At 36.6% G+C, this 57,682-nt stretch overlaps 1 protein-coding gene and 1 pseudogene across 1 annotated transcript; one reads left to right on the forward strand and one right to left on the reverse strand.

Moving 5' to 3' along the window:
* The first annotated feature begins 13,556 nt into the window (after window positions 1–13,556).
* Window positions 13,557–31,382, forward strand: LOC106352011 (alpha-humulene/(-)-(E)-beta-caryophyllene synthase). Its single transcript, XM_022688262.2, has 7 exons — window positions 13,557–13,671; window positions 13,800–14,082; window positions 14,195–14,570; window positions 14,648–14,866; window positions 14,971–15,109; window positions 15,205–15,453; window positions 30,839–31,382. The coding sequence occupies exons 1-7, from the start codon at window positions 13,579–13,581 to the stop codon at window positions 31,127–31,129; spliced, it is 1,650 nt and encodes a 549-aa protein (XP_022543983.2). The 5' UTR covers window positions 13,557–13,578; the 3' UTR covers window positions 31,130–31,382.
* A 375-nt stretch (window positions 31,383–31,757) lies between these two features.
* Window positions 31,758–53,864, reverse strand: LOC125575884 (annotated as a pseudogene).
* Between the last annotated feature and the right edge of the window lie 3,818 nt (window positions 53,865–57,682).

The raw sequence follows: 57,682 nt of genomic DNA on the forward strand, positions 1-57,682 counted from the left end.
GTTAGTTTATAAAATCAGTTAGGTATGAACATTGGTTATCAATTTAAGTATGAGTTGTTCATTTTGGGTATCATTTTTTTTTGAAAGTAGACTCAATTTTAATATTATAAATTTATGTGTGGATTTTGAGTTGGGTCCAAATATATCCAAATAGTACTTGACTGAATCTTGGTTTGGATCCGGTTTGGTTCTGGGTCGGTTTCGGTTTCGGTTATACTGTTTAAAACCCGAAATGTAAATATCTTTGAAAACTTTGAAAGAATTAAACAATTGGTTTAAGTGTTCCAACGGTCACAAATGGTTCTAAAATCTATGGCAACCTGGGTTCGTGTAACATGTTGCTTTTTTTTTTTTGCTTTTTACAAAAAAAACATTAATGAATGGCATTTTTATAATTTTCTTCATCTTCTTCTTCTTCGTGCCTCCCTTTTCTAAACTCTAACTTGCATCCTCCTTTGGTGTTACAGACTGTAATTCATCATTTGATTCATGATTTTTTTCCATTACGCATAAAACATCAAGATTTAACATAGAATCACCGATTATAAACTCGTAAAAGAAAAGTAATCCTTTATTGTTCATGTTCTTACATATAGTTTTTGGATTAATCGGGTTACCACACTACAAGAAAACAGCGGTATTCTGACGGACGTTCCGACGGAAAATGAATTCCTCGGAATATACCGAGGAGTTTCCGAGGAAATTCCGAGGAAACACAAAATTTGGTTTCCTCGGAATTTCCTCGGAATATACCGACGGAATTCCGAGGAAAATTCATTCCGTCGGAATATTCCGACGGAATACCGAGGAAAATTGTATTCCTCGGAAAAAATCGATGAATTCCGAGGAAATATTATAGACGTTAGAGAGCCGTTGGAGAACCGTTGAGGGATTTTAAAAATTCCGAGGAAATTCCGACGAACTAGCCGTTTGCATCGGAATTCCGTCGGAATTTCCTCGGTGTGTCGGCAGGATTTCAACTATAAATACAAGCACCCCTCTTCCTCTTCATTCACTCCATATCTTCATCCTCCCTCTCACTCTCTTTACACACGAATTTGATTCATAAAAAACATGTCTTCTTCAAATTATTTTCGTTCTTGGATCGATCGACCTCATTTGGATCCGAACACGAGATTGCTTACGGAAGAATACCAACAAGGTATAACCGAATTCATGGGGTTAGTTCACCGACAACCGGAAGCAAAAACAGGTATGTTAAGATGTCTTTGCTCTAAATGTAAAAATAAAAAAGTTATTAAACAGTGGGATGTTTGGACTCATCTATATTTGAGTGGGTTTACACGAAGTTACAAAATTTGGTATCATCATGGGGAAACTGATTATGAACATGGTAGTACTAGCGAACCTCAGCCAGCGGTTAGATTAGAAGATCCAATTAGAACGGATGTAGATTACGGTGTAGGTACTGAGCAGATGGTAAATGATCATTTTAGAGGGAAAGATTTACCCAATGCCGAAGCTAGGAGATTTTATGATATGTTGGATGCTGGAAAGCAACCATTGTACGAAGGTTGCAGAGATGGTCATTCAGCTTTATCATCTGCTACAAGATTGATGGGCATTAAGACGGATTATAATTTGGCTGAAGACTGTGTGGATGCGATTGCTGATTATGTAAAAGGTATTCTACCCGAAGATAATGTAGCTCCTGGCTCATACTACGAGGTTCAGAAACTCGTAGCTGGTATTGGTTTATCGTATCAGGTAATAGATGTATGCAGAGACAACTGCATGATTTATTGGAGGGCGGATGAACAGCGGGTTTCATGCAAATTTTGTGGGAAGCCTCGTTATAAAGATACGAGTGGAAGAGTTCCATTACCATATAAAAGGATGTGGTATTTGCCTTTGACGGAAAGGTTGCAGAGGCTGTATCTGTCTGAACGCACAGCGCAACCAATGAGATGGCATGCGGAGCACTCAACAGATGGTGAGATCAGACATCCTTCAGATGCAAAAGCGTGGAAGCATTTCCAATCAAAGTATCCCGACTTTGCGTATGAGAGAAGAAATGTCTACCTTGGATTATGTACTGATGGTTTCAGCCCGTTTGGCAAGAGTGGAAGACAGTATTCTCTATGGCCAGTCATTCTTACACCATACAACCTACCCCCAAACTCAGGTGTACGACGAAGTGTCTCAGCTTCAAACCGATGATGACGATTCGACGGCTTCGACCAACTTGTCCCGGATTCGAATCAACGAAATCGTTGAATCGGTAAGTTTTTTTTTTTTAAAGTTCAATTTATTTATTTCTTGATTTTTATTTTATCATCAATTTATATTATCTAAATTTGGTTATTTATATTTCAGTCGGTTCCAAAGAAGAAGGGACGTTTGGTCGGTTTGGGTCGTCGCTCCCGGTCGGCTGCTCCTTCTTCTACACCACCGCCATATGTTGATCCAGAAGTTCTTACGGCTCAGCTGAAGGACAAGGATGATCGGATATCTGCGTTGGAGACCCAGATGGCAGCTCATTAGGCGGGCTATGAGACCCAGAAGAGGCTGAACGAGCAGATGATGGAGATGATGAAGAGGATGTACCCGAACGAGGTGTTCCCGAACATTCAAGACCCGTAGTTTTTTTTTTTTTAACCAAAAACTCGGAATGTTTTATTTAACTTTGAATATTATCTACTATGTTTTATTTTATGTTTTATTCAATTTTAATTTTAATTTTAAATTTTTGAATTTAAATTTAAAAAATTTTAATTTTTTTTTAAAAAATAATTTTTTTAAAAAAATAATTTTTTTCGAAATTCCGAGGGAATGGAGTTCCTCGGAAAATTCCGAGGGACTACACTCCCTCGGAAAATTCCGACGAAGGTTCTTCCCTCGGAAAATTCCGAGGAACATATGTTCCTCGGAATTTTCCGATAAACATTCCGAGGAATATTTCGTCGAAACTTCCGAGGATTGGACCATCGGAATTCCCTCGGTATATTCCGAGGAACCTTCCGACGAACTTTGTGTCCTCGGAGTTTCCTCGGAATTTTGTTTCCTCGGAATTCCGTCGGAAATTTCTGACGGAATTCCGAGGAAGTATGAATTTCCGAGGAGATATTTCCGAGGACTTTTTCGTCGGTATGTCCTCGGAATAGCGTTATTCCGACGACATACCGACGATTTTTTCCCTCAGTATCCCGATGTTTTCTTGTAGTGCCAGAACGGTTCCGGATATAAAATGAACCCGACTAGATATCCATGGAAATTTATTACTTTATTCATTGGTTAAATCTCTTGGATCCGAAACCAAACCGGTCCATTTCGGGTCAGATCTGGTTAAAAGTTGCAGGCTTAAACCAAACCAAGTGTCCCACTAGTCATGATAATTAAACGGGGAAAATCTCCCAAAACGACCTTAAAATGTTTTTATGATTAAAAACACACACAAGTATATCTATCCAGACTTTATATATATTAAAATGTACTCTATATATATTAAAAATAAAAATCGATTTTTTTTCCTAAAAATATTTTAAAATTATTATTTTAAATTTTACAATATAAATCTTAAAGTATCATTCTAATCCTCGAATCCTAAACCCATCCACCTAACCCATAATCTAGACCGTAAGTCTTGATTAGTTAACTATAGAAATACAAATATCTTTCGCAGGATAAGACCTGCACCTTACGAAGGGTGAATTTATAGAAAAATTACCTAAGAAATATCGTATGGAAAAATAAAATTTATATTCTTGATCGAATAAATATTTTTGGCCCTTAAATTTTTTTTTAAAAATTTTTCTGTTAATTACGTAATTTGTTTACTGATGAGCTGATCTCATTTAAAAAAATATATATTTTAGGTCAAAAAATCACTTATAGCATAAGAACCTAACGTTTTGGCCAAGAATCTCAGGCCTGCTATTTGGTTACAATGAAACTATGGCGGCTCGGTTTTATATCATGATTTAGCAATTTAAAGGTTAATTATGGTTATGAGAAGTTTACGTTCATGTGCCAATCCTATCTATCTTCAATATTTTTCTCATTTTGTGTTGCTTTTTTCATTTTGGTTATTGTTCGATATAAATATTGATTTTTGAGTTTATTTTCATTTCGTTATTTTGTTTTGGCTTGAGATTTCAAAAATGTTAAAGATTTAAAATTATTAAAGAGATACATACTTATATTAAGATCCGCATCATAAGCATAATAAATATTTTATATTTATTATTTATTTTATGTTTTTCTACGTATTATGAAATAATAAAATAATAATTATATATTAAATAAAAAAGAAATCATTTACTATTATGTAATAAATTGGCGTGCGCTTAAAAATCAAACAAACGCTCTTGTTTATTCGCAATTATTTTAGGGTAAATAAATCAAAACAATCAATCTTATCTATCGTATATGATATATAATTAAATTCAAATGATATTAACATAGATATATATATAGTATACTTTTAATATGGATATTTATTAAATGAGGTTTCTACTCATATGATTATTTGCATATTTGTGTAACAAAAGTTTACACGAATGGATTTTTTTTAAATGTGGAATGTTTTGCGGTTTTAATAATTTATAATTATTAAAAAAAACATTGAAGATTTCAAAATTAAAATATTAACTTTTCAATATATGTTCAACGCATATATCAAAATATAAGTATGTATTTTCATATGATGTATAGTTTAATTTAAACAATATGAACTATATATATATATGTGTTTATATATATATATATTACCATAAACACCTATTAAAATAAAGTTATTTATTCATATGATTTTGTAATTATTGTATTTTATTATAGAAAAAAATTAAACCTTGATTACAAAAGTTTATGTGAAGCTTTTAAGCTTTTAACAGTTTTAGTAATTGATACTCGTTTTGAAAAATTCAAAATACAACATATACAAAAAAATCTAATTTTTTTATATGATTAATTTAATTATGTAATTTATTTTAATAATAAATAATTAAACAAAAATGATAGAAAGTATACATATTGTTAGTAAATCTTTATTATTTAAAATCATTAATTGTCATATATTTTGATCACATTAGGTAATTCTGTAGGTTTTATTTAAGGAAAGAATATATAATAATTTCAATTTGATAAATGAATGATCTATAATGGACATACTATATAATATAACATTCTCTAGAAATTTAATTTTGGACTAACAAAATACTCAATTGATTCTCAAGCCGCCACGTAAACAAAATTAGTATTCTAATTACGTGACAACTCAGCAAAATCTTTTTTTTTAATTATTACAAACTTAAAGTTATATATTTTCAAATTTTCCTCAATTAATATATAGGAGATATTGTTTAATGATTTCTATTCTAATTAAATATATTTTCCCAAGATTCTGCCATTAATTGGGTGGGCAATTGACCCTTAACTAAACACTCGTTTGATTTCGGATATAGACACTCATTTGTTGATCATTGTGCCTGATAATTTGTTTAGACATTTTTAGATATTGATGAAATTATTTAACTGACATATGTAACCGAATTATTTTAAATATATATATATATATATACCACCAATTAGGATCATCTATTTCAGTATGGAATGATTATTGGTTTCCATCCACTCGCCCGAGACCAGCAAACAAAAATCAACACAACTTTTACTTTTACCCGTAAAGTAGATTCTCTAATCAATGTCACATCGAGAACATGAAATTCACAGGCTATTCAGACTATGATGGATCCACAAGATATGAAACTTATAAAAAGCATGCCTCTAAGTCGAATTCAGACAGCAAATCGGGATGAATGACATTTTTTAACTAATAGGAAATATACGGTTAAATCTGGATATCAGGTAGAGCGAGTGTATCCAGATAGAGAAAGAACACTACCAGAGTATGGTCCTTCGGTTTCGTTGCTGGAAAGTGCGATGCCCATCTAAGATAAAACATTTTCTTTGGCAACTGATAGCAGGTTGTATAGCGGTTAAGAAAAATTTACGGGCAAGAGGAATCCAAGGAGACACAATTTGTGCATGATGTGGAGCACCTGAGGAGTCCACTTATCATGTGTTTTTCGAATGTCCACCGGCAGTTCAGATTTGGGCACTCAATTCGCATGGATCCAATGGTATATATGGAAATGACGAAATAATAAGATCTTTAGCAATCTGGATATTGATCCGTGGGATACCCTCAAGTTGGCAGAAACGAAGTCGATACTCTGGGCTGAGGTGCAAATCTCTCTTACACAAAGAACAGATCAGACATGATCTGTAATGAACGCAACAGTAGCAATTATTCCTGGTAGATGGTGTTTCACAGATGGATCATGGAAAGATCAAGAAATTTTTTCAGGACAAGGGTGGTATAGTATTTTGGATGGTTTTGATGGTTTAATGGGAGCAAGAAACACAAGAGCGAGTCAATCACCACTTCATTCAGAGATCGAGGCTCTCATATGGGCAATGAAATATATGAGGAATCTTAGACAGTTTATTGTTACATTTGCGACAAATTATTCTCAGTTGGTGAAGATGGTTTTTGAACTCGAAGAATGACCGACTTTTGCAAGTTATTTGGAAGATATAGAGCTTATGAGAAGAAGTTTCAACAGTTCAGAGCTTATCCATATACTACAAACGCAGAATATAAGGGTTGATCGTCTAGCACGCAGTGCAAGAAAGTAAACGTCGATTGTTGTCCATATGGATGCGGAGCTAACAGTTTGGTTTACAGAGTCTATATGAGTCTGTTATGTTGGTGACAAAAAAAAATATATAATCTAAAATGACATGCCCAAATTGTGAAAAACTCGTCTGATCTAGAGCACCATTGGCTTGGCAAGCTTTTGGAACTATATGTGAAAAGTTCCTTCTTCGTTGTAATGATACTATATATCAATTTCAACCTTTGTACACTTTTTTATTGAAGAAAAAAAACATTCGAAAAAAATAAAACCTACTGAGAACCCGTTACAAAATAGAAGGGATACTTCTCAAAAAAAAAAAAGAAAAAAAAACTTGAAGAAGATTTGGTTGAACAATGTACCTGGTAAATGGGTTAAGACTGTTGTAGTTGTCGAGGGAGAGGAGCCGATGCTCAGGATTTTTTTTCTCATCAGAAGTTACAGAAATTTAATTTACAAAAAAAAAAAGTTACAGAAATTTATAAAAAAAAGCGATATGGTAGATCACATGACCTCCGAAATAGAATCACAGACCGGCGAGAAGCTCAATCCAAAAACGTATGGAACCGTTTGGAAAATTCCAATCAGTCTGAACTTCCTTGAAATCGAGAGAGATACCATCCCTACCAAAATAACTCAAGAATGGAGACTAGGGGAAAAAACAGAGATACAGCTTCCTCCTCGGAATGGCGCCCTAAAGATTGACAAGACAGGAGGACTGATAGCTATAGTAGTTATGTGAAACAGGCAGGAAAAGGTAACTATAATGAGCGTCAAGATAATCACTCCCCCAGGAGAAGGCACTCTCCAGATTCTCAACGCACCATATCAGAGAACTTACAGAGTAAGTGGCCCAGAGGAAAATATGGCGGGAGACGTTCCCGATCGCCACCTACTCAAACCATGGAGTGGAGACCGGTGCGCAAAGATACATGAACAAAAGAGTGTAACACAACACAGAGACAAGAGAATGCTGGGAGTAGAAGCAGAGAACTTGTCGGGACTGATAGACCTGACGCTGCAAAGAGTGGAAGAACTAGTGTTGATATCAGAATCCAAAGTGATCAAGATTAGCGTCGCCAACAAGCATCTGGCGAGGAAGAGGGTTAGGAGACTATCATGCCGAGGGCGACTGAGAATCTCGCTCCAAGCTTGGAGAGAGAGAAAGATACTACCAGGAACAACAAGGAGGTGGTGACGGAAGTGGAGCTCCACAAAGACCCCACGCTTGGGATAGATAAGGACCATGTTGACATAGCAAAGGACAATGAAAAGGGAAAGGAAGATGCGTATGCTGATCTGGCTATGAATGAAGAGATGATGGAGAACGATGACTTATTAGATGAAATATCTGAAGAAGTACAGGCTTTTGAGAAGGAACTTGAAGATGAGAGAATCGAGGCAATCTCACAGCTCTCCCCATCCAGGAAGGATCGCCTGTCTCTAACGAAGCTAAAGGAACCATCTGAAGTACAGGGTGGCGAGGTGGTAGCTCGGGGCACTTCAAATAAGCCAGCTCTAGGAAAAATTGATACGACGATCGCTCAAACAATAGGGAAGAGGAGAGGATCACGTAGCCCTGACCTCAAAGGTGCCGCGGCCTCCAAGAAGCTAGCAACTCGTGGAAGGCTTTCCCCGAAAGCAAAGTTGCTAAAGCCGTCGAGAGAGCCAAGTGCTTCGGCTCGGAACAGTCTAAAATTCCCTCGCCATGAGGTGTATCCCTCTGCCAGTAAAGGCAGAAAACCAGTGTCAAACTCAGGTTCAGTGGTGTCCCAGAAACCATCCAGTTCTCGGATATGAGCACAATAGCTTGGAACTGTCAGGGGGCTGGAGCGTACCTGACGAAACAACATCTCCGGGAGTTACATCGCTGCTTTAATCCTAGTTTTCTTTTTCTTTCAGAAACAAAAAATAATTTCTCTTTTATGCAAGACTTTAAGTTTGAGTTTGGTTATGACAATGTGTTCACCGTGGAACCAGCTGGGCGAAGCGGTGGACTAGCTTTATTTTACATGAATGATGCTGATGTGAATATTGAATTCTCGAACGATCGAATGATAGATATTGCAGCAAAGATTGAAGGACACAAGGTCTTTATGACCTTCGTGTATAGTGATCCGGTAGTCGAATACCGCGGAAGAGTATGGGAGAGGCTGACGAGGATCAGCTTAAGACGGTCAGGAGCATGGTTGATGGTGGGGGACTTTAATGAGATCACGAGTAACTTAGAGAAGAAGGGAGGGAGAAAACGCACTGAGTCATCCTTCCTAGCTTTCAAGAACATGCTGGCAAACTGTGGTATGATCGAATTCCCTCACTCGGGCAATTTCTTTTCCTGGGAAGGCAGGAGAAGATCAGGAAGGATCCAATGTCGCTTAGATAGAGCGGTTGGTAATGAAGATTGGCACCAATTATTTTCCCACACTGATGTGGAGTACCTCTTGCGCTGGGGCCCTGATCATAGGCCTGTACTGGTTCGGATTAAATCAAAGGAAGGGCGTGGAAGAAGAGGTTTTAAGTTTGATAGAAGGTGGTTCGGCAAAGAGGGCTTTATCGAAACAGTTAAGGAAGGATGGGGACATGTAGACTCTAGCGAATCACCTCTTTATACGAGAAGATTAAGAATTGTCGCAGAGCTATCTCCCGATGGAAACGAAGCAACCCGTCGAACACCAAGAAACTCATAGAGGAACTCAAGCGTAAACTAGACCAGACTCAAAACGATGACTCCATATCGAGCGAGGAGGAACTAGAACTGAAATGGAAGCTCTCTGAAGCATACCGGAAGGAAGAACTTTTCTGGAAACAAAAGAGCAGGGCCCTATGGCTAAAAGAAGGGGATAGAAACACAAAGTTCTTCCATGGAAAGACGAAACAACGTAGAGCTCGGAACCGAATAACAAAGCTTTTAGACTCAATGGGGAATTGGATTGAAACTGAAGAAGGTATTGAGCACATGGCGACTGAATATTTTCATAATATGTTCATGTCCTCTGTCCCTGAAGACAACGATGAAGCTTTCCGGTATATTGCCGCGTCTGTCACTGATGACATGAACAACCTCCTGACAAGAGCACCTTCAGAGGAAGAAATCAAAGATGCAGTCTTTGCGATAAATCCAGAAAAAGCACCTGGCCCAGATGGGATAACTAGCCTCTTCTATCAGATATTCTGGAAAGTAATCGGGAAAGACATTATAAGGACCGTACAAGAATTCTTCGCTACAGGGGAGATGGACCCACGCATCAATGAGACCAAAATATGTCTCATACCTAAGACGGACAGACCACAGTCCATGACAGAGTTCCGTCCAATCAGCCTATGCAACGTTAGTTACAAGATTATATCCAAGGTCTTATCTTCCCGTCTAAAAAAGGTGCTTCCTGAATTGATATCGGAAACCCAATCAGCCTTTGTGGCTCGACGTCTTATCACAAATAATATTCTAGTAGCACAAGAGATGTTCCATGCTCTCCGTACGAACCCAAGTTGCCAGAGGAAATATGTCGCCATTAAGACAGACATGAGTAAAGCATATGATCGAGTAGAATGGGGATTCCTAGAAAAACTTATGGAGAGGATGGGATTTGACAACCGTTGGATCCAATGGATCATGAGTTATATCTCCTCGGTGTCATACTGAGTCCTTATCAACGGAGAAGCCAAAGGACATATTAGTCCCTCTCGGGGGCTATGGCAAGGCGATCCTCTATCGCCCTTTTTATTTATCCTATGCACAGAGGTGCTGATAACTCAGATTAAGCATGCTGAAGCTGAAAAGAAGGTATCTGGTATCAAGATCGCTCGAGCATGCCCCGCAGTCTCGCACCTGCTGTTTGCAGATGATAGTCTGTTCTTCTGCAAAGCGGAACCGGAAGAATGTCGCGAACTAATGCGACTCATCGACGTCTACGGCAACGCCTCAGGACAACAACTGAATAAATCCAAATCTTCAGTTCTGTTCGGTTCTAAGGTGGTAGCGTCCAAAAAACTTGACTTGAAAAGGTCTCTAGCCATTGATCAAGAAGGTGGAATGGGAATGTATCTCGGCCTACCCGAAAAGATTTGTGGCTCTAAAAAACAGGTCTTCAGTTTCGTCCAGGAAAGACTCAATAATCGAACTAACTCGTGGTCAGCGAAACTCCTATCTAAAAGGGGTAAGGAAGTGCAGATTAAATCGATTGCTCAAGCGGTGCCATCCTACGTCATGTCATGTTATCTTTTACCACAAGGGATCACCAAGAACCTAACCAGCGCAGTGTCCCGGTACTGGTGGAGTACAAAGCATAACAATAGAGGTTTACACAGGATAGCTTGGGACAAAATTTGTATCCCACTTGAATGTGGTGGCCTGGGGTTTCGAAACTTCAGAGACTTTAATCTAACCCTCCTGGCGAAGCAGTTGTGGCATCTCCTCAAGTTCCCACACTCGTTATTAGCCAGAGTTCTGAAAGGCCGATACTATCGCCATACAAATCCGATGAATGTCGGTACTGCGCATAATCCCTCGTATGGATGGAAAAGTATAACTGCCTCGCGACCGCTACTGCAGCAAGGACTACGAAAGAGGATAGGGAATGGTGTTGATACAAAGGTGTGGGAAGAACCATGGCTGCCATGTAAACCAGCAAGACCTCCCGTTAGCAGAAGCAACCACTATGACCAGGAGCTCAAAGTACATCATCTGATAGATTACCAATCGCAGACCTGGAATCGGAACATGCTCAATGAATTTGTGAGTGCCGAAGATATTCCAAGAATCTTATCTCTACACATAAGTAGAATTGGCAGCCCGGATTGTGTCAGCTGGGACTTAACAAAGTCTGGACTCTACACGGTGAAATCAGGATACGAGATGGCCCATGAGATGAGAAACAGGTCTCTGTTCCCAACAGTCTTAGAACCTAGTACCTTAACTCCCAAGAAAACGATATGGAAACTAAAAGCACCAAGAAAGCTCAAACACTTTTTATGGAATTCAATCTCCGGTTTTATTGCGACGGCGGAGCAACTAAAGCATCGACACTGTGCGCGTGAAAGCACTTGCGTCTGATGTGAAGCGGAGACAGAATCAATAAATCACACTCTGTTCGAGTGTCCACCAGCCCTCCAATGCTGGGCTCTGTCTCCTATTCCAACATCTCCGGGGTATTTCCCGAGTAGTTCTCTATACGCTAACTTTGATTACCTACTTTTCAGAGCCACAACTCGAGGAGTGAGTGCGCAGCAAGTAGAGGTATTCCCGTGGATAATATGGTACATATGGAAAGCAAGGAATGATAAGGTTTTTAATAACAAAGACACATCTCCGATGGATACGATCCAATTGGCGATAAAGGAAGCCGAGAGCTTGCGTTTAGCTCAAATGGCAACAGAGATTTTGGATATTGGGGGAGACGATCTGCCAGTAGGTGGTGATCAGTCGAGACAGGAAATTGAAGCAGGGAGGTGGAAATGCCAGGTTGACGCATCTTGGATCGAAGAGCAGGGGGCTACAGGTCTCGGGTTTGTACTAATAGACGATGGAAGATCTATCATGTTCGGGTCCAGGGGCAACATCAGCTCAGCTTCTCCTCTACATGCGAAAGCCGAAGGCATAATCTGGGCGATGCAGGAGATTCTTAAAAGCGGGAGAAGAGAGATCTAAATTCTGTCGGATTGCGAACAACTTGTGAAGATCATACTAACCGATATGGAGTGGGTAGCCTTAGCGCCGGAGATAGATGAGATTAAAGCTTTATCCTCTGATTTCTTAAGCTTCTCTATATCTGCTATCCCAAGATCACAGAATGCATGTGCGGACATACTCGCCAAAGGTGGCCGACTACGCAAGCTAAACCCCTCAGTTAGTGTCTTTGCGCCCATATGGTTAGCCCCGGAAGCTAGTCTAACGGCTGCAGAGTAGTTTTTAGATTCTATTTCGATGTCAAAAAAAAAAAAAGCAACCTATCAAATTTTCGAACTTCAGATATGTTTCTTTTCAAGGTTGGATTTTTTGATGTTTTAGCTATATATAATTCGGTTGACAATGTAAAATGTTAAACAATGGAAATGATTGTGTTATATTGGATTTTCAATGGAAATGGAAATGACTAATGATTGTGTTAATTCGGTTGAAAATGGAAATGACTGAATTTTCAAATTTTCGAATTTAAGCTGCCATCAATTTTCATAAATTGGATCAAAGTTTGTGTTACCTCACCTTTCTAATCTGTTGCTCTGAATGGAGAACTAGTTGGCTACTTCGTCTGGATCCAGATTACCAATGTAAACAATGGAAATGATTTGCTTAGCCCTATTTTGTTTGTTTGTTGCAAGTCTACCGACTAGCTGAAAAAAGTTGAAAGGTGTTTTTAGAATCTTCTTAACAATTAAGGAAACACAAATTAGTTAATCTTCCTAACAATTAACTAAATTCATTAAAACGGACTAATGTTATTGTCGACTATCCTAAAAGCCAAAATGGATTCACTATTCGTTTCTTTGGTGGAGCATTATTAACCATGCCTAATCGTGAACGAATACCTTCTTTTAATGTTTTTATTCTTCTTGTCACATTTTAAAAACGTTAAAACGCAAAACTATTTTTAACAAAATTTTAATTTTGTTTGAAAATTAGTTAATTTAGATAAAATATAATGTAGTGGTAGATATAAAAGTTTAAAATATGTTAACTATTTTATTTTTGAATAAATGTTTATTGGTTAATTTTATATTTATGAAAATAAAATAAGTTTAGTCTATCATTTAAATATTAATTTTATATCTAATCAATATATAAAAAAATTCATCCATGTATAATGTATTACAACTTCCCTCGAGTTTCTAATATATATATATATATATATATATATATATATATAGAGCTCACTCGTTTTGGTAAAGCATTCTAAAAACACAAGTAATTGCTAGCGTAAACATGAGCATGGAGAGTGAAGTCCACCGTCCGCTAGCTGATTATTCCGCAAACATCTGGGAAGATCTCTTAACTCATTTCTCAAAATCTGAGCTTGTACGTATATTCTTTCATATTATTCACTTTAAGCATTGCATTTTATAACATGCATTGGCATCCTCAGCCTATTGTGATTTTTTTCAGTTGATTCACTCATGCATTCACATTCCTCCATTTCCGTATAGGGAAGTACTGATACGTCAAAAGAAAAGCATAGGACTCTAAAGGAGGCTGTGAAGGAATCGTTTATGGCTTCAAAAGTGAATCCCATAGAGAACATCAAGTTCATCGACTCTCTATCTCGCCTTGGTGTCTCCTATCACTTTGAGATAGACATCATAGAGCAGTTGGGAAATTCATTTGATAGTCTTGATTTTAATCGGTTGATACGGCATGATGAGTGCGATTTGTATACTGTTGGGTTGCTTTTCCAAGTTTTCAGGCAATTCGGATTCAAACTTTCTGCTGGTAATTATTTTAATTTTTTAATATATATGTTTCAGATAAAAATATATAAATGAAGAACACTGCCAACTTTTGATTATTTTCATTTAAACCAATTAAAATGTATACTCTCAAGATGTGTTTGAGAAGTTCAAGAGCGAGGATGGGAAGTTTAAAGAACACTTAGTGGCAGATACAAGCGGTATATTAAGCTTGTATGAAGCTTCACAATGGAACACTCATGGAGAAGATATCATCGACCAAGCTCTTGCTTTTTCAAGCTGTCACTTAAAAGAGATTTCTTTTCAATCTATCCCCCAGCATCTTGCAGTACGCATCAAAAATGCTCTAAAGCATCCTTACCACAGAGGCATCTCAAGGATAGAAACGAGGAAATATATATCATACTACGAGGCAGAAGAGAAGCGTGACGCAGTTTTACTTGAGTTTGCAAAGATAGATTTCAATATGCTCCAAATATTGCACCGCACAGAGCTTGCTTGCGTAACAAGGTAACTATATGAGCTACTCAACGCATGTAAGTAGTATGTGACATGAAGTTGATCTTTTTTTTACCATTACAATTCAGGTGGTACGAAGAAATGGAAATTAAATCTAAAGTAACATACACAAGGCATAGAGTAGCAGAGGCGTACTTGTGGTCAATTGGGGCATATTTCGAGCCTCAATATTCTCAAGCACGAGTTAAAACAGCTGTTGCACTAATCATATTCACAATGCTTGATGATACGTATGATGCCTATGGCACAATGGAGGAACTTGAGATTTTCTCAGATGCAATAGAAAAGTACTCCATTTGCAAAACAAAAATTAAAATACAATAAACCATGTACTGTAGAATTTTAATTTTCTTTATGGCTATGATTAATACGATATGGTTGGCTTTAATAGGTGGCTTCCCGCTCCGCCTAACATGATACCTGAGAGCATGAAGTACGTGTACCGTATCATGGTAGATTTCTATGAAAAACTTGATGAGGAATTTGAGAACGAAGGAAGGTCAGGTTGTGGCTTTCATCTTAAGAAATCAGTTAAGACCACAAGAATCAACCTTCAATATCATTTTGTTTTATATATATATATATATATATATATATTCAGACCTGATGAATTACTTACAATCAGTTGAAGACAACGGCGAATGGATATATGCAAGAGGCAAAGTGGTTGAAAGAAGAGTACACTGCTACATTTGACGAGTATAAAGAGAATGCGATAGTGAGTTCCGGTTACTATCCCTTGATTGCAATGACCTTCGCAGGAATGGGAGATGTCGCAAATCTTGATGCTTTTGAATGGTTAAGCTCAAACCCTAAAATTAGGGTAGCTTCAGAGAAAATCAGTCGATTCACAGATGACATTTCTAGCTACGAGGTGAGCAATTAATATTTTATTATTTGAATTTTGTCAATGACCAAACGCGAATTAAGTTATAAGGAAGCAAATGAAGCAAAACCAATCGAATCAAATACATGTTTAAGGTTTGTATATTAATTATGTGAATGATAAGTTTACAATCCTTACATATGTATTTATACTATTCGCAAAATCCGATATTTCTTTTCTCTTTAGAAAAATATCACTACAAGAAAACAGCGGCATACCAAGGGAAAAAATCGTCGGTATGTCGTCGGAATAACGTTATTCCGATGACATACCGACAAAACAAGTCCTCGGAAATAACTCTTCGGAAATTCATGTTTCCTCGGAAATCCCTCGGAAATTTCCGACGAAATCCTGAGGAAATTAATGAATTTCCGAAGAAACTCCGAGGACCACCAGTTCGTCGGAAAGTCCTCGGAATATTCCGAGGAAGATGTCGTCAGAATATCCCGAGGGATACACTTCCTCGGAATATTTCCAAAATTAAAAAAAAAATTATAAATTTATTTTTTTAAATTGAAATTCGAAAATATAAAATTAAAATTGAAATAGAAAACATATTTAAAATACAAAAAATAATAAAATAGTTTTTATAAATAAAAAAATGTTTTATAAATACAAAATTAGTTTTAATAAATATAAATATTTTTATAAATATGAAATCATCTTTTTTTTTTTTTTTGACAGCAACACATTCACAGACTCATATTGACTCTGTAAACCAAATCGGCAACTCTGCATCCATATGAACGACGAAAGACGGTTGTTTCCTAGCACAACGTGCCAAGCTATCCGCCCTTAGGTTCTCCGTTCGGGGTACATGGACGACGTCTGAGTTGATGAAGCTTCTTCATAAAAGCTTGATATCTTCCAGGTAGCTTTCAAATGCTGGCCATTCTTCTGGTTCCGAAACCATCTTCACCAATTGAGAACAATCCGTTGCAAACGTAACCTGAAATTGTCGTAAGTTTTTCATACATTCCATTGCCCAAATCAACGCCTCCACCTCCGAGTGAAGATGTGATAGACACGCCCTTACATTCCTTGCTCCCAATAAACCATCAAAACCCGGTAAGGTACTATACCATCCTTGTCCCGAAAATAGTTCCTTCTCTTTCCACGAACCATCTATAAAACACCATCGTCCTGTAGTTTCTAATATAGGTATGGTCTGCACTTGCCTCTCCCTTCTTTGATCAGTGATTACCTGTGCTTCAGCCCAAAGTGTCGATTCTACTTCTGCTAATCTAAGTGTTTCCCTTGGATCAATATCCAGATTACTATAAACTTTATTGTTCCGACCTTTCTATATATACCATAATATCCATGCGAATTGGTGGTCATCCATCTTTGGAGTAACTCTCCAAAAAAGATGATCCATGTTACCAAAAAACGAACAAGTAGGAAAAGAATTTGGATTCGATGGTATTTTAGATAATGCCCACACTTGACGTGCTGGAGGGCATTCAAAAAACACATGATTTATTGATTCCTCCGGGTCTCCGCATCTAGAACAACAAATATCCCCTTGTAGTCCTCTCCCCCGAAGATTCTTCATTACCGCTATACAACCTGAAAGGAGTTGCCATAAAAAATGCTTTAACTTCGGCGGGCACCGCACTTCCCAACAGAAAGCTTTTAACGTATCCACTGTGGGTCCATAAAATTCTGGTGGTTTTTCCTTGTCAGGATAGACCCGTTCCACTTGATACCCTGATTTGACCGAATATTTTCCATTATTAGTGAAATGCCATCCATTCCTATCTTCCATCTGATGTTTACTTAATGGAATACTTTCAATAATTTGTGCATCATGAGGATCCACCAAAGCCTTAATTGCCTCAAGATTCCAAGTTCGGGATTCCAAATTAATGAGGGAATCCACTGTGAGATCCGGGTAACTGTTGTGAAAATTTTTGTTTGCTGGTCTCGGGCGAGTGGCTGGGATCCAAGGATCATTCCATACCGAAATAGATGAACCTGTTCCCACCCTTTTAATTAGTCCTTTACAAACCAGAGATCTAGCAGAGATCATACTTCTCCAGCCATATGACGGGGAGTAATATCGGATCGGTTCAAGGGGTGAAGCATTCCTATAGTACCGTCCTTTAAAGATTCTAGAGAAAAGAGTGTTTGGCTTCTCAATCAGCCTCCACAATTGCTTTCCAAGCATCGCCGTGTTAAAATCCATAAGATCCTTAAAACCTAAACCACCACTGTCTTTAGGGAGACATAACTTATCCCATGATTTCCAATGCAAGCCTTTTGTGCTCCCTCCTGGACTCCACCAAAATTGAGCTACTGCACTTGTTAGTTTTTTAACTGTAGCTTTTGGTAATCGATAAACAAACATGACATGATTTGGCAGAGCCGTAACCACCGACTTAATGATCACCTCCTTTCCACCTTTAGTAAAATATCTAAAAGTCCATCCATTTACCCCATTATTCAAGCGTTCTTGAACAAACCCAAACACTTGGACCTTAGATCCCCCAAGGCTTTCGGGTAACCCTAGATAAGATCCCATTCCTCCTAAATTCTGAATACCCAGAATATCTCTCAACTCTTGCCGACTGGACTCTTCAATCTTGTGTCCAAATTGAATTGAGGATTTCTGAAAATTAATTTGTTGCCCTGAAACAGCCTCGTACTCTTTTAAAATCCTGAGAATAGTTTGACATTCTTCTCTATTTGCCTTACAAAAGAAAAGGCTATCATCGGCAAATAACAAATGAGAGATTGCCGGACAAGCTCTCGCTACCTTCATACCGGTTAATTGTTTCACCCTCTCCGTCTTCTTGATATTCACAATTAAAGCCTCAGTACACATAATAAATAAATAAGGAGACAATGGATCTCCTTGACGTAGACCTCACTGGGGAATTATAAGGCCTCGCGGCTGGCCGTTGAGGAGGACCCTATATTGAACCGAAGAAATACATTCCACCATTAGAGTGATCCAGCGAGGATCAAACCCCATTTTGTTAAGAAGGGCCTCAATAAAACTCCACTCTATCCTATCATACGCCTTGCTCATATCCGTTTTAATGGCCATAAACTTATTTTGACATGACTTATTTGTTCTCAGACCATGAAACATTTCCTGCGCTATAAGAATATTATCCGAAATTAACCTTCCTGCAACAAAAGCCGATTGTGTCTCCGAAATTAATCGGGGGAGGCAAATTTTCAGTCGTTGACACAGCACTTTCGATATAATCTTGTAACCCACATTGCATAGACTTATCGGCCGTAGTTCCATCATCCTTGTAGGCCTCTCTACTTTTGGAATCATACAAATATTAGTAATATTTAACCGTGGATCTAAGTTGCCTGTAACCAAGAAATTATTCACCATCTCGACCACGTCCTTTTTAATAATATGTCAGGAATGCTGAAAAAACATGGCTGTCATTCCATCTGGACCTGGCGCTTTCTCTGGGTGCATCATGAATAGAGCTTGGCGAACCTCTTCCTCTGTTGCTGTTCTCAATAGCATCTGATTCATTTGGGGGGGAAATAGACGGTATTATCTCATCCAGAAAATTATCAAAGTCCGTTGGGTTTGTAGTACTGAAAAGACCATCAAAATAATCCACCGCCACCTTCTCAATCCCATTTTCCTCCGTAATCCAGTTACCTAAGTCATCATGGAGTCCCACTATTTTATTACGGACCCTACGCTGCTTTGTTAGAGCATGGTAAAATTTGGTATTGAGATCTCCAGAGGAATGCCACATATTCCGGCTTTTCTGATGCCAATATTCCTCTTCATCCTTATACGCCTCTTGTAACTTTCTGGACACCTCAAGGATGTCCTCTTGTGATCTACTATTATCTGACTGGACCTCCTCAAGTGCATGTTGAAGATCTTTAATTTTGTCCTTCCCGTATAGTTGATTATCCTTTCGCCATGATGAAATTTCATGACGACAATTATTAATTTTTGTAACAAAATCCTCCAGTTGTCCTTCCTGATTTCCTGTCCATCCTGCCGCAATTGATTCCATAAGTTCCTCATGTCCGATCCATCTTTTATCAAACCTGAACTGACCCCTTTTTTTCCTTAATACCTTATCCTCCAAAAAAGCTATCACAGGGCGATGATCAGAGCCCACCATCCTCAAATATTCTGTGTAAGAACATGGGAAAAGTGTATGCCACTCCTCATTAGCCAAAGCCCGATCCAATCGACATCTGATCGTCATTGCTCCTTTTCCTTTACCTCTCTTTGCTTGCCATGACCATTTATTACCGCGGGCCGGAAATTCTAGTAGACCACTATTCCTTATCATATTGTTAAAGGGTATGAAGGAAGTGGCACTTCTTAGAGATCCCCCATCCTTTTCATGATTTCCAGTAATCTCGTTTAGATCTCCAATAATAAACCATGGTTCAGATCGTGATAATCCATACCGAGTTAGTCTCTCCCAGACCTGTTCTCTTAACTTTTGTACCGGGTCCCCATAAACAAAAGTAAGAAAAACTTGTTTTCCTTTGACCACTACCTCGATATCTATCATTCTATTGCTAGAATATAAGATTTGAACTTGATACTCCTTATTGTAATAAAGAGCTAAACCACCACTTCTCCCGTTTGGCTCTACAGTAACCAAACTATCATATCCAAAATGAGATTGGAATCTTTGTACAAACTCAAAATCCTGTTTCGTTTCAGATAAAAATAGGAAATCTGGTTTATGTTGATGCCATATCTCCCGAAGATAACTTATAGTCCAATGACTCCCTAGTCCTCTACAATTCCAACTTAAAATATTCATATATAAAATATTTATATTGCTCCTTTGAGCCAGTAAATACAGGTTTAATGATACCCGCTAATATATTAACCTCAACAATCCACTTCCACCATAGTTGCGTACTACGCAAGTAATTGCCAAAACTAGGTAAACCAAAACCCCAACGTCTACGATCAACATTCTGATGGCCACCATTTTGTTCGTAAAATCGAACAATTCCACGACCCCCCGCTTCCTCTAAATAATTTTCTTGCTTAAATGCTGTATAAGTAGCCATTAAATAAAATAAATAGTATTCCCATGTTAATATCTTTCCCTGTGGAGACATCATGTTGACAAAGTCTTCAAACAGTAAACCATAAACTCTCGAAACCCTCACCAAAATCCACAACTGTATATTCCTAAGGTAAATTTGCTCCTTGTGTGAATGGAATGTTATGTATAAAGACAATATCCATGCATAAACAATCATTCCGATCATGTTCCATCTCGTAATGTAGGCCAATCTTCCCAATTTCTTGTGGTCTGATGAAACCATAGTTGAGACTTGTTCCTCTATATTTCCAAAAGGCTTTACACTCCCATTAAACGTATCTCCTATCTGTTCCTTCTCAAAAATAATGAAACCCCCATACCAGAAGCCATGTAAACCAATATTGTTCCAAAAGATAATCATAAAGATTAATAATGACTCATACAACTGAAGAGCCAAGCTTGAACACCAGATATAGAAAAGAACATTGAACCACCCATACCACAAGCCTAGGAAACCAAATTTATTCCACAAAATAATCATAAAGAGGAACTTTGACTCATACAATGGAGGAGCCAAGCTAGAACACCAGGTAAAGAATAAAACATTGAACCATAAACTGCTCACAGAGCTTATTAAAAGACCCTGAAATGAAAAACCATAAACTAAAAGAAAGGCCGCTTTCTGTTTATAGAAAAACCAATACATTGCGAATATGCACCATTTTTTTAAAAAACCCCACCAGGAACCCCGTACATCCTTATTGAAGAAGCCTTCATCCAATGCCACCAAAAAAATGTTCCCATGATTCCTCATTATCACAACTCTATTATCATCCCCGAGTGCTCCATAATATTCTCGTCGCTGCTGTAAGAGAAACCTCACTACGAGAAATTTGAATGTGTTTAAAGAGACCTCATTCAAGCTTCTTCCTCCCCTAGGATGCACTCCTTGCAGGTCAACTACAGTTAGGATGAACCATGTTTCCATAGCGATCAGACAAACACCAAAAAAGCTTGATCGTATCCTCTGCATTTGTCTAGTCCCATGGCATGACTGCTTGTACCAATAAGTTAATACCTCCTTGCTCCGATAGCACTGAACGCATCTGGTACGCATTTGTATGTTCCCACCAGACACACTTAACTTAATGAGATCGAGGTCACAATCCAACTGCAAAATACCAAAGAGCATAGCTACGCTTCTCTTAAAAGAAATTAAACCACCTAATTCTCCAGCAAGAAGATCCTTATAAAGCTCAAAGAGTGTAAAAGTCCTTCCATGAAACCACTCCATCCCTTTACCAGGAAGCCTACAAACCTTAGAATCATCTATCACAATTAAATATGAACAGCCATGTGCTTGTTCTGGACAGATTCTAACCAATATCCACGAAATCCTAACCAAATCCCACCAGGTTAAAACTCTTACCGCCACTCCCTCTTTCCTTAACATACCTGTGTACGAGAATGCCGCCCTCCTCATATAGTCATGTATTGTATATTGTGGCAAGTTGACTCTGATTGAGCCCCACATGTTCTTCCCATCTTCTGATCTGATCTGAGAACCAAAGAATCCCAAGGAAATCCATCGAAACCAATCATTAATCCCCTCGAAATTGATTCGTTTGTTACCGCACAAAAGGATCTCGTATCCTCGAATTTCCATTAGAAAACCAAAACCATATTCCTTCTGATTCTTCCCATGGCTTGCCTTGATCTTTAGAAATCCTCTAGTTTCTCCTTGTGTGAATCCAATAACATCCAATCTTCGTGAATCGACTCTCATCTCAAAACCCTAGAGTCGCTGTCGCCGTCGCCATTACTCCTTTATAAAATTGCACAAAAAAGGTTCATCATTCATTTACAATGTAAACAGTATGAAATCATCTTTTTATAAATACAAAATAGTTTTTATAAATACAAAAAATAATAAAATAGTGTTTATAAATCAAAAAATTGTTTTATAAATACAAAATTAGTTTTATAAATATAAATATTTTTTATAGATATGAAATCATCTTTTTATAAATACAAAATAGTTTTTATAAATACAAAAAATAATAAAATAGTGTTTATAAATCAAAAAAATGTTTTATAAATACAAAATTAGTTTTATAAATATAAATATTTTTATAGATATGAAATCATCTTTTTATAAATACAAAATAGTTTTTATAAATACAAAAAATAATAAAATAGTGTTTATAAATAAAAAAAATGTTTTATAAATACAAAATTAGTTTTAATAAATATAAATATTTTTATAAATATGAAATCATCTTTTATAAATCAAAAAATCGAATTTATATACAAAAAACGCTTTGTATATTTAAAAATATTTTTTATAAATACAAAAAATAATAAAATACTTTTTATAAATCAAAAAAATGTTTTATAAATACAAAATTAGTTTTAATAAATATAAATATTTTTATAAATATGAAATCATCTTTTATAAATCCAAAAATCGAATTTATATACAAAAAACGTTTTATAAAATCAAAAATCGATTTTATAAATACAAAAATAATATAAAATTTATAAAAAAGTTCTAAATCAATTCAACACAACAAATTATCCAACCAAATCACAATTCTAAACCTATTACACAATCAAATCACAATCCTAACCAATCACCCTAACAAAAATCTATCAAAAAACTTCTAAAATCATCAAATCTACTTAAAAACCTAACAAATAGAACCTAAGAGAGTGAGATAGGGTCCTTACATGATTTGTGTAGGAATAGAGAGGATTCGCCGGAGAGATCGTCGCGAGAGAAAGGGGAGATCGCCGGAAGAAGAGAGAGATCGCCGGAGGAAGAAGAGAGAAATGGGGAAGAAGAAGTGTTTCGTGTCTATAAAACCTAGGGTCCGACGGAAACTATCCGTCGGAATTTCCTCGGTATTTTCAATTTCAATTTTCGCAAAATATTTGGCGGCTTGTTTGCCCGGTTAAATGAAAATATTCCGAGAAAATTCCGACGGCCACTTAAATATCCGTCGGAATTTCCTCGGAATATTTTCATTAATTCGAGGAAAAAGAATATCCTGTGCATGTATTTCTATTGGTTTATATTGTTCCTCGGAATTTCTTCGGAATATTCCAAGGAAATTCCGAGGAACACATGTTTGGGGTTTCAAAACATCAAATTTTTTTGCCCTATATCATTTTTTATACAAATGCAATGCATACCATTGAAGAATCTTTGTATAGATGATCATAAACCATGAAATAACAAAATTTCAAAACGAATTGTAAGTATTCCCTTTACCGTTCATTAAAGTGTATAAGTGTTTCTCTTATGTTGTGGGGATTTCGTTCATACAATCGGAAAAGTGTTTATTATAGGGTAAGAAACAACTTTTTGACTTCATAATCAGTCTAAGACACTTAATAAGGGTTATATAAGTGTTATTCAAACCGCAAAACGTTGTTTTCGGTTTAAAAACCCTACTTCTTCGGAAAAGCCTCGGAATATTCCGAGGAAATTCCGAGGAAAAACAAGTGTTCCTCGGAATTTCCTGGAATATTCCGAGGCTTTTCCGAGGAAACAGAAACCCTAAAAACAAACCCCTGAATCGTCGGATATTCGTCGGTGTTTTCCGAGGAATATGATTTCCTCGGTATTTCATCGGTATATTCCGAGGAAATGCCGAGGAAACCCAATTTTGGGTTTCCTCAGAATTTTCTCGGAAATTCGTCGGAATATTCCGAGGATTTCATTTTCCGTCAGAATTACGCTGTTTTCTTGTAGTGTATATTTATACTAATAAAGTAATTTCTTAAAAATTCAAACGAATGTTGCTTTCTACTAGTGTACATACATATAAGTCAATTTCAGAATCAACGAGTTTGTATAGTCCTAACTGTATATATATGTTTATTAATTGAATACATAAGGCGTAGGTGGAAATAGGCGCTGGTCGAGATTTCTCTCCCAGGCACGAGTCCCCAGGCGTTGACAAGGAAAAGGCTTCACGGGTACCAAGGATGGTGACAACTCTCTAAACTTTCTCTGTTTAGAAAGTTTTTTCAAATCAAAACCACTACGCAACCCCATCAACCCTAAAAGTTTGCCAAAAGAAGCATCCTCCAAGAAACAACAACCAAGCAGAAAATTTCTACAATCTACACTGAAGAACCTTGGCTGCAAGTCCTTGATTCTTCAAGACCCCTTGCAAGCGAAGATTCTGTTGACGTTAGCCGTGTTCTGTAAGCAACAATCCTGAAACCTAGTAAGTTTTTACGACCTCGAAGCCGACCATAAGCTATGGCAAGAAGACTTACTGCGGCTGAGAAAGGCAAGGGTTTAGCCTCTGACCACGCTGAACCTCAGGTTAAGAGAATCAGAGCTCCATCTCTGGATACCTCGGCGCTGATTGAAGATAACTCACTAACACTGATTGGGAGGCTTACAAACCCGCAAGAACAGAGGATAAGGACGCTCATTACCTCTCTCCCAAGGAAATGGAACTTACAGGGAGATGTCGTAGGGTCAGATCTAGGCCATAACTGCTTTCAGTTTCGATTTGAGAAGGAAGAAGACCTGAGAGATGTCTTAGATAACAGACCCTACCATTTCGGTTACTGGATGGTTATCATTCAGAAATGGGAACCAATCATCTCAGAGACGTTTCCCTCTCTCATTCCTTTATGGGTTCGCATAAAGGGCCTACCACTACATTTATGGCATGAGACTATGGTCTCTAACATTGGAAAGGAGCTGGGAATCTATGAAAAATACGAACTCACGAAGACTTCTGCGAGGGTTAGAGTGTTGGTAAATGGCCTCAAACCTCTCACCAAAGAGTATATCATTGAGTATGAATCAGGAGAAGAGAGTAAGATTACCCTGGAGTATGAGTGTTTGGAAAATCACTGCTCCATCTTCTGCCTCTCCCACAGAAGCGAGGTATGCCCTCCTCTGCCAGGAAAAGATAATCAACAAAAGCGTCAAGATCTGGAACCTGAAGTGGAAAGCTATATTCCACCAAAAGAGACCAAGGGAGAATATCGATCTGATAATCAGCCCAAACGGGTTATAGGTGAAAACGTGGAGAAGTATAGTTCCCACAACGACTTCGGTAAACGAGTGGACCGCCATGGGAGAAGATATGGAGAAAGAATTAGCACCCGACATACCAGAAACCCCCCACCGTTGAAGGAACAAGTCTCACCTCACCAGATGTACGCTAGAAGGAGTCATCATGAGCCTCAAGACAAAGCAGAGTACTACTCCCCCCAATACACCAAACAAAGAAGACATCATCCCTACGAATCATCCCGTAGAGGACCTTTGTTCCCTCAGAGGGACGTAAGGGAGTGGAGAGTCAAACAGAGCCTTGATACAAGACAAAAGGAATCAACCCCAACATCTACAAGACAAGCTCCTGCTCCCCCTGTTCCACAAGAGCAAACTTTACAGAATCTAGACGTAAACCTCCAAAACCAAACCAGAGAAGAGATCATGGAACAGCTGCAAGAGTATACGAGACAGTACCTGAGTTGTGAGGACCCAACTGAAGCGGCGGCAAGACGCATAAGAGTCCTTGCTGGAGATGCACGAGGTGAAATGGAGGAGACTGTGAACCGTCTTCTGACCACACAGTTTCACCCCCAAGGCACTGAGCCCCCCCCCCCCCCCCTGTAATCACACACACCACAGGCCCTCAGACTCAAACTGCAGAGCAAGTTCTAGAGGATATACAGGAAGCTACAAACCAGTACCTCAGCTGTACGGACCCAAATGAAGCAGCAGCAAGACGTCAGAGAGTAATCGAGGGAGAAGCAAGTGGGGAAGTAGAAGAAACAGTAGCAGCAATCATGGCATCAAGCTCACTCCCTGTGATACACCCAAGCCATAATGAAGTGATTATGGGAAACGATCCTTCAGAGGCAATGATTGAAGCTCACAACCAAGATACTCGCAGAATAGAGGAAAAAGGAAGAGAGACCCCACGCAGAAGAAGGATGAAACCTGCAACCACAAGATCATCTGCTGGTAGCCCAAATATACTGAGGGGAGCTAGCTCCAAAAAGAGAAACTTATCAAGTCTATGGAATCTACCTGCTAGAAGAAGCCGTGCAGTGCAGAATAGGAACTATTCCACCAAAACAGCCATCGAAGGTGCCTCTCGGACGAGTAACCCAGCGATCCAACTCATCCCTGCAATGACCAGAGAGAAGGAGGATTTTCGGGTTGCTCCACACCCGGCTCCTTAGTCATAGCATGCTGGAACTGTTGCGGTTTGGGGAGTTCCGCAACAGTCCAGAGACTTAAGGAGATACACAAGAGAAACAAACCCGACATTATCTTCTTAATGGAAACAAAAAACTCAGATGAAAAAACCCTGCAACAACTACAATGGCTCAACCCTCAAAACTATTTTACGGTGCCACCAGAAGTACCAGGAAGTGGGGGCCTCATTCTGATCTGGAAAAGTGACATTGCTCTCACAGTCAATTCAGCTACTAAGAACTACATTGATACAAACATCTCCTTTAAAGGTGCTTCCTTCCACTCAACCTTTGTCTACGGAGAACCAGATCAGTCAAGAAGACAAATAGTATGGGATTCTCTATCTAGGCTACAAGGGGACAACTCTTCTCCTTGGTTCCTATCAGGGGATTTCAACGAACTTATTGACAACTCAGAAAAGTGTGGAGGACCTGACAGAGCGGAGGGTACTTTCAGTGCATTTAGAACCTTCCTATCCACACATGACCTCTTCGACCTAAGGCACAGCGGAAGTTTCCTTTCTTGGAGAGGACAAAGACACTCTCACTTGGTCCAATGTAGACTAGACAGAGCCATTTGTAACACAGAGTGGTCAGACATCTTCCCCTCTTTCCGAAGCCAATACCTGCGCTATGAGGGCTCTGACCACCGCCCACTGATCTCGTTCCTGGACACTAGACAAAAGAGGGGGAATGGAATCTTCAGGTTTGATAGAAGACTAAAAGACAATCAGGAGATCAAAGAGATTGTCAAGCAGGTATGGGAAAGCAACTCTCACCTTCAGGTTGAGGAAAAACTGTCTCTATGTCGCAAAGCTATCTGTAGATGGAGTAAAATCTTTTATGAGAACAGTAGACAAGCTCTAGAAAGGTTAAAGGAGGATCTTGACGTGGCGATGTCAGACCCTATCCCAAATGATGCGCTAATTAGAGAGATAAATGAGAAACTGATGCTCACTTACAAGGAGGAGGAGAACTTCTGGAAGCAGAGAAGCCGGCAGCTATGGTTATCATTGGGAGATGCAAACACGGGATACTTCCACGCCTCTACAAAAGGAAGAAAGGCAAAAAACAGGATGTCAGTTATAGAGGATGATGATGGTCTGCCTTGTTACGAAGAGGAGCAAATCTCAAAAGTGTTCTGTGACTACTACAACAAGCTCTTCACGTCTTCACCTTCGGATGGAATGCATATTATAGAGGAGGCCCTGAGTCCCTGCATTACTGAAAAACAGAACGTAATGTTAACTGCGAACCCAACCTGTAAGGAAATAAAGGATGCTACCTTCGCCATCCACCCGGATAAAGCCCCTGGCCCAGATGGATTCTCAGCTGCATTTTTCCAATCAAACTGGGAGATAACCGGCCCAGCAATATGTCGGGAGATCCAGCAGTTCTTCAGGACAGGAACCCTTGCTGCGACAGTCAATCATACGTACGTAAGATTGATCCCGAAGAACCTGGAAGCAACAACAGCAGCAGATTTCAGACCCATAGCGCTCTGTAACATTTATTACAAGATCGTATCAAAGCTGCTATCCCTAAGACTCAAGAAAGTACTGAGCTCCATCATATCTGAGAACCAATCAGCATTCATACCCGGGAGATCGATCACAGACAATGTTCTGATTACCCATGAAGTGTTGCATTATCTTAAAACAACTACTGCTAAAAAACAATGCTCCATGGCAGTGAAGACTGGTATGTCTAAAGCTTATGATAGGCTGGAGTGGAGTTTTGTGGCAAAGGTCATGGAGAGGCTCGGTTTTCACAGTAAATGGATAGGCTGGATTCTGGAGTGTATTTCTACAGTCTCCTACTCTTATCTAATCAATGACAGTGTGTATGGACTAGTCAAACCAAGTAGAGGCATCAGACAAGGGGATCCTATCTCACCCTACCTATTTATTTTATGTGGAGAGGTTCTATCAGGCTTGTGTAAAAAGGCAGCAAGAGAAGGAACCTTACAGGGAGTGAGAGTCGCACGAGGAAGCCCACGGGTAAACCACTTGCTATTTGCTGATGATACAATGTTCTTCTGCTCCACATCTCCAGCTTCCTGCCAACAACTAAAAGAGATACTGACAAGTTATGAAGCAGCTTCAGGGCAACAAATAAATAAAAACAAATCAGCGATCACCTTCGCCAAGCAAACCCCTCCAGCAAACAAAAAGGAAGTAAAAAGAATTCTAGAAATCTCAAGTGAGGGAGGAGAAGGAAAGTACCTGGGAGTACCTGAGAACTTTGGAAAGCGCAAGAGAGACCTCTTCACAACCATTGTGGATAAAATTCGACAGAGAGCAGTGAGTTGGTCATCAAAACGCCTCTCCAAGGCCGGTAAATTGACTATGTTGAAAGCGGTCCTCACTGCAATCCCAACCTATCCAATGTCTTGTTTTGAGCTTCCAATGAGTATGTATAAGCGGATCCAATCGGTTCTCACACGGTTCTGGTGGGATGGATCAGATAACAAAAGGAAGATGAGTTGGGTAGCATGGAGTAAACTAACTAAATCAAAAGCTGAGGGAGGACTTGGATTCAGAGACATTCAGTTATTTAATCAGGCACTACTGGCTAAGATTGCGTGGAGGATTATCACTGTACCTGATAGCTTACTGGCAAGAGTACTTCGTGGCAAGTATTGCTATAAAAAGAACTTCCTGACTGTTGAGCTCCCGGCAACTTGTTCTCATGGATGGAGAGGGATTATACAAGGAAGAAACCTGTTACGGGAGAACTTAGGAAAAGCCATTGGAAATGGTATGACAACAAAGATTTGGAGCGACTCATGGCTGTCCTTAGATGAGCAAGTGAAGATATGCGGACCTATACAAGAAGAAGCTCTGGACATGAGAGTCTCGGATCTACTCACCGATGATATGAAGTGGAATACGGAGAGAATTGCAAAATTTGTTCCTGAGTTCAAGGAGAGAATCTTGAGTCTACAACCAAGTCAAGTAGGAGCTGAAGACAGTTTCATCTGGCACCCCCTGCCTTCAGGTATCTACACAACAAAATCCGGATACAATTCAGTTGCAAACGGGTCGAGAGGACAAAGGGAAGTAGTATCACCAAACGAGTTTAATTGGATTAAGGACGTGTGGAACTTATCTTGTTCCCCCAAGCTAAAGACGTTCCTGTGGTCGGTGCTCCGAGACGCGATCCCTCTAGGAGAAAATCTGCAGAGAAGAGGCATCACAGATGTGAGATGCCCAAGATGCAAGGAAGTTGAATCTCCCTTACATATTTTCCTCTTGTGTCCGTTTGCAAAGGAAGTCTGGTCTAGAATACCTCTTAAAGAAGCAGTTCACATAGCTGCAGCAGACACCTTCCCTACAGCAGTGGTCCGGTTTCGTACATCAATCTGTCTCCCCCCACAGGAGTAACAACAAACGTATTCCCTTGGGTGTGTTGGACTATTTGGAAAGACTGGAACTTGCTTGTCTTCGAAGGCAAACCATCTTCACCTGAGGAAACAGCATCAAGAAGTTTAGCTCTAGCTAGAGAATGGGGAGCAGCGCAACTGAAGAATCCTAAAGCCACCAACCTAGATCAACATCATACTCACCTGCGCCCAAGCCCGAATATAGAGATGGTGCCAATTCCCCCTCTCTCTACCATCATAACGATCAAGACAGATGCGGCGTGGGACTCAATCTCTTGCAGAGCCGGGTTAGCTTGGATATTATGGGATGATTTGGGGAAGGAAATTACCAGAGGATCATCGTTTCAGGATCACGTCGCCTCACCACTGATAGCTGAAGCTTTAGCAGTCAGAGAGGGACTCCGTTTGGCAGGAAACCAAGAGATTGCGAATCTCAGGCTTCACTCCGACAACTTAACGCTCATTGGAGCAATTAACGACAAGAAGCAGAGGAAGGAACTTCTGGGAATCGTCAAGGATATCCACCTTCTATCATCTGCATTTGTTTCAACTTCTTTTTCTCATATTGCTAGGAAGAGCAATGAGGATGCCGATGCTTTGGCTAAACAAACCCTCAGATTATCTATTTTGTAATGGACCCCTCATGGGCTGGGCTTTATGCCTAATTTAATTTGAAGTATTTTTAGTGACAAAAAAAAAAATTGAATACATTTGACAAATATATTATGGTTTGCAGTTTGAACGAAAAAGGGAGCATGTAGCAACGGCTATTGACTGCTATATGAAGCAATTTGGTGTTTCCAAGGAACAAGCAGTGGAAGGAATAAATATCATGCTTTCTGATGCATGGAAAGACATGAACCAAGAGCTAATGAGGCCTCACTCATGTCCTTTCCCTCTTTTGATGCGAATTTTTAACCTATGCCGTGTCGTCGATGTATTCTATAGGTACCAAGATTGTTACACCCACCCTGAGTTCCTGAAAGAGCACATCGTCTCCTTGTTCATTGAAGACATACCCATTTAAAAACATCACTGTGGAGTAATTCATCACAAAATGATGGTCAAATAAATATCTCGACACTTAAACCGTGCCGCTCTCAACATATATGCCATTTGTTGTATACTGTATGTGGTTGTATTGTTTTTTTTTTCTATGTCAAGTGTGGTTGTAATGCTGGTAGTACATCCATTTCTGTTTCTATTTTATTTTTATTTATGTTGGTTAATCCATTTGTGTTTGAATAATTATTTGCATGAGTTGATTTTTTTTTTATCAAGTGTTTTTTTAACCCAGCTGGGAAATTACAAATAGGTAATTTTTGAAGTCAAATGATCACATTGAAACAAAACTAACATAAAAATGTTCTGATATTAAGTATGTATTTTTTTATTGTGACACAAAGCCTTTTGATGATAAAAATCACAGATAGATCACGTCTATATAATTGGGAAGAATTATTTTCTCAATTTCTAATTTTATGGACAGTAAATAAAGAAAAGTGATGTTTCTAGCATGCTTAACCCTCAAGACTTTTAGTTAGCCACAACTCACAAGCTCTTCAAAAATATTGTTATCCCTCAACCACCGCGAGACGATGATGATCCCATAAATGATGTTGATAATGATGTGGATGCTGGATAACATAAGTATATATTAATATTCCATTTTTGCATTGCATTAAGAGAAAATTAAACAGCAAATCATAATAAACACCACAGGATCATATTACAATATAAAATAACATAGTTAGAACATTGAATCAATCACCAGTTGAAACTAATTGCCTCAAAGTGAAGGTTTTTAGCTAAACCAGATGAGCATATCCTTGCCACCTCATGCCTCATCTTTCTTGGCCCACACACCATCACTCCAACGTCTTCTGAACCTTCTGCCTCAAACAGAATTTCTGCAAAACAGTAGCGTTCAACTATCATATTCATGTTTATATGTACATTCAAATAAACCATTTGTGGGCATGCAAGATGACTTACTTTTCAGATTAGGTTTGGAACCGAAATGAACTGAAGTGGCATGTACTATAGACTGATACGGAACGCTCTCGAGCTCTCTCTCGTGGCCGCAGAACCATGAACCTGGAGAAGACGTAGGCGTCTGAATATCTACGCTCTGTACTTGCTTCTTGGACTCTTTTTCTCCTTCCTTGTTCTGTTTCTTGCGCCACAAGAAAACTATGCTTGAAGCAATGAAAATACAGACGCAACCTAGGAACATGTCCCAGAGCCCTCTATAGGAGAAATTGTAGATACTTCCTGTGTTATGATCAACAGGGTATATATAATAGCGTGTGACAATCGCTATGAGCAAGAGAAACATGACAAATGATGATAAGATCACCACTCCGAGCCAGAGTAAGTTGTTGGGTCCAAGGACAGGTGAGATGGGAGAGTCTAGAGGATGCGGTTTAAACCACTTTTTCTGCAAAAATCTGTGATCATTATCTGTCTCTGGCTTCTTGTCTTCTTGTGTTATATAGGCCTCGATCCGCAGATTCAGCCTAGAAATGTCTTAGACTGAAATATCTGATGGGAATATTATGTCTAAAAACGCAAGATCATGGTAGTGTTTAAAGGCACAAACAAGAAGAACATCTGGTAGTTTTGGGCTTTGGCTTTGGCTCTGGAATATGAGTTCTCTGATAACGGAAATGAAGGGAGTAATTCCACTTCCCCCGCTCACCAGGATCAGTGAGTCATGCCTTTACAAAATGAGAACGATTTAGAAAACATAATGGTAAGAAACTGAATGAAGACCTTGTAAGTACTCGTGCCTCAAATCTATGGAGTTAGGGCCATAAGGACCTTCAGTAGAAACCTCCAGAGAATCGATGGAAGAAGAGATATGGGTGTAAAGCTTCTTAGTCCAACTTCCTTGTCTTCTGATGACAACACTCAGTGTATCTTTCTCCAAGTTGCTGCTTGAAGTTATTGTGAATGGATGCCATCGAAGCTTGGAAATGCTCGGAACATGTAGAAACAATATGCTCGTTGGTGTATAATGTAGTCCTATAGTTAGATTGTTACAATGTGTTAGAATAATTTGGTTGAAAACGTGAAGCATCTCTCTCTCTTAAACATGGCACTCTAGCCCAAGTTTATTGTTCTTGCGTTTAAATCAAACACGACTATAGTTTTGATTGTTTCAACCGAAAATATTTGTGTTTGGTTATGCTTACATTGAATAAACTCAACACTTGAAAAAATTGTATTAAAAAATTCTGCAAACTGTAGACCTTAAAAAGTAAATTAGAATATTTCATTTAGCGTTTAAAAAAAAACTGTTGTGGTTTCATTTGAACGTAAACGTAAATGGATGAACTAGATATAAACCTGGTATTTTGGCGAAAGTGAGCTCGAGATTGTCTGAAGGTAAGATCTGAGCTGAGACAAGTCTAGATCTCTAGGTGGATTGCAAAAACCTCAAGTAGCGGTCAATGAAGAAGAGGAAGATGTTGGGCAAGATCATGCATAGCCACGAGTCTCCAACATGGATCACGTAGAATATTATGTAGAGACCGTATAGATGGTGAGTGTAGAAGAAAATCTCAAACTTCTTTCGTCTGTAGTATGGTAAACTCGTCACCCACATGGCTATTCCAATCACCATCGCTATTGTACCGGCTAGATTAGGCACATATGTCGGATTCCATGCAAACGCCTTCACATGTATAAGAACCAAAAAAATTATTTTAAAATATCAGTTTCGGAATAGAATAGCTACATAACATCCTTTTTTTTAAATTAATTTTGATTTGTTAACAATACTAAAAATATAAGATGGAGTTAGAAATAACGGATACCTCCAATCAACTTATTGATCATGGCCCAGTAGATAAGGAAAGCGACGGTGTGAACGAGGAAGAGAAAGTTTCAGATATGTCCGAGCCAAATGTGATATTTGATGCTTGACTCGGAAGTCAACCCGAGAAGTGGCAGAATCGTTGAGGCTCTTGTCACGGGGAAGAACAAAAGGGCCCAACAGTAGTGACCGACGTATCCTATTCTCAGACCAAACCCCTAACTTTGCCTGCCATCTGCACCATTTCACTCAGTGTTTTGTTCTTTTAATCAATTTGTTTTAAATTGTCTTATAAACAAACGGAGGAACCTAAACCGAAACACAATACTTTTTAGTAGTGTGTGCTAGTGGTATCTTTTAAGATTCTATTGAAATGTGATGTAAAGCCTGTTTTAATCAAAATATTTATCATATAATCTTTATAGTATTAAGATGTTTAACATCTTTCGCATTACAAATATCAACTTGAACCTTTATATTAGGTGTAGAACAAAAAAAATAAACGAATTCAACTAGTGACTTGACTTACACTTTAGTGTCACCTTCGTTTTCTTCATAGTGAACATGTGAAGCTGTAGAGACGAGAGTAACAGTAGAAACTTCACGTGGATCACTTCTACTAACTTGTTCGAATAGCAAGACCATTCCAAAACCTAAACACCCTTTAACGATCCTCACCATACCAATCGTCACAACCATATAGTATAGCCACCAATCCACAAAATCAACCGTTCCAACACCCAAACCAACGCTAACAACAACAATGCTGTTTTAGCCTCTGTCACACTGATGTAGCGGAAGCCTTATAAGATAGAACTAGAGATCCGTTGATTCTTAGAATACCCGGAAAACTAGGATAATCACAAAGATCTTATTTAGTCTAAGAATGCCTAAGATCAATGTCTTCTTAAATTCGTTGAGATCACCAATGATCTACCGAAAGCAAGGAACAACAAAGAGAGAACTCTCAATTTTATTAATAAATCATCAATTCATAAATTACATAAAACCATAGCCTCAAAGACTATCCCACTATATAAAAGAGACTAATTTTGGATGTTATAAAGGATGCCACATGGGCAAAATATTCTCAGCCATTTATTCTGCCATGTCATTACCGGACTGGGCTTGGAATAAAAAAGTTAAGTTACCTTTCCAGCCCATTTAAACATCTTGCAGCCCAATACAGAGCCTCTCTTGATAGATATGTCGCTTAATCCCGTGTTCTAAAAATCACTCCTTCTCCCCCTTAACCCTAATCGCCGTCTCAATCCCTTCATCGATTATCTTCCTCTCCCCCAACTCCTCCCGCATAACGCCTCCGATGAGAGTGCTGGTACACGGAATTGGATACATCCTCTTAGTTAATTACCAGGTGAGTCGCTTCAAGTTTTGAGAACTAAAGTGTCATTGGATACTTTAGATGCCTCTATTTGATTGTTCTTTTTCCTCCTGTTTTGATGCATACTAGGGATTAACCCGGGCTACGCCCGGGATTTTTTTTTTTTTAATTTAAGTTGTTAAATTATTTATATTTAGTTTATGATATATATTTATATAAATGTTAAGATGCATGTCATAATTAAAATTTATTTTTAAATTTTAACACGTTAAAGTAACATATTTTTTACTGTTTAAATATTTTTTGTAATTTTGTTGGCTATCTAGTTATCATATTTAGCAAAACTATCTGTTGAGTATTTGAATAAATGTTTTAGATATTTAATTAAACTGCAGAGTATTTTCGGTTCGACCACATGCTCAACAATCTATCGATCCGTAAAAAGATGGACGATCTCCTTGGCCAGGTAAGTAAAATTTTAGCAAAATATCTTTGATTTTCAAATATTAAGTATATAACTATTCTTTTGAATATTGTTTTTTAATTGTATTTTTGATTAAATTATTGTATTATAATGTTTATGTAAATATTTTTTGTGATGTTTGAATTTGTGTTGTTCGTATACTTAACCTAGATGATATTGATGTTTAACAATTTATTGTTGTCCGGAAATAGAAAATAATGATATATCAAAAAGTATCTAATACTTGTTAAATGATAGTATAATGTAAATTACATCCATTATTTGAAAATAACCATTTGTTTTTTTTTTTTTTAAATCAGAAATTATTTTTATTTAAAAACATTATTCATATATAATATATTAGTTTAAGTTTGAAAGATTAATCTATATATATAAATTATGTATATTTAAAAAAACATTTAAGATATTATATATTGAGTAACTGAATAAAAGCTGAATTTCTTATCTTGAAAATCAAATATTTATATTTTTGTCTTCATGTTGTACTCATATTTATAACTCAGTATGTTTTTTAAAAAACTTAGTTTTAAGTAATAAACGAATTTAATAAATTAAATTCATCCCCTATATGTTCTGTAAACTATATTTGAAAACTCTCTAAAATTATATTTTAAGCATAATATTACTATTATTTAATTTAAGTTATTTTAAGCATAATATATGCTAAACCAACTTAAATTATATTTACAATAGGACCATCCTAAACCGGTTAATAAACCAAAAACAATACTAAACCAACATGAACCAATACCTGATTCAGCGAGGAAGGAAGTGTTTCGGGATAAACGCTTGAATGATTATTAACTGTAATGGTTTGATCATGAAAGAGCTAGTACGAATATTAACAATAAAATTATGGATTAGATTAATTTAAATTTGTAAGAATACCTTTGAGTCTATGAAAAGCAATTCAATTCCCATGAATAAGTTTGGTTTTTGAAAGTTGCGGGTTTCCCAACAATGAATCCACCTAACAAAAAGTTTGTTGTTATAAAAAATCTCTTTCAAGATCATTAAAGGTTTTTGGGACGGCAAGAGTTGATGGTAGAACCATTTTTTTGCTCGAGTGCTTTGAAGTTTTCCTTGATAGTGTGAGGTTGATGGAATAATGAGTTTTATAGGGACTTTCTTGATGTAAAACTATACATTTTTAATTTTTTTTTGTTTAATGAGGTATTTTCATTTTGATATAATTTACTACCATTTTAAGATAGATGTACATTTTAAGATCGATGTTTAAATCTTAATGTACTTTTTCCATTTTTTAAAATGTTTATTTCCATTTCTTATATTTTTTATTTACGTAACATCTATATTTTATATTTTAAAATAGATATTTAAATCTTAATGTACTTTTTCCTTTTTTTAAATTGTGTATTTACTTTTATCATATATTTTACATTTTAAGATAGATGTTTAATGCTTAATGAACTTTTTCCATTTTTTTAAAAAATTGTGTATTTACTTATTATTATAGATATAATTCATATATTATATATTTATATTATTTAATAATTATTTATTTTCCTGTATATGTATTTCCATTTCTTGTACTTTTTATTTACTTAATATCTCTATTTTACATTTTAAGATAGATGTTTAAATCTTAATGTAGGTTTTCCCTTTTTTTTAAATTGTATATTTCCATTTGTTATACTTTCTATTTACGTAATATCTATATTTTAAATTTTAAGATATATTTTTAAATCTTAATGTAATTTTCCATTTTTTAAATTGGGTATTTTCTTATATTATATATTTACTTATTATTTATTTTTCTTTATATTGTGTATTTCTATTTCTTATACTTTCTATTTACTAATAATTTTATAATTTAAGATAGATTTACATTTTAAGATAGATGTTTAAATACTAATGTACTTTTTCCATTTTTTAAATTGTGTATTTCCTTTTCTTATACTTTCTATTTGCGTAATATCTATATTTTATATTTGAAGATAGATGTTTAAATCTTAATATACTTTTTCCATTGTTTTTAAGTTGTGTATTTTTTTTTCTTATACTTTCTTTTTACTTAATATCTATATTTTACATTTTAAGATTGATGTTTAATATTTAATGTACTCTTTCCATTTTTTAAAAATTGTGCATGTACTTATTATTGTATATATAATTCGTATATTTATATATTTATAAAATTTACTTATTATTTATTTTTCTATATATTGAGTATTTTCTCTTTATTATACTTTATATTTAGTTAATATCTATATTTTATATTTTAAGATAGATGTTTAAATCTTAATGTATTTTTACATTTTTAATGTAAAACGGCAATGTTTAATAGAAGAAGTTGGACAAATAGTCAAATAGTTATATTTATGTTTTTTTCTTTTTTTATAAAATGGTAATGTTACATTATGGAGATAAGCCGCTTTTTTTAGTGAAAAATGAAAATCTTACATATGTTTAATGTAGTTTTTCTATTTTTTTATGTTGTATGTTTACATATTATTGTTATTTTTAAATGTAAAATGGTAATATTACATATTTTTAATGTAGTATTTTCATTTTTTTTATGTTGTATGTTTATATATTATTTATTCTTTTCGAAATTATATATAATGTTTTTTTTACAAAATAGTAATTTTACATTATGGAGATAAACCGTCTCTTTTTAGTGAAAAATGGTAATCTTACATATGTTTAATGTAGTTTTTCTATTTTTTATGTTGTATGCTTACATATTATTATTTTTTAAATTAAAAATGTAAAATGGTAATCTTACATATGTTTAATGTAGTATTTCCATTTTTTATGTTGTATGTTTACTTATATTTATTATTTTTGAAATTATATATAATGTTTTTTGTTTTTTTTATAAAATGGTAATGTTACATTATGGAGATAAGCCGTCTTTTTTTCAAGTGAAAAATGGTAATCTTACATATGTTTAATGTAGTTTTTCTATTTTTTATGATGTATGTTTACATATTATTTATAATTTGCGAAAATTAGTAATATTAAACTGTAAAACTATATTTTATGCCACGTGTCATCTTTTGAGAGAAGTTTTTTTTGCTGATGTGGACGCTCTATGGAGCTTCAAAAGGTTCCTTTTATTAGTAAGGATTTTTATGTTGTATGTTTACATATTTTTTTTTTTTAAATTAAAAATGTAAAATGGTAATCTTACATATGTTTAATGTAGTATTTCCATTTTTTATGTTGTATGTTTACATATATTTATTATTTTCGAAATTATATATAATGTTTTTTTTTTATAAAATGGTAATGTTACATTATGGAGATAAGCCATCTTTTTTCAAGTGAAAAATGGTAATCTTACTTATGTTTAATATAGTTTTTCTATTTTTTATGATGTATGTTTACATATTATTTATAATTTGCGAAAATTAGTAATATTAAAGTGTAAAATTATATTTTATGCCACGTGTCATCTTTTGAGAGAAGTTTTTTTTTGCTGATGTGGACGCTCTATGGAGCTTCAAAAGGTTCCTTTTATTAGTAAGGATGTCATAGGTAAAGTTAGGAGCATAAAGAAAACTTTGAACGACTAAACACAGAGCACGCAACGTATAATGGTTTAGAGGTATTAATAATTTAAAACCATTGATGATGTTTATGGGGATATGGTATTGTTAGTACTGGAAGTTTATAATTCTGTTAATGTTCCTTACACTACAGGGAAACAACCACGTGTCTGAGTGTTTTTGATGTCCTAACCAACCTACTCAATAACAAATTAGCTGCCTCTGGTGTGGAGCCAAAGATAATTCTGGCGACAACATCAATGGTAAACATTTTTCTCAAACTGATTTGTAAATAAACTCTGCTACACATCATCTTACAACTTGGGGTTTTTCTTTTTACTCTCAAGTCGCCTTTTTCTCAATGCTACCTTTGGGGCACACTTTTACTTCGACAACTGTGTCGCTAGCCAGCGTCAGTTTGTTCTTAAAGAAAATGACCAACGTTATTTGCTCCAATTTTTGTTTTACCCAACCAATTATTTTTCCCTGCAGAAAATGTTACATCTCTGTGGTATCTCCCTCAACTCCCACAAAATATGAGGGCATTCATAAGCCACCGTCTGGTACCGTCTAAGTGTTTAATGCATATGTCTTGCATTCTGAGCCACATGTACATATTCTAGACTCACCCAACTTCCATACAGTTTTCAAAATTAGAGGATTATGTACTGTCATTTTACACCTCCACAGTCAGTCGAGTTATTCTACACCAATACGTGATACTCTTACCACTGCATCACAGGTGACCATCAATTACTGTACATGTTATTATATCACTATCAGAAGCTCTGTTTACAGCTACAATTTTATACATTTATCTTCTCAGCTTTATGCTATTTGTCTGTATTTTTCTATTATGCACGTAGTTCTAAAACATTCTTGATTATTGTCGTCTGCCCTGTTTGAATTTTTAGTTTGCAGAAGGATATACACATATAACCCAAAAACTCAATTCCATTAATACAAGAATATGAATATTGGTACAATAATAAGCCCAAAAAATTACCAGACCAAACAAACGGTACAAATACCTTACTAGGCGCCTAAAAAAAATATATGCATCAATTTGAAAATAATACAACAAGTGACTTTTTTCATTTTCAGATCATATAACAAAATTACAGCATAATGGTTTTTAGAATACTTTATTAATAGAAAATTAAGTAATAAATTTAATTTACTACTATATTTATAATAAATTTAACCCCATAAATACTTTATAATTCATATTCTATTCTCAATTCAACCAAAATTTTGAATCATTCATTCTATCCACATATCTTAATTTACCAACAATACATAGTAAAAAGTAAATAAATTTCAAGAATCTATCTCTCTTCTAAGATTCTAATCTGCAAAGGCTATGCCAAATTTTGACACATGTTATAAATTTTTTAAAATTAATAAATTGTCTCATATTTTTTATCTTCTTAATATAACTGAAATAAATACTCAAAATAAAATAGTGCAATGTCATAAAATATAGTTGATAACCAATAAAAATCCAAACACGTAAGAATTATAAATAAAAGTCAAACGTTAACAAAATAAATATATATGATCTAATTAGAAAATAAATTATATTTATTATACTTAATTTAAAGTAAAATTTCAAAATATTTAAACAATTCAATTTTTTTCCAATATAAAACAATTTTAATGGAAACTCACCCGTCCGTAGGGAGGGCCAACCCCTAGTATATATAAGAAAACATAAAAACCCTAAAAGATAAAGATAATTATCCTAATAATAAATAAAACTTTAAATAATTAAAATATTAGAATATTCCTAAATATTCTCTCGGCATCATTCTCTCCGGGTTGGAAAGATTCGTCCTCGAATCTTAACCGTGGTCTTCAATTCCAAAACCTTGTCCACGAGAACCAAACTTTTCTTTTTCCTTTTTTTTAACCTTCCAAGGACAAAAATCTTCACGTTGCCTAACCAGACAAAATTCTTCGCACCACCAAGTATATTGTTGCTTTGTGTCAAGGGACCTTATTTGCACGGCAACATTAAGAAAAGCTTTCAACGTGTCTTCTCCATATATTGTTCCAGTCATGATAGCATGGTATGTTGACTTTGTTAGATTCTCCACGGGATTGACATAGTCCATGTCATAGATATCTTCTACCAATACCAAACAACAAAGTGGATCGATTGAAAGATTCCTCGTAGCCTGATCTTGGAGAAAGATCTCTTCATCTTCATAAATATCCCAAATTGGATCTCCATGAATTTCTCTCAGCTCCTCACAGAGATCATCACATGAAACAAACGGATTATTATCCGTATGATAGTAAAAGCACCCAAACGACATGGTAACGAAGGAAACAGAATCGAGTTTTGATTAAGAAACCAAAACACCAGCTCTGATACCAACTAACGGAGCGGAAGTACCGTTTAAGTAACCGATAACACGATGATCCTATTTAGTCTGCGAATGCCTAAGATCAAAGTCTTCTTGTGATCGTTGAGAACACCAATGTTCTAGCCGATTGCAAGGATTTAAGAGATGTTGTAAAACAAAGCTCTAAGTTTTATAAAATATTAATCAAGTTGTGTCTTCTCACAAAGTTGAGAGATCACTTATATAAGGACGTGAGAAAACCTAAACATAGTAGAGATGTGATCGAATGATCCTTATCTCAAATAAAACCAATAATAGATAATTAGGAAAAGGAAATAAAGAAAACCAAAACCTATAAGGATTAGGATGTACGCTACATCAGGTCCCCTCCCGTACGAGAGATTCGTCCACGAATCCAGACAGGAGATCATCATCTGGCTCGTGCTTGAACAGGTGCTTGACGTTGAAGACATCTGCGGTGTGAATGTGCTGAGGTAGTGCAAGGCGATAAGCATTTGGGTTGATCTTCTCAATGTCGACACTGTAGCCTCTTGGCCTACACCAACAACAATCTCTGAAGTTCGCAGCTTTCACGGACTAGCTTCTTTCTATCGTCGGTTTGTTCATAATTTTAGTGCCATCATGTCTCCAATTACGGACTGCATGAAGAACACTACGTTTAACTGGTCATCGGAGGCAGCTGAGGCATTCACCATCATCAAAAAGAAGCTCACGACATCCCCTATTTTGATTCTTCCTGATTTTGAGGCACCATTTGAGTTACATTGTGATGCATCTAAACTCGGGGTCGGTGCTGTTTTGAGCCAACATGGGCGCCCTATCGCTTACTATAGCGAGAAATTGGCGGGATCCCGTGTACGTTACAGTACTTATGATATAGAGTTCTACGCGATCGTTCAAGCTATCAAACATTGGCGCCACTATCTTGCACACAAGGAATTCGCCTTGTTTACTGATCATGTGGCTTTAAAATATCTTGGTACACAAGGCAAGATCTCGTCACGGCATGCATCTTGGACGGCTTACCTGCAACAATTTACATTCGTGATCAAGCATCAATCTGGGAAGCTTAATAAGGTTGCGGATGCGTTGAGTCGCCGTCATGCCTTGGTCTCTACGCTTTCTGTTTCGGTACCAGGGTTCGAGATTTTTGCGACGCTGTATGCTACAGATCCTTTTTCGGATCGATTTGGTTGGACCTTACTCATGCGGTTCGATCAGATTATTCACTGGTGGACGGTTTCATCTTCAAAAACAACCGCATATGTGTCCCCGAGTGCAGCCTTCGTCTCCAGATTATTAAAGAACTACATAGCGAAGGCCACATTGGAAGGGACAGGACTCTTAAACTTGTTACAGAGTCATACTTCTGGCCTACGTTGCGCCGCGATGTCGAACGGTTCCTAGCTCGTTGTGTTACTTGTCAACAGGGTAAGGGCAACGCCACCAATGCTGGCTTATATCTACCTTTACCTATACCTACACAACCTTGGAGTGACATCAGTATGGATTTCGTGCTCGGCCTACCTCGAACTCAACGGGGGAATGATTCTATCTTTGTCGTGGTTGATCGTTTCTCGAAGATGGCGCACTTTATTCCTTGTAAAAAGACTACAGATGCCGTTCAAGTTGCTCAGCTTTTCTTTCGAGAAATATATCGCCTGCACGACCTGCCTGTTTCTATTGTTTCCGACCGCGATTCGAGGTTCATTAGCCATTTTTGGCGTTCTCTTTGGAAGCTATTCAAAACAAGTTTAAATATGAGCTCCGCTTACCATCCACTATCTGACGGCCAAACGGAGGTAACTAATCGAAGTTTAGGAAACATGTTACGGTGTTTGGTGGGAGAGAACCTGCGGTCTTGGGATTCAGTTTTGTGTCAGGCCGAGTTCGCTCACAACCATGCCAATAACAGGAGCCTCGGATTCAGCCCTTTCCAGGTAGTTTATGGAGTGGTTCCTCGCGGGCCTTTGTCCTTAACGACTCTTCCTCAGTCCGGCGAGTTCCATGGGCGTGCTGTGGAGCTTATCGACGAACTCACCACAATACATGCTCGCGCGCAAGACAACTTACAAGGGACTGCAATCAAGTATAAGCGGGCAGCTGATAAACATCGCCGAGAAGTTCATTTTCAGGTTGATGATATGGTTTGGGCGGTTCTTACTAAGGAACGGTTTGCAGTTGGCCAATATAACAAGTTGAAACCGCGGAAAATTGGTCCTGTCGAGGTCATTGAGAAAAAGGAAATAAAGAATTCTCAGACCTTTTAGTTACGATTTTATTCGTGATTATCGATCTTCGGTTTCAATGGCTCCTCGCCCAAACGAGTGGACTCAGATGCAACAATTCCTGGAAGACTTTCAGGAAAATTTTCAAGACAATATGAGACGGACGATGGCTGAAGCAATTCAGGCCGGAGTTCAGGCCGGAGTGCAAGCCGCTTTCGCCGCCAACGCAGCACACGCAGCCCCCGCAGCTCCACGCCAGCGTCAACAACGCAACAACAATCCATTGTTTGATGAACAAGACGATGACGACGAGAACCCATTCGGCGACGAGCATCAACAACATTAGCAACGACCCGATAGACAAAACCGAGTCCACGACGACACTCGTTGGACGACGGGTATCAAAATTGAAATCCCAGAATTCCACGGGGGTTCAAAACCGGACGAGCTGCTCGACTGGTTCGTGGCTGTCGATGAATTTATAGAATTCAAAGACGTCCCTGAACAAAAGAGAGTACCCCTTGTGTCAACTCGTTTTCGCGGCCACGCAGCCTCATGGTGGCAACAACTCAAAACGTCACGGACACGTCGTGGAAATAAGAAAATAGCATCGTGGGACAAGCTTAAGAAACATATGCGGAAAACCTTTATCCCATATAATTTTGAGCGACTCTTGTTTCAAAAGTTCCATAACATACGACAAGGAACACGTTCTGTTGAGGACTATGCAAACGAATTCTATCAGTTGCTTACACGAATCGATATTCACGATTCGGAAGACCAGTTGGTAGCTCGTTTCATTGCAGGCTTGCGATCTCAATTACAAAACACACTTCATCAGTTTGATCCTTGCTCTGTTTCAGAAGCACGACAGAGAGCAGTCTTACTCGAGCAGCAGACGCGTCAAAACAACAATCAATGGACAGGAAAACGCAACACAAACACTACTGACGATACCAAACCATCCCCAGGGCGTGAAACAACGTCAACAGCAACAGGGACGCAATCCACCACGACAGCAGCAGAGACAAGACCGACTAGGCCTAATGCTCTCCGTTGTTTTACGTGTGGTGAACGAGGCCATATTCAGACTAATTGTCCAAACAACCCTGGACGTCGCGGGTTACTAGCTTGCGACAAAGAGATCAATGACGAACCTCTGTATGATACAGAGGACGGCCAGTTTGATGACATTGACGAAGAACAAGTTTCTGGTGACACTGGAACTTGTCTGATGATTAGGCGAAATTGTTTTGCGCCTAAAACAACAGAGGCTTGGCAAAGAACGTCCCTATTCAGCTCAACATGTACGGTCAAGGGAAAAATATGTCGTTTTGTTGTGGATTCGGGTTGTTCTGCGAACGTCATCTCTGAAGAAGCAGTACGCAAGCTCGCACTATCAACCGAAAACCACCCTCACCCGTATCGTCTCCTTTGGATGCAAACAGGTGCTGAAGTTTTCGTCTCAAAACGAACTCTAGTGACATTCTCTATCGGCTCCTTCTACAAAGACACTTTTTATTGTGACATAGCCCCGATGGACGTTTCTCATATCATCTTAGGACGTCCATGGCAATACGATAGGGAAGTGATACATATTGGTAAAACGAATACACATTCGTTTATGTTCGAGGGACGCAAGATTACTCTGCTACCAGCACCGGAGGCAAACAACACACTCACCGACAACACAAAGCAAACTCCATCTAAGCAGAATTTGCTGATTATTTCCAAATCTCAATTTGAAGAAGAACTTCGTGCGTGTAGTCCGGTGTTCGCCCTCATCACCACTGCGCCTTCTCCATCAACGCAACTACCGTGTCCACCAGCATTCTCTTCTTTACTACATGAGTTTGTTGATTTGTTTCCCGACGAATTGCCAGCAGGACTACCGCCCCTCCGAGATATCCAGCACCATATCGATCTCGTCCCTAATGTGGCTCTGCCAAATAGAGCACATTACAGAATGAGTCCAGAAGAACACGAGGAACTGAGACGACAAGTTGAAGACTTGTTACAGAAAGGCTATGTGCGAGAAAGTATGAGTCCTTGCGCAGTTCCAGCCTTACTCATTCCAAAGAAGGATCGATCATGGCGAATGTGTGTGGATAGTCGGGCTATCAACAAAATTACGACTCGGTATAGGTTCCAAATCCCTCGCCTCGATGATCTCTTGGACCAAATAGGAAAAGCTTCTATCTTCACCAAATTGGATCTTAAAAGCGGTTACCACCAGATTCGAATTCGACCCGGGGACGAATGGAAAACTGCTTTCAAAACTCGCGAAGGTCTTTTTGAATGGTTAGTCATGCCGTTTGGATTATCCAACGCTCCTAGCACGTTCATGCGAGTGATGAATCAAGCCCTGCGTCCTTTCATTGGACGTTTTGTGGTCGTCTACTTCGATGACATCCTCATATTTAGTACGACGTTAGAAGAACATCTTCAGCACCTTCAGGATGTTTTATTAGCCTTGCGCAAGGAGAATCTGTTCATTGCAAAGCATAAGTGTGAGTTTGGAGTTTCCGAGGTCTTGTTTCTCGGCTATGTTGTCTCGGCAGAAGGTTTACGAGTTGATCCTCTCAAGGTCGACGCTGTAGCCTCTTGGCCTACACCAACAACAATCTCTGAAGTTCGCAGCTTTCACGGACTAGCTTCTTTCTATCGTCGGTTTGTTCATAATTTTAGTGCCATCATGTCTCCAATTACGGACTGCATGAAGAACACTACGTTTAACTGGTCATCGGAGGCAGCTGAGGCATTCACCATCATCAAAAAGAAGCTCACGACATCCCCTATTTTGATTCTTCCTGATTTTGAGGCACCATTTGAGTTACATTGTGATGCATCTAAACTCGGGGTCGGTGCTATTTTGAGCCAACATGGGCGCCCTATCGCTTACTATAGCGAGAAATTGGCGGGATCCCGTGTACGTTACAGTACTTATGATATAGAGTTCTACGCGATCGTTCAAGCTATCAAACATTGGCGCCACTATCTTGCACACAAGGAATTCGTCTTGTTTACTGATTATGTGGCTTTAAAATATCTTGGTACACAAGACAAGATCTCGTCACGGCATGCATCTTGGACGGCTTACCTGCAACAAGTTACATTCGTGATCAAGCATCAATGTGGGAAGCTTAATAAGGTTGCGGATGCGTTGAGTCGCCGTCATGCCTTGGTCTCTACGCTTTCTGTTTCGGTACCAGGGTTCGAGATTTTTGCGACGATGTATGCTACATATCCTTTTTTCGGATCGATTTGGTTGGACCTTACTCATGCGGTTCGATCAGATTATTCACTGGTGGACGGTTTCATCTTCAAAAACAACCGCATATGTGTCCCCGAGTGCAGCCTTCGTCTCCAGATTATTAAAGAACTACATAGCGAAGGCCACATTGGAAGGGACAGGACTCTTAAACTTGTTACAGAGTCATACTTCTGGCCTACGTTGCACCGCGATGTCGAACGGTTCCTAGCTCGTTGTGTTACTTGTCAACAGGGTAAGGGCAACGCCACCAATGCTGGCTTATATCTACCTTTACCTATACCTACACAACCTTGGAGTGACATCAGTATGGATTTCGTGCTCGGCCTACCTCGAACTCAACGGGGGAATGATTCTATCTTTGTCGTGGTTGATCGTTTCTCGAAGATGGCGCACTTTATTCCTTGTAAAAAGACTACAGATGCCGTTCAAGTTGCTCAGCTTTTCTTTCGAGAAATATATCGCCTGCACGGCCTGCCTGTTTCTATTGTTTCCGACCGCGATTCGAGGTTCATTAGCCATTTTTGGCGTTCTCTTTGGAAGCTATTCAAAACAAGTTTAAATATGAGCTCCGCTTACCATCCACAATCTGACGGCCAAACGGAGGTAACTAATCGAAGTTTAGGAAACATGTTACGGTGTTTGGTGGGAGAGAACCTGCGGTCTTGGGATTCAGTTTTGTGTCAGGCCGAGTTCGCTCACAACCATGCCAATAACAGGAGCCTCGGATTCAGCCCTCTCCAGGTAGTTTATGGAGTGGTTCCTCGCGGGCCTTTGTCCTTAACGACTCTTCCTCAGTCCGGCGAGTTCCATGGGCGTGCTGTGGAGCTTATCGACGAACTCACCACAATACATGCTCGCGCGCAAGACAACTTACAAGGGACTGCAATCAAGTATAAGCGGGCAGCTGATAAACATCGACGAGAAGTTCATTTTCAGGTTGGTGATATGGTTTGGGCGGTTCTTACTAAGGAACGGTTTGCAGTTGGCCAATATAACAAGTTGAAACCTCGGAAAATTGGTCCTGTCGAGGTCATTGAGAAGATCAACCCAAATGCTTATCGCCTTGCACTACCTCAGCACATTCACACCGCAGATGTCTTCAACGTCAAGCACCTGTTCAAGCACGAGCCAGATGATGATCTCCTGTCTGGATTCGTGGACGAATCTCTCGTACGGGAGGGGACCTGATGTAGCGTACATCCTAATCCTTATAGGTTTTGGTTTTCTTTATTTCCTTTTCCTAATTATCTATTATTGGTTTTATTTGAGATAAGGATCATTCGATCACATCTCTACTATGTTTAGATTTTCTCACGTCCTTATATAAGTGATCTCTCAACTTTGTGAGAAGACACAACTTGATTAATATTTTATAAAACTTAGAGCTTTGTTTTACAACATCTCTTAAATCCTTGCAATCGGCTAGAACATTGGTGTTCTCAACGATTACAAGAAGACTTTGATCTTCGGCATTCGCAGACTAAATAGGATCATCGTGTTATCGGTTACTTAAACGGTACTTCCGCTCCGTTACACACCAACCAAAGCCTCTACTTCATCTCGAAGCTTCCACCACCACAACACACAGCTGACGGCCAAAGCCACTCTCTCGATCGTTGTCTCTTCTATCCAATGCTGACATGTGGATAGAAGGGAATCGAACGGTTGGGAGCTGCAGCTGTGATCTTGGTGGTTAGACCAAGAACTAGAGTGTAAACGCTTATCAACGAGACGGCCGCGTATAAGATCACAGGATTGGTGTAATGAAAGATAGAGAAGAAGAAAGATTCAAACAAGAAAACAAATTAAACACCAACATCCTAATCTTTTGCTCCAACAACATCTATCCAGATACAAGTTCTATTAATTGATTATGTGATGTTATTAAGGCTTTCATTTATCTGAATCTAACACATGCAAAATTGAAAGATTCAAACAAGAAAACAAATTAACATAGCTTTACCTCTCGATTCAAACAAGACATGCAGAAACCGTCGGGTTGTTCTCCGTCGATTCAAACCCCAAACCCACAAGCAATGTCAATAAGAAACTACACAAAGATTTGGTCATGCCCGTTGTGGAAAGAGTTCAACTTGCACTGATTCCATAGATACAGAGACCAATCTAATAAACCATTCTCATCTTAAAAAAAAAACATTAGGCTGCAATGACACCAGTCTTATGTCAGCCCAAACTACAAAGATCAACGCTTTTTTCATGAGCAGGTGATCGTTAGAACTTAGAGCCAAACTCAATCTCAGCAACCCCTAGACTAAAGATTTACTGGTAGTAATGGTAATTATCATCTGTTAGAGTTTAATTCATTAAATAAAGTTAGTTTAACGAGTTTTTCGTTAAATACTTAGTTTGAGATTTTTACCCAAAGCAAACTTAGTTGAGGGGTTTTAACGTTAAAATTTCTTATTTTTTCCTTATTATCTATTATTTAAATCCTTATATTGGGATTTGTTTTATCAAAAACCAGTTGCAATCAACTGACGAGATATCTTCATTTCTTAATATCATGCATTTAATATTTAAATATATATATATATAGCAAGATTTGAGTTACCAAAATTATGTATATATTATAATCAGAATATCTTAAAAAATTTATTAGAAGATATTTTATCTCATAGCTGAATCTATACTATTATTTATGAAGTGATTTTGCTTAGTTGTCCTCTTCTCCATGATTTTAGATAATTTTTGTTTATTTATCATTATTTATTGCTTATTTGTCATATTTTTTATACTTTGTGATTTTGCTTAGTTGTCCTCTTCTCCATGATTTTAGATAATTTTTGTTTATTTATCATTGCTTATTGCTTATTTGTCATATTTTCTATACTTTGTGATAATTTGTTTATTTGTTATGTTTTCAATAATTATACTTTTTCTTATTCTCATATCCTCCACAATTTAGGTTATTTATTATTTCTTATGTTCTTTATAATTTTAGTTAGTAATTTTATTTATATATCATATTTAAGATAATTTTAGGTGGTAATTTTAGTTTTGCTTACTTGTCATGTTATCCATAAGTTTAGGTTATTTTTATTATTTTCATGTTTTATTATTTGTAGAATATTATTTGTCATATTCCATGATTTAATTTAGGCTCAATCATTAGTTTTAATAAATAACTTTTTGACTTGTTAGTTTTGAACATATTTAGTGATTATTTAATAAATATTTTCAATATATTCATGGATAAATATTATTAATGAGTATTTTTTTATAGTTTTGTTCATCTTATGTTAATTTTTAATATTAAATGTTTTAATGTTTTATTTATTATTTTTAAAATGATGATTGCTTCTTTTTTATACCACCGAATTATCTTATCAATCAAAATATGAGTCCAAAGAATACGATCTCTCGCTGTTAAAAATTATTAAAATACACCTTTTACAGCTAGATATATATACTTTTATTAAATAGAAGTATGTTTTTAACTATTGTAAATTTTGTTAATAGGTATTAATATGAACTCCGATGAAGAAGAAATTCATATAAAATGCAATTAAGACTTTGATGAAGAGGGGTTTGATTTCATAGGCTTCACTGATAATTTGGTAATTAGGGTTTATTTGTAGATTTATCTTTTATATTATTTTTAAAGTAATAATAAAACTTTATTAGGTTATTATAATGATGATACTTTTTACATGTTTGGATTAGTAATAGAATAAATAAAAGATTTTACAAATACCAAACCAATATCTATGTTGTCTTGTAGTAAAAAAAGATAATTATATCTCTAATTAATTTAATATTTGAAACTGATTAAATAATTTAGATTGAAATTATAAATTTGTTAAAATTTGAATTAGTTGGATATATATTAGTCCGCACAAGTGTGCGGGCCACCATCTAGTTAAAATTTATTAGAAGATATTCTATCTTATAGCTTCTCTTGAAAGTTAGGACATTTAGAAACTTAAACTAATTTGCTATATAAATATCATGCCATCCCCATTAATTTCACGCATCTATCTTTTAAGTTTTCATATGTTTTTGATCGTTCTAATTTAAATTCTACTTTTGTGATCTTGCGCATGTGTATGATAATCAATAAGTAACTCATAGACGGGAACACCATTACTGGTAATTTTATGGGGATTCTTTTTTTCTGTTTATTTTTGTTCCCTTCCTCTCCATGTTGTATCTCTATCTATATTTTTGCATCAGTAGTGATTCAACTAACAAAAAGAGACGACTATGTTTATCCAGGAACTGATCATTTCTTTCGAAAAAGGTAATTCTTTTTTTTATAAAGTTAAATCACTTAGCAAGAATATAATATAAGATGTGTATGCTAATCAAATACAATTTATTTATTGTGCGTGATCCTCTTCAGGACGTATGAGAGCCAAAGGTAATCTCAAAGCTTTTTAAAAACTTTGAAACTCATTGACGTTGTCCTATCAATTATATAATTTATTATCTTTTGGGGATTATTTACATCTTTAAATATTTTTGTTATAATTACCTCTTTTCTGACTCAAGGCTTAGAGAAGGAAACCGTAAATCATCTTTGCTCTTACAATGAAACCAATGATAATAAATCTCAGGTAATTCAAATATCTCTTTTATATTTCATGGCTGATTTTTTTATTAGGGTTATGCGTGAAATTTTTTTTTTCTCAATTATATTTTTCTGATGTTTTAAGATTAGTGTTAAATGTGATCGTTTGAAGGATAATGCATTCTCAGAACACACCTCCATGATAAACACTTCTAAGTAAATTATGTCAATTATGTTAGTGATTTTGCATCTGAGTATTGTGACTGATGTTCCAAGAGAGAAAGCGTAAAACCGAGATTATTGGGTTTATAGATGTAATTGGATAATTGACATCTAAAGGATACATTTTATTAGATAGTACCAAGCAGTCCTTTTAAACCTTTTGAACTCTAACTTTTTGAACTAACAGAATAATCATGCTTAACCTATAAGCAATTCAAAGAGTTATGTATCTAAAAGATACGCTTTATCAGATATAAATGATACGTTTTATTAGATAGTACCAAGCAGTCCTTTTAAACTCAAACAATGCTATGTTCTGAGTTGTACACATTGTATTGACCTTTTTTTGCTTGCGGTGTGTATTCAGAGAGCAGTAGTGAAGTGCATATATGAAGTAATATCAACCAAAATTAAGAAAAGTCTTTTAAAAGCAGAGATAATCACATGGGCCTCACTTGAACATGGCAAACAACAAGCAGTTTTGCCATACCCGAATTTCTTAAACAGGTTTTCTACTTTCTATTTTCTTATTATTTAGTTTCACCTGATGAGAAGTTCGAATCACAGACTCTTGACATTTTAAAATTTATATTATGTGTTTGTGTAATGGTGCAGAGGTTTCAATGAGACCGGCTTATCCTTCTTCCAAGAAAGTAAAGGACTATGACAAGCTTGAAGCTGAAGTGAAGAAGAATACAAGGATGATAAGCTTGAAGGAGACGCTGCTTTGAACAAGTTCTTCCGTGAAATATATTTGAATTTTGATGAGGATATGAGGAGTGCTAGAGCAAATCATTTGTGAGTATCTATCTATCTATATTCCTATTTAGTCTTTCTTCTCTCATGGAGATTACAATGTTTTTGGCATTTTGATTGACTCTTTTGCAGTTTTGCACAATCAACAGGTGGAATCTATTGGGACAGTGCTTTCAATAGACTGGAAAGATGTTGGTGCTAAGAAAATCGAGAGCACTCTTCATGATGATATGGCGCTCAAGATATGAGAAATATGATCTTATATGATGTGTGGGTTTTACCTTAATCTAGACAGAACTCGAAGCCTTGGTCTTAAGGTCTGGTTTCTCTACTTTATGGACTTAAGGTACTTTGTATTTTCCATAACTCATATTGTTTATACAAAACACTGAATTTTTTAATCTAAACGTTCTAATGTATTCTTTGTTCATATGAACATAGTATAAATATCAATATGTAACATCGAATCTTTCATATTAACCACATACATGTAACATAAGTATTATGTAGTTGTAAATATGTAATTATCAATTTAATATTAATGTTAATGTTTGCACATGCGTGCGGGCGGTCCACCTAGCAGAGAGTTAAAAGTAGGAAACTTACATTTTCCCATTGTCGTCGTTATGAAGACTGACGTGATTAGCTAAGGTAAAAAAGATAATTGGCGACAAGCCAAAAGAGCTATAAACAATAGAGAAAAAGTAAACTCGGTGGCTGTCACTATACCCAATGGGTTTATAACCATCATCACCCTCCTCATTCTCCCTTTTATCTTCCATTTGCTGCACTTATATGAGTAAGAATCTTATTTGTTACAAATATTTATATGGAAATATAGTCAATAATAAGACAATGAAATCATAACAAGCCAAACCTTTGAGTTTGGGTGGGTTTCTTCTGGATATGCAAATAAACACAACTCAGAACCGCAATGAACATCATTGGAACGGTAAGAGGCACTAGATTTATGCCTACACACATTCATCAGGATAAACAATAAACACTCAGAAATAAATAAAAATGTATATATATCAAAAGCAAGAAACTCTAAACTTAAATACCTTGAGGACCAAAATAAGTAGTATTGAGATACTTAGTCATTTTGGGTGTCCACTAGTTTTTGAAAACGTTTGTTGAAACCATAATCCAAACAAAAATCCATCCAACAAATGCAACCACCATTAACATCTTCAGAAAGTTTCTCATATTCCCCATTCTCCCTTTATTGTTGTATCCACAATATCTGATGTAAGCGCATGTTGATGTGTGGAAATTTCTTTTTTTGTGGGTTCTATGCTTTTAGATTTGTTATTTATAGAGGACATAAGAGGGCGCTAACATAATTCTGTCATTTGTATGTAGGTGTTATCAGTACTAGGTGTTATATGTCTAAGAAGTAAGATGTGATCACTTCCCTTGCTTTTAATTATCTTATCTCACTACAGTTCATTGCTGGCAGAGAATATACACAATATATCATTTAATATATATTTACAATCAGTAATTACATAAGGCATATATATCGTAAATGTATTGGCTGCAAATTATTGTATCAGGGCATCTCCATCTCCACTTCATAATTTACTCCAAAAATGGAGTGGGAAATAGAGTATGAACAAAAAATAAAAAATCACTCTATTTATGAAGTAATCACATTTTTGTTTCTTCATTACTCTATTTCCCGATCTATTTTGCAGTAAATTATAGAGTGGAAATGAAGATGCTCTCAGAATTTATATAGATACATGTTTTGCGAAACATAGATTGGTATATGAAATTGTAAGCCCTCGTTGATCATTTTGTATATTCAGTTTCGATTTTGATTATATGTTATCTTAAACTCAAACAATTATTATCTTAAACTCAAGCAGTATACTTGGGACTATTCAGTTTTAATATAAACTAGATTTTGACCCGCGCTTGGAAAGCGCGGGTTTTTTAGATTATATTATAATACAAAGTCTTATTATATCGAAAATATAACTTTTAACAGTTATATAATCTATGAATTAGTTTATTTGATATTTTATATGTACACTTTTACGTAAATTTCTTTTACGCATGAGAATTATATCCGGACCAAAAAAACAAACCGAACCGACCTGGAAATATAGGTATAGTTCAGGTCCATAGAAGATAACATATTTGGGTTTTTTTTGGACCCGTATGTCTTTGTTTGAGTCCGGGTCCTACCCTAGACCCGATCATAAATATGTTGTGTTTATTAGGTATATTTGGATATTTCGAATATGTTTCCAGCATTATGGATATTTTTTTTAGATTTTTGGTTCACGATTAGAGTTTTTAATTTCAGGTAAATTTTCAATGTAAAAATTTTTTTGGGTATTTGAATAAAATTTTGGGTATTTTCAGTTCAGTTACAGATTTTGAATAAGATTTTGAATTTTTAGGAATTTGAATTTTTTTGGCTATTTATTTGGAGTTTCAAGTACTTTTCGTGTTTCAGATATTTTTCAGATTTTTTAGATATTTCGAATTTTCTTAGGATCCTAAATACCCGAACAGATGTGGACCCATTACGTCCATATCGGGTCTAACAACTTTTTGATATAGATTTTTAATGTTATTGTACAAAAACATGGTTGATGAAATATTTTTACAAAATCAATACTATTAAAAAGGAAGGAGTCTTAAAAAATCTACCTATAAAGTTGTTTGGACCCTTTCATTTAAATCATTATTTATTGGTCTTACCTTAAACTTAGACTAACAATATACTACCATATATTTCTCTAACAATAATTTATTCAATTCATTTATTTATTCAAATGTCACTCTTACATCTTAATCATTACTATTACTATATTTACCATTTTGACTTTTAATCATAAAAACATTGAAACTAATGTTTTATATTATCACTTTTATCATATAATATATGATTTAAAGCAAGAGAAGTTACACGACATATATGTGTACATTCTAACTTCTTATTTCCTTTATAATAACGTAATCATATCATATATAAACTTTCTTACTAAAATCTCATATTATATACTAAACTTTCAACCGTCTAAAGTTTGATAGATATTTTCATATTTAAAAATGAATTTTGTAAAAATATTTTCCTAGGTTTAAATATGAAAATATCTATCAAACTTTAGACGGTTGAAAGTTTAGTATATAATATGAGATTTTAGTAAGAAAGTTTATATATGATATGATTACGTTATTATAAAGGAAATAGGAAGTTAGAATGTACACATATATGTCGTGTAACTTCTCTTGCTTTAAATCATATATTATATGATAAAAGTGATAATATAAAACATTAGTTTCAATGTTTTTATGATTAAAAGTCAAAATGATAAATATAGTAATAGTAATGATTAAGATGTAAGAGTGATATTTGAATAAATAAATGAATTGAATAAATTATTGTTAGAGAAATATATGGTAGTATATTGTTAGTCTAAGTTTAAGGTAAGACCAATAAATAATGAATTAAATGAAAAGGTCCAAACAACTTTATAGGTAGATTTTTTAAGACTCCTTCCCTTTTAATAGTATTGATTCATAATGTATACAAGTATATATGAATGTTTCTCATATATACATTATAGAAATTTGATCGCGGATGGTGAAACATCGGCTAGGTAAGTAACATATGAGAGTTTCATGCTAAATGTGTAAGACATATTTATGACTAGAGAACATCTGAGTTCACAGCTAACATTCGATTATGCTTTCAACAAAACATATTTCTAATCTATAATGGCAATAAAAACAAGAATTCTTTGTATGTTTGGGGTGAAATATCATTGAGAAAAAGCTTATATGTTTGTGAAAATATTATACTAGAGGAGAGATACTTTATAGTTGTTGTTTTTTTTTTTTTTTTTTTTTTGCCAACATTTTCATTTCCTTGAAATGAAGCCCAATGGGCAATTACAGAGGTATCAAATATAGTAAAGTCCAACAAAGATATTACATTAGGTTAAACAGAGAAAACGGTGGATGAAAATCAGATTGAGCACGTGTCAAACTTTGGGGATGCTAATCTCAACACGTGTTACATACGTGTCCTTCATGCTAAGTTTCTCTTTTCCGATCACCGCAAAGCTTCTCCGCCTGCAGCCTCCTCCGTAATCTCATCCATATCTTTGTCTCTTATCACCATGACGAAGCTTTGATTCCCCCGCCAATGGAGATAACATCTTCAATCTCTGATACCATCTGCAGTTACTCTTTCTTCCATAACATCCGTTCGCTACCAAAGAAATATCCTGCCATTCTCCAGATGTGCACAACAACGAGAAAGCTTCAGAAAAGTTGGAGAGAGACTTCGTTGAAACGCTTCTCTTTATGAGGAGCTTCAACTCTACTGTGTCTTCCAATTAATTTCCTAGCTTAATCAATCAACTCAAAGAAGCTAATTCGGTTGGATACTTTGCCTATAAGCCAAACGGCTAATCACTTTTAAAGGGCAAAGATTGATTCCTCCCAAAATTAGATTTGAGAATCACCAGAGAATACCATTCATCTCTTGATATTGAAAGGGATTTCACATTAGGACAAAGAAGAAAGAGCCGTGAGTTTATTTAATCAACTGAAATCAGAGATAAGAGAAATATTAATGAGAAACTGCTCTGATTCAGTTGAGATAGATACAAAACAAAAATCGCCATCGCGAATATAGAAATCCGCTGCCGGAACTGAGATCGCCTAGCGAAGATCTATTATACAAAGGAAACAAAAAACAAAAGAAAATTGGTAACCGGTAGGCACAAGGCCTCCGGCCACCGGAGATGCAAACTCTGATTTAGAAAGCCCTTAGAGAGAAGATGGAGAAAATAAGGAGAGAGAAATGTTTTTTTGTGTGATCTTATAGTTGTTGTTAAAGAGAGATGGTTCCAATAAAATCAAAATATATTATTTAACTCTCATTAGTTTTATTATAAGAATGAGCTAGGGTTTCATGCGTAGAGACCTGAGATTTGAGAACATTCTACAAGGCAAGCAAGGGCCAAAAAGGCATGATTAATGCCTCGACAAAGGTGTACTACATCTTT

The sequence above is a fragment of the Brassica napus genome, chromosome A6 (assembly GCF_020379485.1).
Source record: "Brassica napus cultivar Da-Ae chromosome A6, Da-Ae, whole genome shotgun sequence".
NCBI lineage: Eukaryota > Viridiplantae > Streptophyta > Magnoliopsida > Brassicales > Brassicaceae > Brassica > Brassica napus.

Excerpts from the sequence above, each read along its gene's own strand:
- LOC106352011 (XM_022688262.2), top strand. The coding sequence starts at position 13,579 with ATGAGCATGGAGAGTGAAGTCCACCGTCCGCTAGCTGATTATTCCGCA. Across the intron at positions 14,867-14,970 it reads TTCTCAGATGCAATAGAAAA|GTGGCTTCCCGCTCCGCCTA; the intron begins GTACTCCATTTG and ends TGGCTTTAATAG. Across the intron at positions 15,454-30,838 it reads ATGACATTTCTAGCTACGAG|TTTGAACGAAAAAGGGAGCA; the intron begins GTGAGCAATTAA and ends TATGGTTTGCAG.